Source organism: Phyllostomus discolor, chromosome X (genome assembly GCF_004126475.2).
Source record: "Phyllostomus discolor isolate MPI-MPIP mPhyDis1 chromosome X, mPhyDis1.pri.v3, whole genome shotgun sequence".
Classification (NCBI taxonomy): Eukaryota; Metazoa; Chordata; class Mammalia; order Chiroptera; family Phyllostomidae; genus Phyllostomus; species Phyllostomus discolor.
Window position 1 is genome coordinate 41884738 of NC_050198.1, and position 60948 is coordinate 41945685.

The following is a 60948-nucleotide window of genomic DNA, read 5'->3' on the forward strand; positions in this document are numbered from 1 at the left end:
CCTACCTAAAAAAGATAGAAACATTTCAAACAAACTACCTAACCTTGTGTCTACAAGAACTCGAGGAACAACAACAAAGACACCCCAGAGCAAGCAGAAGGAAGGAAATAACCAATATCAGAGCAGAATTAAATGACATAAAGACTAAAAACACAATTCTAAGGATCAATGAATCCGGGAGCTGGTTCATTGAAAAGATAAAGAAAATTGACAAGCCTTTAAGCAGACTCATGAAGAACAAAAGAGAGAGGACCCAAATAAACACAATCAGAAATGAAAGAGGAGAGATTATAACTGACACCACAGAAATACAAATGATTGTAAGAAATTACTATGAAGAACTGTATGTCAAGAAATTTGAAAACCTAGGTGAAATGGACAAATTTCTAGAATAATATAATCTTCCAAAGCTCAGTGGAAAAGAAGCAGAAAGCCTGAACAGACCAATAACAGCTGATGAAATTTAAGCAGTAACCAAAAGACTCCTGACACACAAAAGCCCTGGACTGGATGGTTTCACAGGAGAATTCTACAAAGCATTTAAGGAAGAGCTAACCCCCATCCTTCACAGACTATTCCAAAAAATCCAAAATGATGGAAGACTCCCAAACTCTTTTTATGAAGACAACATTATCCTAATCCCAAAACCAGACAAGGCACAACAAAGAAAGAAAATTTCAGGCCAATATCACTGATGAACACAGACACTAAAATCTTCCACAAAATATTGGCAAAGCACATCCAACAATACAATAAAAAGATCATACACCATGATCAAGTGGGATTCATTCCAGGGATGCAAGGATGGTACAACATTCACAAATGAGTAAATGTAATACATCACATAAACAAAAGCAAAGACAAAAACTCCCATAATCATATCAATAGATGCAGAAAAAGCATTTGATAAGGTACAACACCCATTTATGATAAAAACACTCAGCAAAGTGGGAATGAAGGGAGAATTCCTCAACATAATACAGGCCATATATGACAGACGTACAGCCAACATCATACTCCATGGGAAAAAATTAAAATCTTTTCCACTAAGATCAGGAACAAGACAAGGCTGTCCACTTTCACCACTTCTATTCAATCTAGTACTAGAAGTTTTAGCCACAGTGATCAGAAAAGAAAAGGAAATAAAAGGCATCAAAATCCAAAAGGGGGAAACAAAACTGTCATTGTTTGCAGATGACATGAAAGTGTACATAGAAAATCCTATAGGATGGAATCCTATAGATTCCATCAAAAAACTGCTTGACCTAATAAACCAACTTGGCAAAACAGCGGGATACAAAGTTAATATCCAGAAATCAAAGGCATTTTTGTATACCAACAATGAAACATCAGAAGCAGAAGTCAAGAAAAAAAAAATCCCATTCGATATAGCAAAAAGAAAAATGAAATACCTAGGAATAAACCTAACCAAAGAGGTAAAGGACCTGTATTCAGAAAACTACATAACACTGAAGAAAGAAATCAAGGAAGACACAAACAAATGGAAACATATACCGTGTTCATGGATTGGAAGAATTAACATAATTAAAATGTCCATATTATCCAAAGCAATTTACACATTCAATGCAATACCTATTAAAGTACCAATGGTGTATTTCACAGACATAGAACAAACACTTCAAAAATTTATATGGAGGCATAAATGACTTTGAATAGCTGCTGCAATTTTGAGAAAGAAGAATAAAGTAGGAGGGATCACAATACTTGACACTAAACTCTATTACAAGGCTACTGTAATCAAAACAGTCTGGTACTGGCATAAAAAAAAAAAAAACAGGCACATGGACCAATGGATCAGAGCAGAGAACCCAGAAATAAACCCAAGTCTCTATGGTCAATTAATATTTGACAAAGGAGGCAGCAACATAAAATAGAGTAAATATAGCCTCTTCATCAAATGGTATTGGGAGAACTGGACAGCTATGTGCAAAAAAATGAAACTTGACCACCAACTTACACCATACACAAAAATAAATTCAAGGTGGACAAAAGATTTAAATATAAATTGTGATACCATTAAAGTCCTAGAGGAGAACATAGGCAGGAAAATCTCAGATATTTCATGCAGCAACATTTTTACTGACATTCCCCTAGAGCAAGGGATATAAAGAAAAGAATAAACAAATGGGACCTCATCAAAATAAAAAGCTTCTGCACAGCTAAAGAAAACAGTATCAAAATAAAAAGAGAACCAACTGTATGGGCAAACATATTTGCCAATGGTACCTCAGACAAGGGTTTAATCTCCAAAATATATAATGAATTTACACGACTCCACTCTAAGAAGACAAGCAACCCAATTAAAAAATGGGCAAAGGACTTGAATGGACATTTCTCCAAGGAGGACACACAGAGGATCCAGAGACACATGAAAAGATGCTCAGTATCGCTAGCTGTCAGAGAGATGCAAATTAAAACCACAATGAGATACCACTTCTCACCTATCAGAATGGCCATCATAAACAAAGCAACAAGCAACAAGTGTTGGAGAGGCTGTGGAGAAAAGGGACCCTAGTACACTGTTGGTGGGACCGCAGACTGGTACAACCACTATGGAAAACAGTATGGAACTTCCTCAGAAAACTAAAAATGGATCTGCCTTTCAATCCAGCAATTCCACTTCTGGGATTATATCCTAAGAACCGTGAAACACCAATCCAAAAGAACCTATGCACCCAAATGTTCATAGCAGCGCAATTTACAATAGCCAAGTAGTTGAAGCAACCTAGGTGCACATCAGCAAATGAATGGATCAAAACTATGGTACATTTACACAATGGAATTCTATGCAGCAGAAAGAAAGAAAGAAGGAGCTCCTACCCTTTGCAACAGTATGGATGGAACTGGAAAGCATTATGCTAAGTGAAATAAGCCAGACCATGAAAGACAAATACCATATGATCTCACCTTTAACAGGAACCTAAACAATAAAACAAAGAAACAAGCAAAATATAGCCAAAGACACTGAAATGGAGAAAAGGGAGATAGTGACCAGAGGGGAGAGGGGAGGGAATTTCAGGGGAGAATGGAATGGTTTATGGGAACAAGTATAAAGGACACATGGACAAAAACTGGGGAGGGGTGGAATTAGGAGGGAGGTGAGGAGGGAGGGGTGGATGGGCTGGGCTGGGAGTAAAGGAGTAAACTGTACTTGAACAATGATTAAAATAAAATTAGAAAAAAGGCAAAAAAAAGAAACATTTACTGAAGATGAAATAACAGATGTAGAAAATCTCAAAAAAAAAAAGAAAAGAAAAATGATCGAACGAGATTTGTCTCAGCACAATTTAGATCTTGCCTTTTAGTTTCTCGCTATGGGTAATGGTCTGATGTCTGAGTCTGGTGTAAGCCAATGTCAGGTGCTGTCTATGTCTGGCCCTTGGTCTCTGTATCAAAGCTGCAGGCAATCTGCAATTTGTGGCTGATTCCTATGGGCTTGGCTGCTTCCAGGGTGGGCCAAGCTCCTCTGTAATGCTGGGTTTTATCAGCACTGGGTTCAGGGGTAGGTCAGGAAATATCTCAAGTCACCCTAAGATCTACCTCTGCCTGTCTCTGACAGCTGCCCTGCTGTCAATCTTAGACTAGTCACAGATTCAACTATTTCTGAGAGAGCTTCTGGCAGACACAAAGGGCTGTAATTCCTGGATCTCCCATGGCAGGTGCCTTTCAGACTTCAGGGAAGACAGTGGGTATGTTCCCCCTTCCCTGAGACACTAGTATGAGTCTGTCCAGGATTATTTTCTTGTACTCGGCAGGGCAGCACCCCTAGTAGACTTCCAGAGCTCCAATTTTGAGGGTGTTTATTTGGCTCTTCTGTCGGGGGAATACCAGTCTTTTTCCCCGGACAGTGTATGGTTTGGCTATGCCCTACCTCCAGTTTCTGATCACCCTTGAGTCTGTTTATGTTGCTTTCTCCTCAGCAAGAATTAAGATGCAAGATGGGAGAAAAGAGAAAATAAACAAACAAAAAAAACCAAACAAACCTCCCCCAAAACAAAATAAACTAACAAAACAGAACCCCAAGACAGAGCAAAACTGAAAAAAGAACAAAAAACATTGCTGAGTGGACTTAACAGGATTTCAGAGGTTGTCCTGTGTGTTTCTTAATGGCTGCACAGTCCTTCACTGTGTGGCTTTAAACATTCCATATTTTGGACACTTGGATTGTTTGCAATTTTTGGTGAGGTCACATAATGCTATAATTAACAGTTTTGTGCACACATATCTAAACATTCTTGCCAGTTTTTTGTAAAAGATTCTTACCATATCAAAAGCCAAGCCAGTTATTCTCAATCTTGGAATTTTAAATACAGATTCCTGGGCCCAACCCTAGCACCTCTAAATGATATTCTTTGAGGTTAAGGTCCATGAAGGTGTATTTTTCAATGAACAGCCAAAGTTGGAACTCTCCTTAGAATTACCAAACTGTCCCACAATAGCTGCCTGTATTTCCCCTCCAATCAGCAGTGAAGGAAAGAAAGGGCCTGTGTGCCCATGCTCCAGCTACAGCACTTATTATCAGTTGTTACATCTGGGACCAATCTGATAGACACCATGGCAGAGCGTCATTGGTGTTATTGACACTCCCTTTAGCCTGACATTATCAGGCCAGCTTAGCATCCTCTCCGTGTTCACTGGCAATTTAACTGACTATTCCTGTCCTTTATTTAACTCTTCTATTAACTGACTATTCCTGTCCTTTGTTGTTTCCTTCTCATTGTGTAGTTCATATTTTTCTTAGTGTTTTGAAGGAGCTCTGTTTTTTTATTTTTTACATAGTACATAAAAAAGAATAAATGTTTATCAAGGTAATTTAAATAAGATGAGCCATGGCTGGTGTGGCTCAGTGGATTGAGCACTGGCCTGCGACCAAAGAGTTGCCAGTTTGATTCCCAGTCAGGGCACATGCCTGAGTTGTGGCCAAGTCCCCAGTAGGGGGTATACAAAAGGCAACCACACATTGATGTTTCTCCCCCTCCCTTCCTTTCTCTCTAAAAATAAATAAAATAGTTTTTAAAAGTTTACAAATAATAAGATGAAAATACAACACTTTTTGGAGAGCAATTTTTTAAACATTGAGAATACAGAGAAAATTCAGTTCAAGCAAAGTAGGTGAACAATGGTTAGAGTGATCAGTTTCTGCAAAATGTTGTCAGAATAAGCGAGATAAGATCAATCTGACTGGTTGTTTCACATAGGGAGTGACTATTTCACTCCCTGTGTTTAATGCTAACCTATACTGGCTCCTGGAAAAGAAGTTGTAGGAAAATGGAACACCATTCTTCTTCAGCCTCCTAAATATAAACTTGGTCTCTGTCACCTTTTTCCCCACCTCAAATTTCTAGGTTTATACTTTAAAGTGCATTGGTAATTAAAAAAATAATTATTTCCCCCCAATATTTTATGGTGAAAAATTTCAAGTAATCAGAAAAGTTTGAAGAAATGTACAGTGAATCCTTCTAGACCCATCTCTTGGTTTCTACCACAAGCAGGCTACTTTACTTTCTTTTTCACATCTCTATCTCTCTATTCATCCTTCTTTTATTTTAAAGTATATTTTATTGATTATGCTCTTAAAGTCCCATTTTTTTCTCCACTTTATTCTCCTCTGCCCTGCACCACCCCCTGCAACCAGAATTCCCCTTCCCCGGCCCCAACCTTAGTTCATGTTCAAGGGCCATACATATAAGTTCTTTTACTTCTCCATTTTCCTATACTATTCTTAACCTCCCCCTGTCTATTTTGTGCCTACCATTTATGATTCTTATTCCCTGTACTTTTCCTCCATTATCCTCCCTTCAACTCCCTGCTGATAACCCTCCCGCTGAACCCACCATGTGATCTCCACTTCTGTGATTCTGTTCCTGTTGTAGTTGTTTGCTTTCTTTCTTTTTCTTTTTAGGCTCAGTTATTGATAGTTGTGAGTTTTCTGTCATTTTACTGTTCATAGTTTTGATAATCTTTTTCTTAGATAAGTTCATTTAACATTTCATATACTAAGGGCTGGGTGATGATGAACTCCGTCAACCTGACCTTAGCTGGGAAGCACCTTATCTGCCCTTCCATTGTAAATGAGAGCTTTGCTAGATAGAATAATTTTGGATGTAGGCCCTTGCCTTTCATGACTTGTAATACTAATTTCCAGCCCCTTGTTTGCAACATTTCCTATGAGAAATCAGCTGATAGTCTTATGGGAACTCCTTTGTAGGTAACTCTCTCTTTTCCTCTTGCTGCTTTTAAGGTTCTCTCCTTGTCTTTAATCTTGGGTAATGTAATTATGATGTGCCTTGGTGTGTCCCTGCTTGGGTACAACTTCTTTGGAACTCTCTGAGATTCCTGGACTTCCTGGAAGTCTATTTCCTTTGCCAGATTGGGGAGTTCTCTTGTATTCTTTTTTCAAACAAGTTTTCCATTTCTTGCTCTTCCTCTCCTCTTCTGGCACCTCTATAACTCAGATGTTGGAATGTTTAAATGTGTCCTAGAGGTTCCTAATCCTCTTCTCATGTTTTTGAATTCCTTGTTTCTTCATTCTGTTTTGGTTGAATGTTTATTTCTTCCTTATGGTCCAAATCATTGCTTTGAGTCCTGGTTTCCTTCCCTTCACTGTTGGTTCCCTATATATATATTTTATTTCAGTTTGCATAGCCTTCACTTTTCCCTCTATTTTGCAACCATATTCAACCAATTCTGTGAGCATACTGATTACCAGTGTTTTGAACTCTGCATCTGATTGGTTATCTATGTCTTTGTTGCTTAGTTCTATTTTTGGAGTTTGGTCTGTTCTTTCATTTGGGTTATATTTCCTTGTCTTGGCACACTTGTTATGTTGTAAGGGGCAGAGGCTTGGTGTTTGCCAGAGTGGGATGACCCACATCACTGTGTTGTGGCCCTGTGTGTAGGGGAGGGGTCCTAGAGGGAACAATGCTGCTTGCTTGGCTCCAGTTTCAGTTACTTCCTCCACTACCCACAAGCAAATTGGGCCTTTCTGGTGGTGATTCCTGGGTGGGCTGGTTTGTGTACATTCTAGGACACTGTGGGTCTCCCCAACTATCTCTCCTGTGAGATTCTGAGTTTCTCTCACTGCTGCAAACCCCACAGGTTTTTGCAGCCAGGGGTTTTGAGGCTTTCTTTTCCCAAGCTGAACCCCTGGGTTGCATGGTCTGTCTCACTCCACAGTTGTTCCTCCCGGTATATCCATACACCTGCCACCGCATTGCCTGCCAGGTTCTCCAGCTGAAGCCCTGCTACACATTTTCTCCACCCCTCCTACCAGTGTGAATGAATATTTCTTCTTTAACTCCTTTGTTGTCAGACTTCTATACAGTTCAATTTTCTGACAGTTCTGGTTATTTTTTATTTTCAAATTTGTTGTCCTTTTGGTTGTTCGAGGAGGCAAAGTGTATCTACCGACTCCTCCATCTTGGCCAGAAGTTCATATACTCATTCCTCTTTTCATCCATTAATCATCTTCTTTTTTATGTGTTTCAGAGTAAGTTGCAGACATGAGTACACTTCACCCCTAACTCTAGCAGATCATTAACTGGAGTTCAATACATTTTTTTAAGATTCTTCTATTTTAGGCAAAATTAACTTGCAATAAAATGTCCAGATCTTAACTGAATCATACTCTGAGTTTTGGCAATGCATACACCTGTGTAACTCACATTCCTAACATGAATTTATCATCATCCCAGAATGTTCCCTATGTTCTGAGGGTCCCATTGTTCTGATTTTTTTCACCATGGATTTCTTATATCTATAAATTGGATCATACATATGCTTTTGTGTCTGGCTTCTTTTCAGCATAATGCATGGGAAATTTATGCATGTCGTAGCCTCTATCAGTAGTCTGTTGTTTTTCATTGTTGTGGACTATCATTGTTTACTGAGGAGTAGTATTGCATTGCATGAACATATCAGAATTGACCTATCTACTTTCCTATTAACAGATACCAGGGATGTTTGCAGGTTTTGGCTACTGTGAATAAAACTGCCATAAAAATATTGTATTTCTCTTTTTCTGAACAATTAACTGCTTTCATCTGTATTAGGCATATCAGCCTTTGCCTGTCATGAGTTCAGTTTTTTTCCTAAATTTGTCATTTATCTTTTGACTTCCATGGCGCATTTTTCTCTATGCAAGTTTTAAAATTTTATGTGGGCTATTTCATCAGTCTTTTCCTTATGGCTTCTGGGTTTCATGTTATAATTGGAGAAACTTGATCTATCTTCATATTCTAAAAATACCCACCCTTGTTTTCTTATGGTGATTGTATGAGTTTTTTCTTTTCTCTTTTAAAAAAGATTTTATTTATTTTTAGGGAGAACAGAAGGGAGAGAGAAAAAGAGGGAGAGAAACATCAATGTGTGGTTGTCTCTTGCATGTCCCCCACTGGGGATCTGGCCCGCAACCCAGGCATGTGCCCTGACTGGGAATTGAGCCAGTGACCCTTTGGTTCACAGGCCAGCACTCAATCCACTGGGCCACACCAGCCAGGGCTCTTTTCTCTATTTTAATTTTTTAATCATCTGAACTTATCTTGATATCAGGGGTGAGGGAGAGGATCCAGATTTATTGTTCAAATGGCAAATCAGTTTTCTCAACACCATGTATCAAGTCTCCCTCACTGATTTAAATTGCCACCTTTCTCATTGTCTCAATTCCCACACATGTTTCTATTTCATTTCCACTGACTTGTCTGTCTTTTTCTGTGTCAGGGCCACGATGCTTTAAATACAGTAGCTTCACAATACATTTTAATATCTGGTAGTATTAAAAACCCTTTCTTGATTTTTCAAACAATTTTTTTTAGAAATTTCCTGGCTATTTTTATTTTGTTTTCTCACCAGGTCAATCCCCTTGAATCATTTTGTCATGTTACAAAAAATAATCTTGCTGGGATTTTCATTGTGATCACAGATATTTTGCAGAGTAATTGGAGGACATACCCCATCTTTCCAGGATAGAGAAGGGATGAGAAAAAGACAAACATTCAGGATGACTCCCAGATTCCAGGCTTGGAAACCAAGGGGATTTGGGGCCTTAAAAGTGGAGTGGAGTGGTGTAACGCCTGCCTGCCCCTGAGCAGGACAGTCAGATTTGGAGGAATGATGTGGAGTTCAGTTGAGGCATCCCAAACTGAGGATGTCCATGGGAAGCCTATAGAGAGAAGCCCTGGACACAGAGGCCTTCCTCATTCATTCTGGAGTGAGTATATTCTCCACACAGGTACCAGAATGACCCAAGGTTTCTCTTGTGCAATGAAGACAGCCTGCAAGGCTCTGTGTGCTCTGATCCTGCCAACCCATGCAATCTTTCTCCTGTCTCACCTTCTGTTGCTCACTGGGCCCACCCACTCGCCTCTTTTCCACTCCTCCTAGAGTTTGTACTTGCTGTTCCCTCTGCCTGGAACATCCTTGACCACACCCTAGAGAAAACATGGCCCAGCTGAAAGTTCTGTGGAAGAATCCAGCAAAGAGAGGCTAACAGTACAATGGCAGAAAGGTGGGAACTGGTATTTCCTGGATGGAGCAACTTCAGACAACCATAGTGGGAATGGAGATGCAAAAGGACTGCTGAGGGGCAGTGAGACCAGGCTGGAGTCAGGTGGCAGAAAGTGTTCAGGGAGCTGTCTACACAGCTGTCCACACTGGCTTAGCCTTAAGGTTACTACGTGGCTGCAGTGTGCAGCAAATCCTCTGGGAGCAGAAAATGAAAACTGAGAGCTCAATGGGCCAAGCTCAGCTTTTATTTGGGGTTTCTGAGGACCATGAAAACTGAGTGGGGACAGTGGTGAGCCCTGAATCTCTATGGAGGGCTAAGGAAGCCCTACTGGGAGGGCTGGACTGGGAGATGTACAGGGCATGGCTTCAGTACCCCAAATGGTTGGCTGTGAGCAACAGTCACTGGGCAGTTGGGTCTAACACAGAGCCAAGGAAGGGCACCTGGCCCAACCCCTGCTGCTCCTGTGCCCACTGGAGAGAGGAGATAGATGTGGGCCCAACAGTTTCAGTGTGGCCCCGAGGAAAAACCAGGGCCTGTCTATTGCCTGGTACCACTGGGGCACTTGAGGCAACACCAAGAGGCATAGTGAGGATGGTTCCTGGGAGGCTTCCTGAGGAGGTGCTGCCTTTGAGGGCAGGGGCAAAAATGCAGAAACCATGATAGGGAGTGATGACTGAAGCTGATGGATAACCTAGGACACATCCATTACCCATACCTACAAAGAAAGAATGCTCTGCAGGAAGCAGGAGGGGCCTGGCTCTCAGTTCTGACTCCTCTGGCCCATGGGCTAGGGAGGCCTGTTTTACCCCTGCTTCTACCCCAAAGATCCTATTGATCTTTGTTCCCAGTCATAGTCACTGAGTGGTGAGTGCAGGCATCTTCCTAGAGCATTTTAGACTCTGATGGACAGAACAGGTCTGTCTCAGTGCATGGGCTTCCTCAAGCATGCTATTATGTTGAAACATTTTATACTTTGAGAATGAGGTACAAAATCTTTCCCAGCCAATTAGAGGAATAAATGTGACATATTCCCTTGTGACTACATCTAATCCCAACTGGTATTTCATTTGTGCTTTTACAGTACCTGCAGTGATATCCCAACTAGCTTCCTCACTTCCTTTGGGGAGATTTGGTTCCACCTGCAAATCCTCTCACCTCATGACCACCCCAGGAGAGGGACAAGAACAGGGACTAGGACAGGGACAGGTCCCAGCCATCTCATTATGGTCCCCTTGGAAATGAAATCTAACCATAAGCCAAATTCAGATGAAGCTCTGTTGAAGCCATTTTATTGCTAGGAGGGGGTGGCCCTAGTGTTGGGTGAGAGGAATCTTTGTTTTCATGTAGTTTAAATTGGAAACAATCAGCAGCTAACCCACTTGCTGTGAATGCTGGAGGGTGGGGTAGGATGGGGTTAAAAGGGACTAGATGGAGCTCAGCAGGGTTTGAAGTCAGGCAAACTAGAGCAAAGACTCCTTCTGCTGTGGTCCTGGATGGGAAGCTAAGCTATGGGGACTTTGACTTATTCCATGCATCCCTGTGGTCCCTGCACCCCAGCCCAGCCTGCTGAGCTCTTCCTGCCCTAGCACTCAAGATGATCAAGGCTTTGGGAAGGGGGGGGTTGGGACATCCCTCCACCTTCACCATGCACTGCAGGGGTACTCAGCTGCCCAGTGGCTTCACCAGGCCTTGTTGGTTGTCTTTGAAATGAAAGACATTTACTCTCCAGTACAACAGACATGTCATGTGCCTCAAGGTATTCCCCCATCTCCAGCTGCTTTATATGGGTGTCACATGGGAGAAGATGGCACATTATTTAGGTCTGTCAACCTCTCAGCCAAAAGAGGATGGTGGGGCAGTTTATATTTTCAGTGCAAGCCTCCTCCTGCCCACACTCTCAAGCTGAGTTGCCTTAGTGGTCTCCCATCCCTTCTGTTTCCTCATCTATAAAATGATGGGCTGGGACCCAAAATGGCAAGCTTCTATGCTGTGATGTGAAATTGTAGCTGGCCCACACAAACTTTTCACCCTGCACCCTTATGTGCAGCATCTTTCCAATGTGCAGGATATCAGCAGCTCAGGAAAGAACCAAAGGCACTGGCCTTCTTTGCTGACATGGGCTTGCAGATACTGAATGCTTCCTTGAAAAATGAAAATGGAGGGGGACACTTTTCTCCAGGCTGTTTATTACAGAAAGAAAGGAAAAGACATTCTGGCTTAAAACAGATGACAGATTTCAAACATAGAGGCAAAATACCAAGTGGCAATTAAAATGTGATTACATAGAGTCTGGACACAGAAAAGTTTACAGACAGTGGGACTGGTTTTTTTCTATAACAGACACTGAAATATACATGATGATAACTACAGATACAAAGCATCAAACACAAACCAAAAATCAAGTATTGATGTTTACAGACTTTCCCCCACAAACCACAAAGACTTACATCAAAACAAGTACTGAAAGGCTTTAAACCAGGAACATCTCACTTTCATCCTGCAAGGGTAACTCTGGAGAGGTGCAAAGCTGAGGTTCTCTTGTCTGAATGATAAAGGGAGGACCCTCTTGATCCCTAAGGTTGATAGCTCAGAGAGTGTTTAGCTCACATACTCTCTCTTTACCTCTCCAAAATCCACAGAACTCTCCTCAGCCTCCTTGCAAATTTCCTCTGTGGGGCACTTACAGTAAAAGCAGCTTTTCTGTAATGTGCTTATCAGGAAAGAGCTAGTAGAGACTGAAAGGTTTGCAAAGATTAAAAATTACACAAGGCGATCATATTTTCAGTGAAAATGGAAATAAATGGCCAAGTGGTTTTCTATGTGGCATTTGTAAGCTTGTATAACACCTCTTGGTTACATCACATCTTCTGTTGCATCAAAATCATAAGCAACTTAGCCACCTGGCTTACAAGACGTCATGGGAGCAAATAACACAGTCTGCATATTTTCAACAATGTATAATAAACACAACTGTATTGAAAGAAAAGCTGTCACTTTATTTACAGTCACAAAATGAAGTATATATACTTCTGCATTAAGTTTAGGAAAACCATTTATAAAATTTTCAAATATGTACAAGTATTTTGAAAACTCACCAGCTTTCCACTTTGTTACAGGTAGAGAGAGGGCTGGGCATGGGCCGAACACTTGTGTGGCTGTCTGGAGCCAGTTGTGAATTTGCTATGGATTCACACCACTCCCTAAAGTGATGTCAATGTTGTGGGGGGCTATTCTGGCTATTTTGGGTGACTAGGCCAGCATCCTGGGCTGTGGCATTTTGGGTATCAGCATGCTGCTCTTCCAAAATGTCATCAATCAGCCTCAGGTTGCATAACCAGTCTTCATCTGGGCTTGTGCTGGGGCCTTTCATGAGACCTTCAATGAAATCCACCTCACTGGAGTCAGGTGGTGAAACCACATCATTTAGTAGAGGCTGGGCCTGGGGCAAAACATCATAGGGTGGCAGCTCAGGAGGGGGCCCGATTTTGCTGAATGGATCTGGAGACAAGCTGGCAGGGATGGTGGAGGCGGCGGAGGCAGCAGAGGCAGTGGCAGCAGCAGCCACATAGCTTGGCGGCGGCTCAATGCCCTGCATGGGACTCATGGGACCAAAGCTGGCTACACCCTGCTGGAAGGACTTGGCAGCATTCAGCACAGGCACAGGACCAAGCACAGGACTCTGTCTTAGGAAGTTGGGGCTGGGTAAGACAGCATTCACCATCTGGCCAGGCCTGTCTCCTGGGGTCCCCTGACTGGGAGGCCTGACTGCCTGCTGTGGTGGACAGGCTGGGGCTACCAGGGAGATTCCTGCAGGCACCTTGGTGAAAACTGAGTTCCTATCAAATTGCTGCTGGATGCTGTTACCCACTTGCCTCAGGGTTGGTTCCTTTGAGACCACTGGGGTTGACATTGCCGCTGCCACCCATGTGGCATTGTTGAACATGGTGGGCATTCTTGGTACACAGGGCTGACTAAGCTGGTGGGGACTGAGGAGCTGGCCAAACCTGGGCAGGAACACTCCCAAGGGGGATGCCTTGGGCATCTGTGCATGCTGGCAGACAGAGCCAAGGCTGCCCAGGGGGTTCTGGCCTGAGCATGATGGTATGGGAAATAGGGGTCTGGGGTTGAAAATTCCCTGCTTTTTGCCCAAGGTCAGTGAGATGCCCTCATGGGTCTGGTGTCTCTTTGGTGGGATCATTCCTGGACTCAGATTGTTTTGAAGGAACCCAGCTGTGGGTGGCATCATGTGCTGGCTATATGGGGACTTCGCCTTGGTCTGGCTACGCTTGGAGGTGACTTGTTCTTGGATGGCTACAGAAAAAGAGAAAGGGAGTCAGTCCCAAAGGTGTTCTCAATTTGGGCTGTAGCTGCTGGTGGGAAGCTATCAGCCTAGCACTGACCTCTCACCTTCTACCCTTGGCTCCTACTGAGCATGTCCTGTTCCCCAGCTTTTCTCAAGTCCCCTTGTTCTTCCACCCTCACTTTGGACTGCAGTTCTTCTAGAGAGCTCTCCTAAACTCTAGAGTCTGTGCTCACAAACCTCCCCCACCCCCCACCAAGTATCTACAACATTGGATGAAAAATGCCAGCTTGTCTTTCTGTGTTTTCAAGTAGATTATAAGCTTCATGAGGCCAGGGTCTTGGTGTGCTTTTATATACTCAATACTCAGTACACAGGCCTGGCACTGTCCATCCCCTGACAGACAGAATTGCCTTCCTGGAACTTGTCTGTCCTGTCCCTACAGCCAAAGTGTGGCTGACCTGGGCAGGTGGGTATTTAGTTGGTGTTAAGCCCAAAGGAACAGGGGTTTTTGCATGAGAATGGAGGAGCAATGTTACATTGCCCAAAATGAAGATGCTGACCACCTGTTGAAGGCAAGTGGCCTTTCTGAGCTCTAGATGAGAATAACCTTGGTCTTGCACAGTGTCACTGCTGGCTGTTAAGGATAGCTTACCACATGTCTCCTCAGCTAATCTGCAAGCTCCAAGAAGTAGGGATCAATGCTTGTTTGTTTTTGTTTTTGTTCCCCAAACAGTTGTATTCCCAACTAATGAATGTTGATTACATTCATAGCTGTCATGATAGGGTGGGGACCCCTGCTATCTGTGGAGGCTCTGGGAACCCTCTACCACAAACTCTTTAAGGCAGAACTTCAACCCCTTTTCCATTGCCCACACTTGAGAGGTGGCCCATTATCCCATTAGAATAGAAGGTCACTGGGGTAAGGGCAAGGAGGGTAGGATCAGAACCCTTGGGTTGTAGCAGTCCTCAGTTAATTCTGATAAAAGCCTAGGTGGTGTGCCCTTTTCCCCCTGAGAATAGCTTCTTTAAATTGCCTGAGTTTAATTAATCTGTTGAATTAAATAATGATATCAGAGTCATTAAGACATGGCCTTCAATTGGAATCCTACTTAAGTTTCCAGTGTGAGAAATCCAACCAGGGTGCTACTGAACTGACTTGCAGACCTCCCCTTTTTTCCTCAGTGCTTTCAGAAACACCCACAGTAATTGCTTACTCTGGGGTGCATTCTCACTCCACCTTCACATACACACTGCCTGGCCTGTCCCTTTAGGAACATTGATCTTAACTGCTTACCTTGAAATTGATTCATCTGTTGGGTGATATATGCACTTTGCTGTTCAGGGGTCATTGCCATAAGAACTGATCTCTGTTTCTCTTGCTAAACAGAAGATGAAAAAGATGTGTTAGAATAAGGCTACCAAGAAATATTTGCCTTGGGGTCACTGTGTGAGGAACCAGGACTTGGCTTTGGTGTAGCAGAAAGCATGAGTGAACACACCAACACACACTTGTATGCATGCCCCACCCTCCCAAGCAAAACTCCACAGGTATAAATAAAAGTAGGATTCTGCAACTTGGATTAAAAAAAACAAACAAACAAACAACAACTGTGACAGCATAGGTTGTGGTGGCAGACACAGAGCTTACTTAACAGCAAGTGCACATAGAATAATAATTAGGCATTTTGGATGTCCTTCTTTGGCTCAGGATGGGTCAACAGTGAGATGTGGTCACCAAAAGAGCAAATGTAACATTAGGCTACATTAATAGAAGCAGAGTATGTAGAATGAGGGAGGTGACAGTCCTACACTACTCTGTTTTGGCCAGACCATGTCTATAAGTGCTGACAAGAGTCTGGGCATGGCAGCTATCAAAGAGACCCAGATAAACTGGTTGCATTCAGAACACTAAATGACTAGGGTAGGGGTTGCACTCTAAACTACCCAGACAAGGAATGGTTGAACAAACCAGGGATGCCAGGACTGGGACAGAGCCGACTCTGGGCTATGTGATGGTGGGTACCCAGACTCTGCAGGGTTGTCATGGGGGAAAGGCTGAGGACTGTTCTGGGTGGTCCTGGCATGAACAGCAGGATAATCACATCATCAGATGGATGTACTGTCTGACACCAGGAGTAGTCACTCACTGCCAACTTCCCTTCATTCTCCTGACTGGCTGCAGCATGTGCAATTGGGATGAGCTTCCTGTCTCCATTTCCAAGCTGGGTGGGCAGGGGGAGGAGTCAAGCTTCAGGCCTGCAGTCCTGGCATTGAGTGTGAGAGTGGCTCAAGGAGCCAGCTGGGAGAGAACCAGATGAGGGCACGTGGGAGGCATGACTCACTCCTTGCACAGAGATCCTCAGCCATTCTGATTCAAGTCTGACTCCCAATCCAGTATTTACCCACTGCCATCTCTCCCTGCTTCTTAAGAAGCTTGCCCACAAATATGCCAACAACCAAGGCAGCTCCACCAAGGAATAACCTCCCTGAGTCCACTTTCTGAGCTGCATCCCCCTAGATGCCAGAAGACTTGACTTTGCAACATGGGCTGGCCTGCTTTTCTGTGTTTAGAGGGCTGACATGGGGGTGTGGCATGGAGGAAGGCAGAGGGCTGGTACTTGGGAGAATGTCCACCTCCCAGGCCCGGCAGCAGTTTCTGGCCTCAGTTCCTGCCAAGGCAGAGGGGACAAACACATAGCACCAGTCTGACTATACTAGAAATGATTTCACCATCCTGTCCTTAGCTTGCTTCCTGTCCGAGCTCTTGCCCCCATCCTCTGGGATGTGGGCCCTGGAGGTGCTTTTACTCAGCAGCCCACAGAGCTGCCCTCTTCCTGTTAAAGCATGAAGGTGACAAAACTGCATTCATGCATGCTCACCGTACTGAGCACTTTGCACCCATTATTTCACACAATGTTGCAACAATACTTTGAAGTATGCGTGTTGTTATCCCAGTGATACACACTTAGTTACTGAAGAGCACAGAGGCCATGTGACCTCCCAAGGCCATGCCATTAGGAAGGTGGGGAGTTAGGATCTCCCTGAGATGCTCAGGATGGGCAGACATTTCTGAGGCAGCCCTTTCACTTATGGTCTTTCTTTCCACCCTTACATCAGCTTTGTCCAGGAGACAGAATATCTACAGACCCCCTCATAATGTCTCAGCCTTTTGGCTAGGATCAAGAGTAGAATATCTACAGACTCCAGCTTACTGACATGATACCATGTCTTCTAACTGCAGACCACATGCTGCTGCCTGTCCAGTCCATTGCTTCTGGGGACTGGCTCCTATGGCCAGCTAGGTCTACACTGATCCTAACTCCTTCCCAATTGGCTGCCCAATAGTTTCATCAAATAACACAGTTGCACAGGGGCAGATGTAGGCTACAGAGTGCGACCAAAGAAGAAGCAGGGGAAGGGCAGAAGAACTAAGAATGGAAGAAGCAGAGAGGAAAGACACTCCAAGGGCATGGGAGACCAAAGACAGAGGGTTGAGGACCTGGGTATTATCTGTCAGATAAAAGAGAGTGCTCCTCAAATAGTCCAGGGTTATAGGAAGAATGGGGTTGTTGGCAATGCTCATCCAAGGAAGCACAAAATTCAGAGCATCCAGAGTTGAAGGGAAAACCTGGAGGGTGGCATGGTTACACAAACTCCCAAGTCCAAAGGGCACACTTGACATCCAGCCTGCAGCATGGGCCCTCTAGCATCCTTGAAGGTTCTGGGGCATTGCTGTCAAGAGGGGTCTATCATACTGCTGAGATGGTCCAGGGCATTCCTAGTCCTGGGCTCTGGGTCTGGTTCTGTTGTCCCTGGCTCAGCAGCCAGAGCATTCTATCCAGACCTCCCTAGGAGGATGCTTCCTTTGTTTTGCAGATAGAGGCCCCAATCCTTTGTTCTGAATCAATGGGCTTCAAAGATAAGCTCCAAGAAAACAGTTGTTGCCTTTTGAAACTGACAATTAGAATCTTTGGAAAATGGTAAAAACAGGAAGTGACAAATGTTTTCAGTGACCAGGAGGGAACAATGGCTGAAAATTGCTGCTTAGTGATGGAGATTTGTAAAGGATGTCCCAGGCACCCTGTGAATTTTCATAAGCATGCTTATGGAGGAGGTCATCAAATGACTCATTTTTTGAAGGCTGCGATTGTCATGGTACTTGGCCTTATTATGCCAAGTGATATTGACAGAGCAGTGTTTGTGGGTCCTTTTCAAGTATAGGTGTGCTCCCCCCATGTTGATCACTATGGACGAGCCTGGGTTGGTGTCAGCAGGAAGTCTTCCAGAGAACTAAGGACCCTGGATCTTCCATCACAGTACCTCCCAGTCCCACTGGGCCAAGGGGCCACATTCACAGACAGGTCTTAGCCAGAATGGTGACCTGTGAAGTCACAGAGTTGCTTTTGTGGAAGCTTCTTGCTGATGTTCAGGAAGCTGCAAAGTCCTGGTCCATGTGTGCAGGCTTTGGCAGGGCTGGTGTTTCATCTGTGTGCTAGTCAGGAGAAAGATGCAAAAGGCTGGCCCAAACCTCACTGCTATGCCCTGGCACAGTTGAGCCCAACAGTCTCCTCCCCAGCAGACCAGGACAGGTCCTGTGTCAGCTTCGCTTTTCAGCCATCACAGGTGAATTCCTCCTGAAAGTCTCATGGAATAACCTGGATGCTTCCTTTCACCACTGCAGGGGAATAATAGTCTCGAGACTGATTCAACCACTTAATCCAGTAAAGGAGGATGGATGGGGCAGATAAGCAGCAGGACTCACACACAAAGTGTTCCTGGATTTTCAGCAGGGCTTAGACTGAAGCTACTGGCCCTGCGATTTCCAGGAGGAAAGCATTCTCACTGGGAAGGGGATTCCAATGGAATAGCTTCTGGAGGATGTCAGTGAATGGGTCCAAAGCCTTATTGTGTATAGCACACATTGCTGTAGGGAAGGAGAGGGCAAGAAGGAAAAAATGGGGTTAGGGAGGGAAGAAGAGAGGGAGGGGACAGGGAGAGAGGGAGTAAGAGAAATAAAAGGGAAGGGTGAAGGACAGAGGAAGGGAAGAGGGAGAGAGAGAGATAAGCAGAAGTAGAATGAGGAGCAGGAGGAAAAGGAAAAGGGGGAGGAAGAGAAGAAGGAAGAGGAAGAGGAGGGGAGATGTTTTTTCTACTTCTAGGAAACCCCAGCCTCCTTTCCCAGCAAATGCAGCCCATGAGTACTCTCACACTGAACTATCTTGCCCTGTACCAGAAGGCACTCAGCTATGTTCAAAGGTTAACAAGCCCCAGTGTCTGGGTTTGTTTATTATTCCACTAGGAAAATACCTTTTGTATTTTTTGGAAATAGATTTGGAAACACCACCCACTCCTCTGACTTTTCCTTTAAAATGACAAGAAGATAGTATTCTGCATGAAGATTATGAAATAAAGACCTGAATTCTGGAAGCTCCCATACCTATATGGATGAGGACATCACACACACTTGCATAGCCCATGGATGAAGGCAATGTAGACACTTCTATCAGAAGCCCTATTTGAGGGGGTGTGGTTGTTCTTAGGCATAAATTCTCCTCCAGAAGCTACAGAGGTTTATTATAGTAAATGACAGGTGAATTTCATCTCCTAGTTTCTCCTGACTCTCAGAGCCCATGACTCAGTTACTCCAGAATAACTCCAGAGAAAACTGAACCATTGGGAGTGATGTGTGTGCTATCAGACCACTTCTTCCTGTGAACCTAAGGCCAAGATCTTGAGGGAGAGTGAGGTCTGTCAAACACCTGCCCTTTTGTGTTGCCTTTGATCAATGACTTTCCCTGCCCAAATGCAGCCTGCAAGATGTGGGCCTCATTGACTCTAGTCCCCCCAAAAAATCCTGCCCAAATATGCAATGGGGAGACAGGGTTTCCTTGGAATCCCAGTGTGTCCCTCTGTCAGTCAGCTGACAAATATTTCTCATGGGTTTACACTGGGCCAGTCTGTTTCCAAAACATGGGGACAGCACTGTGCTTCTCTACTTTTATGGAGTTTACAATGCAGGGGAGACTGATAAGACACGTGTAAGTCAATCAAAGGTTGTTTAGGATGGTTACACATCTTGTAAAGAAAATATAATGTGTGAAGGGAACAGGAGTGTGTTGGGTGTGGGGACACAGCAGAAACCTCAGGTCAGGGCTTGGGGCCCTGAAGGTAATCAGAACTTGTCACAAGGTTCTCTAAGTTAGGTGAAGCCAGGGTAGCACTGGCCTGGCTGGAGTCTTTCTTTGCCCCTCTAGGCCCCCTTGCACAGGAGCCAGGGATCTTCCTTACAGTGATGATACTGTCCTGGGATCTGAACTGGTCTGAAGCTGTCAATGGGGCTTTAATAAAATCCATGGCATCAAAAGCAAACAGCTGAGAGATGTATTGTCAGCTCTTTCACTCTCCATTTTCTGTCTTTCCACTTGACCTCCAACAGTGTGAACTCCATTCTGACTCTTTTTTTGTCTCCTCTATGGTTTCAGGGCTGCCTGGTCCTGGAAGGGCTTGGTCTAAATTCTGGGAATATCCCGGGACAGAGGAAACAAATATCTTTACAGCTTGCCTATCAGCTTCTCCTGCGGTGCTTGCCTCTTCTGTTTCACACTGAGTCTGGCCTTCCTGAGTCACAGGTTGAGCTGGCAAGGTCTTGTCCCTCAAAGTACCCCCATGTAGGCTCAAATTCCAAAGCTTTGTAGGGAAGATTAAGGGGTCAAGCATCTGCCCCACCCTTCACTACTGGGTAGAAGGTGTTGGCTTTGGTAGACATAAGGAGGCCAAAGATAGAAATTCAATAGGCAAGCTAGCAGGGATCCTCTTTTTTTGACTTCTGAGGACAGGGAAAGGCAATGACATCCTCAGTGGATGATGCCCCCATCCATGTTTGCCAAATATGTTTCCCTGGCAGCTTTTGTTGGACAAGATTCCTCAGGTTTTAGCTGAAGAGCACTGTGACTCCAAGAGTACATAGAAAAAAAAAGGTGGGGGGGGGTAAGAGAGAAAAAAATCAATACCCCTTGAACAGAAAGTACTGCTTGTTCTTCCAGGCCAGGGCAGACAGATAAAGAGAACAAAGCTGTCTGTAACAAAGCAGAATTTCCATTCAAGGCCAGAATCCTGGAGGTCCTTTTAGCCTGATGACCCTCTTCAGATCACTATCACTTAGCAATGCTCATTTCTCCAGTTTTCTCTGCAGATAGGGCACATATCCTATCCACACTGCTATTTCACATGCCAGAACAATAACTCCACAATCCAAATGAAATACTCTGCAAAGGCCCATTCTGGCTGGTGTCCTCCATCTTGCTCTTATGACCATTAAGGTGACTCTTCAGGGCAAGTCAAGCTCTTCCTAATGTAGACTCTGCAGCATGATTCAAACTCACAGCCATGTTGGAGAAGCTTGGCTAGAATTCCTTTTGCCTGCCCTTCCTAGGCTGCCAGTATTGCAGTGGGGAAATCCAACTACCCACTTTTAGGGTATGTGACTCTTGGGTGGGTCAAAAAACACCTTGGGGTGCAGAGTCCACAACGGTTTGCTGTTGGGAAAGGCAGTTCCTGAGTACCCACTAGCTATGGAGCAGGCAGGCAATTGGGGGATTCAAGGTGCAGAAGTGTGGATCTGTCTCCTTCAGGCTCAGTCTGGCTGCCGGGACAGGCAGGGAAGGAACTGTGGTGCTAGAAGATGGACAGCAGGGAGGGTGGGGTGTTACTGTCCCAGTAACTGCTCCTGGGACAAACCCCACTCAATTCCCAGGAGGTGAGGCTGAAGTACCTAGAGCATTCAGCTTGCTTACCTGTTCTCTCTGCCAAAGACTGGCCAGGACACAGTAGAGAAAGCATTGGAAATTCCTCCTGGGTATAAAGAGCTTTATGGGCTGTCACCTCCTATGTTCCTCCCAACAACCCTGTAAGGCAGGCGGGCAGGTGGAGCAGGGAACTGTGACCCAGTTGACAGATGAGGAAAGCGAGGCTCAGGGGACGCGACTTACCCACAGTGTCGCAGCTAGGCAGCAGTGGAGCAGACACTTGCCTCCAGGCCTTCAGATCCCAGCTGCCCCAAGGCGCTGCCTCTGAGGTGCTGTACGAGGAGGTGACTCTGGCCAGCTCATGAGCAAAGGAGCTGCTTGGCAGGAAGAACTCACTCCCCAGGGCCTGGTAGGATAGGGCCTGTTGCCCAAGGCTGACCTGGGGAGGACTGGTTTCCCCAAGCTTGCAGGCTTTGTCTACATGATTCTACAACAACCGATTGAACAATCTATCAGCTGCTTGGCCACAGAATGGTTCTGACTGATCTTGTCACTTCCCTGACTGCCTTACTGGGGTGCTTACTGGGTGTTGTGGTTATATACACCAGCTTGTCTGGGGCAACAAAACCAAACAGACTTGCAGTTTTAATTGTCTTGGGTCACAGACTCCTTTGAGAATCAGTCACTGTCTCCCTCCACAGAAAAAGCACTTATGGTGGTGTCTCCCCCTTCACAGCCTACCAACATCTCACACATAATTTCAGGGGTTTTCTAGACTACTTAATACCCATCCATGGAACTCAGTTAAGGATCCTCTGCCTTGACTGTTTACTGTCCTGTTGAAAAGTGGGAGTAAAGCTAAGTCAGATATCTGGTTCACCAGCAATGACCTTGACTAATCTCAATCCCTCCCTACCCACCTGCCCCCCACAACAGAGCACATGGTTCTAAATTGGTTTGTAGGTATATGTCTAGACATACTGAGAAGTCTGAAAATCCAAATGGTGAGTACAAAACCAAACAGCCAAGTGAAAATCTCACAATAGTCCTTACTGTAGCCTTTACTGCACTTCACCTTGCCAGGGCCCCAAGGTTTGAGGAATTGTGTGTGTGTGGGGGGGGGGGGACCTGTCTTTTCCATTGTGTTTTAGAAGACAAGAATTTTATCAGAATGAACATATGACCTAATTCTTTCAGCTAAAGGCAATTAAAAACCCCATACTTGATATGTCAGGTAAAAACCCCATACGATCCATGTCAGAGAAAACTTCAAGATTCAAACGAGCTACTGATATAGCCCTGATATCCTGGTGAGCACACCAAGCAACAGTGGTGTCCAAAAGAACAGGGGAAAAGCCTGCCTTGATGAGTTCTGCTTTTTTGTGAGTCAGCTTCTTCACACTCATGCTTTTAACACCCAAGCTGCAAGTGATCATCTGCATCTCCTACCAAACATCCCAGTAGAAATGGAAATAGTTATCTCCCCAAACTAAGCTAAACATTTGCAGTCAATTTTATTCATTGCAATAAACACTAAGCAATTACTGTGGGCAAGTCTCTGCAGTTAATGATAGGCCAGTAGATAGTTGGATACATTAATTGATCAAAAATAAAATTTGTCACCACTAAATTTACTGAGCATTTGGTATACAGCAGGCATTCATCCAAGTGCTTTCAATATTTGGACTCATTCAATCTGTACATGAGGCAGGAACTATTGCTATCTCTATTTTACAAATGAGGACAATGAGGCCCATAGAGGTTAATTGAGTTACCCAAAGTCACATAGCTAGTTTGCAACAGAGCAGGATGAAAACCCAGTTTTACCTGTTTCCCAAGCCCACATGAAGTTTGCCATGGTGTGTGTGTGTGTGTGTGTGTGTGTGTGTAATCATTAACTTGCCATACGAAAACAAGTTTTGAAATGTAACCTGTTAAAATATGCCATTGAGAAAGCTACAGGCAAGGTTTTACAAGGGGCTCTAAACAATTTTTTAAATATTTTATTTATTTATTTATTTATTTTTAGATAGAGGGGAAGGGAGGGAGAAAGAGAGGGAAAGAAGCATCAATGTGTGGTTGCCTCTCACGTGTCCTCTATTGGGGACCTGGCCTGCACCCAGGCATGTGCCCTGACTGGGAATTGAACTGGTGACCCTTTGGTTTGCAGGCTGGTGCTCAATCCACTGAGACACCAGCCAAGGCATGGTTCCAAACAATTTTTAAAGAACAAATTATAACTGCTTAAAGATGGGAATAGGAAAACAATCTAATACCTGGAAAGTTTTAGAAATTATACCCTTCCACAAAGCAAAGCAAAGCAAAGCAAAGCAAAGCAAAGCAAAGCAAAGCTAAGCTAAGCTAAGCAAAGCAAAGCAAAGCAAAGCAAAGCAAAACAAAACAAAACAAAAAAATAGGAAATATTCTTAGCAAGTAAACTCAATTCCCTTGGGAAAGAAAACTTCTTTGCCATTTGATGCTGTACCAACCGGGGAGGGCCCAGTGCCCCCTCCCCTTGGTGTGGTTCAGTACAGAACTGAGCTCACTGCCATCTCTAGTTTCACTGCATTAAGCTCCAATTTGTCCTTGGATCAAAGTCATCTGAGACATGAACAGAAATATTGCTTTCTAAAATCGACAATTCTTTATGCCTGAATACCTAGATCTTTGATCATTTTAAACATGATTTTATAGCCATATTGAAGTTTTTATAATCCTAAAATGCAAATACTACTAGAGTTCTGATTATCAGCCCATTTCATAATGACACATTCTGAGAGCAATGATAGGGATTTACTTGTAAGCTTTTGCTTAGGAATCTCTGGTAGCTTCATGCAACTTGTAGCATATTAGTGATGGCTCAAGAAACATCAGTATTAACATAGAGATGCATGTAGTACCTCAGTAGTTCATCTGGCAGAAACAAGTGCAGATAGCACATAGGAATTACCAGCAGCAAAAGATGCCACCACAATGTGGGCAGTTCTATTCAGCAGTGCTTGGGAGTGCAGCTGGATCCACTTATTCAAGTGGAGCAGAACAAGAGGAAGCAGTTCACAGACCGGTCCAATCCCAGTTAAACATATATATAGTAATAAAATAAAATATATAAGATTTAGTCTTGACTCTGACTAGGAGCTTTATGGCTTGTGCTTGCAAGACTTCTCCATTTTATTTAATTTGGAAAACCCCTGCTTATCAAACACCCTTTAAGTGTGAGATCCAAGTTCCAAAGAAAAGGTTGTTAGGGACATTTCTACTGCTAGAGGTTTTCAAACATAAGGTACACCCATCTGTCTCCATGAAAATCTCAGAAAAGCAAGACTGTCAGTAATTGGTGGCCATGATTAAATAGCTCTTGGAATGGCTGGTCCCATGTGATTCCAAATTTCATAGAATTTAGACCATGGGATGGGTAATGTCTGACAGCTGTGTTGATTTCAAAAAGCTCACACCCACTAAGCACCTTGGACCCTGGGTTTCCCATGGTTACTAGAGAGCTTGCTAGACCTAAGTTGGCCTGCCTCTGAAAAGTCTCCAGTGGTTTGCAGGTAGCTAGAGACAGAAGCATATTGTGCTAAACTCTGTCCCTTGACTTCCCACCCTCTTGGCAGCCAAGTTTCATGTTCCATATTGTCAGGTACTCTACCCTACAGTCATACCAATCTCCTTGGAACTTTCCAGACAGGCTGCTATGTGTGTTTAGCCCTCTGTATTTGTGCTCCTTGGTTCACCAAGATTGGAATGGCCTTTTACCAAGTTTCCACTCCAGCTCCTACACTCTGGGAATTCTGGTCTTCTTTGGCCCAGCACCTGTGGCTGACTGAACATCTCTGCTGGGCCAAGTATTAATCATTTGGAAATCTCTCTGTGCCTAGATAGTGCCTGGCACAGGCATGGGGCTCAGCAAATACAGCAGTGGGCAAAAAGAGGTTTACAGTTGTGAGTATGCAAAACACAGAGTTTATTCTTATATCATCATTTATTAATTATTATATTATTTATTTGTATTGCAACTATAAACCTATTTTTTGCTCACCCCTGTACTTGGCAAATTCAATAGACTTTACTCTGTTATGAGTTTGGCATGATGACCCAGGCACTTGGGAGATGAACATTGCACTGTCCTCTTTTTAGGTTGGATATTAATGATAAACTGAGCATTGACCCTCATTTAAGCACATCTACTCATCCCTTTTCAATGCTGTTCTGTTAATAAAACCCATTGGAAAACATATAAGGATCATAATCACATCATGAAAATAACATCATCTAACACATTTTTGAGCACTCACTATACGTTGGGCACTAAATTTTGTGCACATATAAATTTGAGACTATCTCTAGTTTATAAAATGAGGAAGTGGAGATAGTCTTACTCAGGACACACAGTGGCAAGGTGAGGTACACACCTGGATCTGATTTACAGAGTGACTAAAACCTAAGCGACTCCTGGGTTTGGAGGTGCAAAGGCTCCTTCTCTGCACATAGGAAGGAATGGTCAGGTGTCTTCCTTGATTCACCCAGGAGTAGCTCCACCTAGTTGGCTATTCCATGGCTTCACCATAGTTCAAATGGACTCTGATGCAAGAAGCTAAGATTATTACTAACCCCGACAGATTCTCAGCTGCTTTGAAAGATGTGGATAATAACTGTTTGGATTTTATAAATTATTGTCTGGATTAGATATTGTCCAATATTCACCATGGAGATTCAGAAGGAGGTATTCGTGCACTGGCAAGGCAATAGTTGTATACTATGATTCCACTGGCTTCTGGGAGCTTGTAGATTTCTGGACTTAATCATCCAAGAGTCCAGACAATGAACCCTGAACTCCTCTCTTCCCTTTCTGTGTAACAGAGGTGAACAGAGAAAGCCCAAGAGAGGGAACTGAAGACTTGGTGTGTGTGTGTGTCAGAGACTCTCAGAACCTAAGGTCTTTCAGGGCTGGGCAGATTTCAGAATCCAGCCTCAGTTGTTCAAGTCACTAGTGAGATGAACATGCTAAGGTACTAAATGTTATGCAGCCAGCCCAGAGAGGTCAAGGCAGAGCTGTGGAGGAAGCTGGATCCTTCAGCAAATTGGTAAATGTCCCTACCTGTCTAACAGAGGTGACACGAGACAATTTTGTAAATCTGAAGTGATGTATTAGGAAAGCAGAAAAATTTTATGTGACTCAAGACTTCTTGGCCTCTTGCTTGCCATTACCCTACTTGGCCAAGTGCAAATGCAATTTCATTATGCCACAAACATGTGTCTATTAATAACAATACAAGAAAGCTATACAATTCAAGTCTGAGATTTTGTAAGAAATAGAATCCCAGAAGTGCTATAAGCAATACTGTCCAACAGAACTATACGGTAGTAACTGGTCATATGTGGCAGTTGAGCACTTGAGGTGTGACTAGTGCAAAGGGACAACTGTTTCTTACTCTTACTTACTCTTACTTACTTTAAATTAATTTAAGTATACATAGCTACATGTGATGGGAAGATGGGTGAGGGGCTGGTTAAAAAAGGTGAAGGGAATAAGAGGTACAATTTGTAGTTACAAAACAGTCACAGGGATGTAAAGTAAAGCATGTGGAATATAGTCAATAATATTGTAATAATTATGTATGCCAGGTGGTTACTATACTTCACTTTGTAAAGTATATGTTTAACCACTATGTTGTACACTTGAAACTAATATAAAATAATATTAAATGTCTGCTGTAATTGAAAAAATACTGTCAGATTCTACAACTCAAATAAATAAATAAATAAATAGATATATGTGGTTGCTGGCTACATATTGGAGAGCACAGCTCTTTGGCATAATGGCAGGCTCTGGAGAAAGATGGTCTGGGATTAAATAATGGGTTTACCATTTCTTAATTATGTAATTGTGAGTAGTTCCTTAAACTTTCTGTTCCTCAATTTCCTCATCTGTAAAAGGGAGGTAATGGTTGTATCTTATTCATAGAGTGATTATAAACATTAATTAAATTAACATAACTAGTTTTCTGAGACAGCATACAAGCTCTAAGAAAATAAAGGTTTTCTGAGAAAGACTGTGGCTCTGAGAGAGCATACAAGCTCTCTCAGAAAACTAGTTAGTGATAGTCTTAATAATAACACCTCTGCCATATACTGACCACTTTTACAATGCTCCAGGTACTGTCTTAAGAATTTTACGTGAGTTAGTGCAGAATTGGACATCTTGCACTAGCCATGGTCTGGCCAACAGAGTTCATCAGGGCTATCACATTGTTTATCTTTTGGCAAAATAGACTAATAAAAAATGATTTTTTCCTAATTTCGATAACATTAGAAACCTTTATTGAGAACTACTCAATGCAAGGCATTGAGCTCAGCCCTTTCTTGGGGTCATTTCAATTAATTAATTCTCAGAACAATCCTATAGGGAAGGTATTATTATTATTGTGTTGTAAAGATGAGGAAACTGAAGCATGAAGAGGTTAAGCAACTTGCCCAAGGTCACTCATTAGTAAGTGCCAGAGCCTGGGCTAAAATCAAGATTATTGCCTGACTTTAAAGTCCACGTCCTGAGTTTTGCTTGACCATATTGCCCAACAGAAACCTTCATTTTTAGGGTAGCATCAATCCTAGCCATTTCCTGGATCTCTTCTATAAATTTGCATTTTATTAGTTTCCTTGGAGCAGGCTATTCTCTATGTAAGAACTGGAAGAGTTTGAGCTCTTCTGGATTTTTCCCCTTTAAATGTATATAATTTAACCATAATATTTTAAAGTTTAAATGTCTGACTATAACTGATGGTATCCCAAATCAAGTTCACTTGATCAACCAGCTCTCAGACTTGGAATTTAATCACAGGGTTAAGTTGAACTGGTAAATTGCTACTTTGCCTAGAGAAAAAAAAATAACCCAGTAACACAAAATGATAAAATCAATAATGTATAAATCAATTAAGAAATGAAGGAATAAATCTTTTTTTGCACCATTAATTCCAATGAATAAGCAAATAGCCTGTTAACTCCTTGGGGTCAAGAATGTGGAATACTCACCTGTAGTGCTAGGCACAGAGCAGGGTCTGCAGTACAATCTGCCCTTTAGCCTGACCATTTTCTCTGGGGGCAATTTGGCAGAGTGCCCAGTGCTGCACCTGTCATCAATAATGCTGGATCATGAGGTAGGAAGACTATGTGGTTGGTCTGGCTAGGTGGGCCACTGGGAATCATCCCGGGAACAAGGTGAGGTCAAGAACACTGCTATAGGGAGAATCAAGGGCTGGGTCAAAGGACAAGGTCATCAGGGTTCTCTAGACTCTAGAGCCTTAGCAGCCAGGAAAGACTGTGGCTCTGACAGATTCTCAGAAGGTTGCTATTATCTTAGGATGATGATGATGATGTTGGTAACAACTACCATGTACTGAACGTGTACAATGTGCCAGGCACTGAGTGAAACACTGGGTAGTTTTTATCTCCCTTGAAAGATGGGCACCATTACTATTCCCACAATATAGATCAGGAAAATAAGTTCCAGAGAAGCAAAGAAACTTGTTCAAAGTCACATGGTAAGTAGGTGGCAGAGCTGGAAGTGAAACCTGGGTCTGAGTTACTCCAAAATACAGACTCTTAATCACAAACACTAAAAAAGCAATGTTTGCAGCCTAACCCTCATGTTTATGCACATCCTCTCCCCCTTTTTTCTCCCAGTGTCTTTCTGCTGGATACACTAAGCACTGCTGACAGGCCCAGGGGTCCCAAAGGAGCCATCCAACTAACCATCACATTTGGGTAACTGAGGAAGAGAGCGCCAGGATTTCCTTTGCAGACTTCTGGATTTAGACAGCAGATTTACTACATACATCTAACTACAGTCCTTCTTATGGTCCCACTAAAAGTACAGTTTTGCTAATAAAGACATGATCCTGCAACGATAAGGAGAATGTACCAGAAGATAACAACACCATAATTTGCCAAGCTCAAAAGTAGATAGATCAAGGTCAACTGACTATACAGCCCCAGGGAAGCTAAATCACAAGACTGCAGAGGGGAAAGCGGTAAAGCAGCTTGGTCTGCATGAAAGAATCTTCATAAAGCTCAGGTCCAGCAGCCCCAGGTTGCCCCTGGAACAGGGAGGTGAGGTGGACAGGGTTACCATCATAATGAGGTAGATCCCTGGATTGCCTCCCTGACTTCATGTCCTGGGGGTCTGTCCCTCTCCTGACTTGGCAGGGATCTGACTTGACCATTGTTGCTTAATTTCCTGCTTTACCTTACAGATCCTGCTTCCTGAATCACCTGAGGATGCCCACTTGAATTCACAGAAGTGTTCTGCTTTCACCTACACCTGGAAGCCGAAGGTCCTGGAGGCAGACTGAGAAATTGAAAGCAAATAGAGCAGTCCAATCTCTTTAGCTATATGTCTGTGTGTTCAGTGACATGGTCATACCTCTGCTCAGCATCCTGATGGTGGTGGGCTCCATATGTTCTCTTTACAGGGAACAAGCCTGTAGCTGTTGACTCCCAAAGAGGGGAGCTGGGGCAGCATCTCCTTTTCTATAAGTCTTCAACTACTAGTGGCATTGTGACTCTTTGCTGCTTATGGATACATCCAGATTGTGCTCGCCACTCAGTTCTTCAAATCAAAGTGATTGTTTGAGAGTTAATTGATAAGTGGTGAAGCTATATAGACATGCAAGAGAATGAATGTCAGAATCCAGACAGTGATCACTTCTGTGGGGAGGGAGAGAAAGTCTAACTTGGGGGTTGGTGCAACCTAATCGGTGGTGTAACTACACTTTAAACTGTGCATGTAGGCCTTGCACTACCCTGTATCTATGTTATATTTCATAATAAAAAGGAGAATGCTATATATACAACTTAAAGTCAGTAATGTGAAATATATATCTCTGCACATAAAAAAATAACAAAATAGTATATGACAACATGTTAGTGGTGCTTATCCCTGACTTCTTTATATGTTATATACTTATGTTTTCTGCATTTTTCAAGTTTACTACAAAGAGTATTATTACTTTTATAATAAGAAGATCATAAAATGTACTGAAAAAAGACAAGGTGACCTAGTGAGGATCAACACAAGATAGGTGGATGAGTAATCTGTGGAAATCTATGCAGAAGGTAACTCTCTAAAAGAGATTGGTGGTGTGCCTGATCTAACCAGGATGAACTCAAAGCTTACCAAGGAGCCTAGGTTGTATTCCTAGAGTCAACTCTTGGAAGTCAGGATAGTTGTCTCTGGAAAGAGAAAAGGCTTCTAAGATATTTAAAAAGTTCTATTCTTAATCTAGTTTATGGGTACATAAATGTTGGTTTTGTTGTTTTATGTTTTATACACTCTTCCATGTGTATCATATGAATTTAAAAAAAATAGGATTAGAAAAAAACTAGAATAAGGTAAATAGAAAATACTGTGCTATGTCAAAGAACAACTCAAGTTTGTGTAAAACCATCATCATTTAGAGGTTAAAAATTGCTTTAGAATTTTATCTTCTTTTCCCTGTCATTCCAAGCTCCTTCTGGAGATGCTCCAATCACAGGAAATTACAGTGGGGTCAAGGCTGCAAGGACCTAGCTCAGCACATTCTTCATGGGATTTAGGGCTGGCCTGATGTTGACTCTCTGAGTCTCATCAGGAATGACAACATTTCCAGGGCTCAGGATTTGGGGCCTGCTTTCTTCCCCAGATTTTGTCCACAGAGGCACACAAATAGGTATTCTGGTATTCCAACTAAAAATGAACCCATGATTTCCTGCTACTCTCTCTTACAGCTACCTATCTCTCTTACAGCTACCTATCTCTCTTACGGCTACCAACCTGGTCTCCCTCCTTCCATATCTATATGGGACAGGGCATCATTCTTTACTTTCCTTTTATTGAAGACCTCATTTTCTGTCTTCTGACCCATTTTGTCTCCCTGGGGTTATGCCTCTCCTTATTGCTTTAGCAAGTTTTATAATTTGAGAAGAAATGATAGATCACCTGCTCAAGTCATCATTCTCTATAGATGAAGGAGAGAGGTCGTGGCTTACTCAAGATTGTCAAACAATAGATATGCTTTGCCCTAGGAAACTCACCTTCTTAGTCATATGCTCTTCCCTGCTGGATAAGTGTACTGGTTATAGGAAATTACTGTTTAGTGGGAACAGAGTTTCAGTCTTGCAAGGTAAAAAGAGTTATGGAGATAGGTGGTGGTGATGACTGCATAACAATATGAATGTACTTAATGCCATGGAATTGTACGATAAACGATAAATTTTATGTTATGTATATTTTACAACAATAGAAACATTGGGGAAAAAAGATCGTCAAGCAAGTTAAAGACAGAGTCTGAGAGTCAGAGAGATCTACAGGGAGCATTTATTGCAGCTGTCTTTCAGGTACTCAGTCTCTGGGATTGGAGTCCTGTAATACCACCTTCTGAGAAACACTGATTGCTCTAAACTCCCTACTTGGTTGGTGGGGACACTGAGGCCCATGATAGGGAAGGGTGTTTCCCCAACTCAGAGAAGACTAGAACTGGGCACTTGTGATTCACAGCCCAGAGTGCCTTCTCACAACTCCTTTATCTCAAAGGAAGCAACTTTCTTTGGTCTCAATTCCAGGAATAGAGAAGAGGAGGGTAGAAGCTAGAATATGTAGCTTTATGTGCATCCTGGTAGAAACAAATCTTTATGAAAAGCACATAGCATGAGGAAGGGAGAATAGAAGAGAAGAGAAGAGAAGAGAAGAGAAGAGAAGAGAAGAGAAGAGAAGAGAAGTATACTATTCAAATTTGACCTCTTTCAACCCCTCTGTGGTTCTCACTGAGAGTAAGGAACTAGTCAAAAAACATATAGGAATGACCCATGGACATGGACAATGGTGTGGGGATTGACTGTGGGAGCAGGGTAGGGGGAAGGCTGAGGTGGAGGTGAGCAAAGGGGGAAAATTTGGGACAATGGTATCAGAATAACAAGGAAAGAAAAAAGAAAAAAAAAGGGGTATTCCATACTTCTGAGTTGAATAGGAGGTCAATGCTGGAAAAGCCCTGCTCTGCATACTCCTGACTACCTCCACCACAGCCCGTTGGCTGTGCCTTCAGAAATAACCTGCAGCCTTGGTTCTTGGCTTTGGGGTGGGCCTTTCCAGAATGAATTCTTGAGGAAGTGGAAGAGGCTTTTGGAGGCATATCATAATAAGGGAGTAGATTGGGTGAAGGGGGGATCCTCTTGATAGTGAACCAGATAGAAGGACAGTAGCCAAATGTTAGGCTTCCTTCTTTTGTGATCCAATTCAAAGACTCTGAGAGTCCTTCTGGGGAGAAGCATCAGGTATACCATCTCTCCAGTGCCTCAACAGTGACAACACTGCAATCTCAGGCAGCTGGTCATTTGGAATACGACCTCACTAATCTCAACTGGGAGCACTGCTCAGGGGCTGAGCAAGGTCCTTAAGAAGCACTAACTAGACCCTCAGCACAGCTCGTCTGAGATGCCCAGGTATGAGGCCAAAAGGAGAACTGTCTTTACCGAGTCCTGGCCCAGCTGCATCTCTCTCTCCTTGACTCTCTGAAATGTCTGTCTTCTTTTTCTTGCAGTATGAGAAAACAAGAGTTCTCACTGGACCAGGCTTTGCCAGAGGCCAGGCCAGCCTGGTCCCAAGCTCCTCCAGGAGCAAAGAAAAACCTCATTCCTCTACTCATTGCCCTCCACTTCCCAGCTATTTGGCTTCTAGCTTCCCCAGAGCTGCTTATTTCTTTAAAGTTCTCCAGTTCTTGTACAGATGTTCTAGTCATTAGCATATATAAATGTCTACTTAACCCAGATTACACCTAGGTAGGTCAATAGCCTGGGCTAAGAGTTGTGACACACTGGCACAAGGGGAGGAGCTCTTCCCCCAGAGAATTTGGCAGATATTTCCACCAGCTTACAGGTAAAGGCCCATCTACTTGGGTAGGCAGTAGATGATCTAAGAACTAATGGAACCAGGTAAATTCAGTGGCACCAGTCAATGAGGGGAACAGTGAAGGAAGGATAAGGGAAAGCGCCAGAGGCGGAGGCAAATGCCTGAGGTCTAGGCTTAACTCCTCTATATGCTTGACAGCTGGGTGGCTTCAGGTAAGTCAAGTTACCTCTATAAGGCTCAGTTTCCTTGTGCAGAAAGTAGGGATAACAACAATGTCCACTGCCAGGGGCTACTGGGAAGACGGGATAGAAGGACAAGGGAAAGTCTTAAATGTGGGACTCAGTGCAGTACACACATGTGCAAAGGCTATTCCCAACCCCCCCATTCCCATCCCTACTAATATTAAGAATTTTGGCCTGGAAGTTAGGTGGCCTAGGCTTTGCCATTAGCATTATGAGCTTGAGAAAGTCCCTTTCCCTTTTGTATCTATTGAGATAATCATGCACTTTATTTCCTTTGTTCTAATAATATAGTTTATTACTTTGATTGATTGTCATATATTGAGCCCACCTTGCATTCCTAGGAGAAATCCTACTTGGTCATAATGTATAATCCTTTTTATGTTACTGGATTTGTATTGCTAAGGTCTTTTTGAGAATTTTTGCAAATCTGTCCCTAAGTGAATTGGTTTACCTTCTCCCTTTAGGTAAACCTCCCCATCTTAAAATGATATAGTTGAATCAGACAATCTTCAAAGTCTCTTTTAGAATTTACACTCTCTGATTTTATGATACTAAGACAAAAATAGTGATTAGACACCAGACACATAAAACTTAGATTCTTCCTAGCATAATTAAGAGATTGGATACTCATTTTGCTTATTTCTCAAATAAATTTAGCCTTTTCTGTCTGCCCTCCTTCTAAGGCCTAATAATCTTTAGATATTTAGCATGCAAACTAATTAAAGCCTGCCAGTTAATTCATTTTAAATTTTTTAAAATGTGTATTGTTTTATTTTCTCAGATCTGAAGTCAGAGGGGGAATTGAACAAACAGGAGGAAGGAGGAAAAAAAAAACAAGAAGTCAAACATTGAGTGAAGAAGCACTGTCCACATACAAACAAATCAAACCAGTTTTGGCCTTGTTCTCCAAAGTAGTCACTCAGTTATACCCACTTTCTCTGTTCTTGTAGCTTCTTACTGCCCACCAGGGAATCAGGAAATGGCTTTCCCGGGCACAGCTACTGAAGGAAGGATGTACTAACCATTCTAATGGCTACTCAGATCCCCTGCCATGGGGAGTGTAATTGATTGATAGCCTTCCAGAAACCATCCTTATAAATCTGTTAATGAATTTGGGGCCTTACTCCCAACCAATGACTGAATATGGTGGGTCTACTAATGCAGGCCCATTCCTGTGAGGTGCAGGAATCCTCTGATAGTAGCTTTGGCTCATGGACTCTCAACTGGCCTGGCCAAACCTTTCCTGGAGCTGCACTGTGGTTTAAAACTCTTATTACCCAATCCTCCTGTGTCCCCCATGGGCCAAACCATCTTCATTGTGGTATGAGGCTCCCCTAACTTTTCTTACTCTCTTCTATCTTAACCTTCACAGGCTTTTCCCCTACTATATTTCTTCCACATCTGACCCCGTAATTTTTGGCAGACCCAAACAGACACAAAAGAGCACTTGGCTACTTAGCTCTTATTTCTGCCAAAATTATAGAGAAAATCTTTTTTTTCTCACTCTTTTGCCATTCCCCACACTGTCCCAGTGAATGTCTGGAGTGAGTGGTGAGTGACGAGCACACTCCTGTCTCTTCCATTAAACATTTGGCTCACAGCTTGGAGAGTTAATTTCTTTCTGTCTGAACTTTATTGTAGCCTTTGCAGATTTCTTAGGTTATATTTATTTTTCTGTTATTTTCCTTCCTCACCCCAGTCATGAATTGATTGTTTGAAAATAGACAATGCAGGTGATCCAAGATAGTGGAGGAGTAAGTAGAAGCTACACACTAACCTTCTCCCAGGACCAATCTGGAATTACAACTAAATTGGAGAAAAATCATCCAGAATAAACAACTGAACAAGAGTGGGATAAAAGCCTTATAGCCACAGACAGAAGAAACAGGTTCATTACAATGTGACTGGTAGGGAGTGAAAAGGAGATGTGAGAGAAATTGGCTAGGCTCCCACAGATACCAGCTAGAGGACTATTTCAGTGGCCAGGGTGTTTCCCCTGAGAAGTGTGGGGAAAGCTCCAAGCCAAGCTCCCCAGCCTACAGCACCAGAGCCCAAAAAGAACTCAGATAACATCCAGCTGTGAAGAGCAGCAGGGTTTCTCTCTGCCAGGGAGAGAGGGCTGGAGTCACAGAGAGCCTTTTAAAGGGCCAATGACTAAAATTTCGTTTGCAGCCACTTATCCTGGGCACCAGCAAAAGAAGAGCAGAATGGATTAGAGATGTTTGAGGAGAGTCTGAGGTTGGTGGCTGTGGGGAGAGAACTGAGGGAGCAGCCACCAGGAATCCTATACTGAGTCATTGTCCATTCTGCAAGAGCCATCTTTCTAAGCCAAAACACTCTGCTCCCAGTGGAATCAGCCTGAGGGGAAGCAACATCCCTGTCCCCAGGAGGTACTCTGCCCCCACCTATGGTGCTTAAGCCTGATTGCTGAGTACAGAGTGACTAGATTAACAACTGAAGGAGTCAGCCATACACTATGGATCCCTGGTAGTCTTGAAAAAGCTGCTGCTTAAGGTCAGATTGGGACACTATAAAACATCACCAAAGGCAGAGCCAGAAAGAAAAAAACAGTATGTTCCTGAATAACAGCATACAAGATGTGGTGGGCAGAGTGACTCTAAGTCAGTCCGTTGGAGAGAAGGACCCACTGAAGAATGACCCAACAACAAAAAAATCAAAACCTAATTACAGTGAGAGAGCTAACATAAATGGTATAAAAGGCATCCCAAGAGCATCAAGTTCAGGAGATCAAGGAGACTGCACCATTGAAGGCCACAGCTTTCCTACCATAGAAGGTTGCACCATGAAGACAGGGATTCAAACCAGACCAATCTAAGAAGCAGAAACAAACAAGAAGAGTGCCTAAAATGGGGAGACTAAGAAACAACCCCCAATTGAAAGGAAAGGAAGAATGCTCAGAAAGACTGCCAAATGACATAGAGGCATGTAAAGTATCAGACACTGAGTTCAAAATTATGGTTATACGGGATCTCAATCGGCTCAAGTGAGAACTACAAAGAACTATAGGGAAGCCACAAGGAACTTACTATGAAAGACATCAGCATGAAAAAGGACTTAGAAACTATCAATAAGAGCCAGGAGGAAATGAAGAATACAATTTCTGAATTGAAGAACACAATAAAAGGAATTAAAAGCAGGCTAGATGGAGCAGAGGATAGAATCAGCGAGCTGAAGGACAAGATAGAAAAAACCTCCCAGATGGAGCAACAAAACAAAAAAAAAAGGCTCAAAAAGAATGAATAGAGGTTAAAGGAACTACAGGACAACATGAAAACATGAACAATATCAACATCATAAGAATACCAGAAGGAGAAAAAGAAGAACAAGGCATAGAAAACCTGTTTGAAAAAGTAATGACAGAAAACTTCCCTAACTTGATGTGAGAAAAAGTCACACAAGTACAGGAAGCACAGAGGGTCCTAATTAAGATGAATCAAACAGACACACTCCAAGACACATCATAATAAAAATTGTAAAGTTTAAAGAAAAAGAGAGAATAATAAAGGCACCAAGGGAGAAACAGGACGTAACATAAAAGGGAGCCTTGATAAAGCTATCAGTTGATACTCAACAGAAACAATACAAGCCAGAAGGGAATGGCAAGAAATATTCCAAGTAATAAAAAGCAAAGGCCTGCAACCAAGACTAATCTACCCAGCAAGACTCTCATTTAAAATTCAAGGCTAAATAAGGAGCTTCCCAGACACACAGAAGATAAAAGAACATATCTCCAGCAAACCAGCATTGAAAGAGATACTAAAGAGACTGCTTTAGGAAGATGAAGAAAAAGAGGGAGGGAGGGAGGGAGGGAGGGAGGGAGAGAGAGAGAGAGAGAGAGAGAGAGAGAGAGAGAGAGAGAGAGAGAGAGAGAGAGAGAGAGAAACACAAGTACAAAGGGAAAAATGGCAATGAATAAGTACCTATCAATAATAACCTGAAATGTAAATGGATTAAATGCTCCAATCAAAAGACATAGGGTAGCTGAATGGATAAGAAAACATGACCCACACATATGCTGTCTACAAAGGACCCACTTCAGAACAAAAGACCTACACAGACTAAAAGTGAAGAGATGGAAACAAATATTCCAAGCAAATAGGCATGAAAAAAAGCTGGGGTAGCAACACTTATATCACACAAAATAGATTTCAAAACAAAGGCCACAAAAAAAAGACAAAGGAGGACACTAGATAATACTTAAGGGAACAACCCATGAAGAAGATATGACCCATGTCATATATGCACCCAACATAGGAGTACCACAATATATAAGGAAAATCTTGGAGGACTTCAAGAAAGATATTGACAGCAAAACACTTATACTACGGGGCTTTAACACCTCACTGTCAAAAATGAACAGATATTCCAAGCAAAGAATCAAGAAGGATATTGTGTCATTGAACAACACTCTAGATCAAATGGACTTAATTGATATATATAGAGCCTTCCATCCCAAAGAAGCAAAATACACATTCTTCTCAAATGCACATGGAACGTTTTCAAATATAGTCAACATGGTAGGTAACAAAACAAGCCTCAACAAACTCAAGAAAACTGAAATCATATCAAGCATCTTCTCAGACCCTATGGCTTGAAACTAGAAACCAACCTGAAGGAACAAACTCAAAAAACACTCAAATTCATAGAGATTGAATAACATACTGTTAAACAAAGAATGGGTTAACAATGAGATTAAGGAAGAAATCAAAACGTTTCTGGAAAAAAATGAAATTGAACACACATCAGCCTAAAACCTATGGAACACAGGGAAGGCAGTCCTGAGAGGGAAGTCCATAGAAATATAGGCCTACCTAAAAAAGAGAGAAAAATTCAAATAAACAACCTAACTCTACATCTACAAGGAAAAACAAAGCCCAAAGAGAGCACAAGGAAGGAAATAATCAAGATGAGAGCAGAATTAAATGGCATAGAGACAAAAAGAGCAATCCAAAGGATCAATAAATCCAGGAGTTTGTTCTTTGAAAAGATAAATAAAATTGATACATTTTTAACAATATTCATCAAGAAAAAAAGAGTACCCAAATAAACAAAATCAGAAATGAAAGAAGATAAATTACAACCAATACCACAGAAATACAAAGGACTGTAAGAAACTAATATATGCCAAGGAACTTGACAACCTGGGTGAAAATAACAAAATTCTAGAAACATATAATCTTCCAAAACTGAATCAAGAAGAAGCAGAAAGCCTGAATGGACCGACAACAATTAATGAAATTGAAGCAGTAGTCAAAAAACTCCCAGCACACAAAAGCCTTGGACCAGATGGCTTCACAGGTGAATTTTACCAAACATTTAGGAAAGAGCTAACTCTTATCCTGCTAAAACTTTTCCAAAAAAATCAAGATGAAGGGAGACTCACAAACTTTTAATGAGGCCAGTATTATCCCCATTCCAAAACCAGGTAAAGACACAACAAAGCAAGAAAACTTCAGGCCAATATTGCTGATAAACATAAATGCTAAAATCTTCAACAAAATATTGGCAAACCATATCCAGCAATACATTAAAAATATTATACACCATGATCAAGTGGGATTCATCCCAGGGATGCAAGGATGGTATAATATTCTCAGATCAATAAACGTAATATACCACATGAGCAAAATGAAAGACGAAAATCACATGATTATATCAATAGACACTGAAAAAAGCATTTGATAAAGTACAACACCCATTTATGATAAAAAACATTTAGCAAAGTGGGAATAGAAGGAGCATACCTCAAAGTAATAAAGGCCATATATGAGAAATTTACAACCAACAGCATACTCAATGGACAAAAGCTAAAAGCTTTCTCTCTAATATCAGCAACAAGACAAGGATATCTGCTTTCATCATTTTATTCAACATAGTATTGGAAGTCCTAGCCACAGTGATCTGACAAGAAAAAGAAATAAAAGACATCAAATTGGAAAGGAGGAAGCAAAAGTGTCATTATTTGCAGACAACATGATAGTGTACATAGAAAACCTTATAAACTCCACCAAAAAAATACTCGACCCAGTAAGTGAATTTGGAAAAGTAGCAGGATACAAAGTCTATATTCAGAAATCGAAGACATTTTTATACACCAACAAGGAAATATCAGAAAGAGAAATCAGGAAAAATTCCCATTTGCTATAGCAATGAGAAAAATAAAGTACCTAGGAATAAATTTAAACAAGTAGGTAAAAGACTCGTACTCAGAAAACTACAGAACACTGAAGAAAGAAATTAAAGAAGATATAGTGTTGCAGGTTCAATTCCCAGTCAGGGCACATGCCTGGGTTGCAGGCCACGGCCCCCAGCAACCACACATTGATGTTTCCCTCTCTCTCTCTTTCTCCCTCCCTTCCCACTCTAAAAATAAATAAATAAAATCTTAAAAAAAAGAAATTAAAGAAGATACAGACAAGTGGAAGTATGTACTGTATTCATGGAATGGAAGAATTAACTTCATCAAAATGTCCATACTACCCAAAGCGATGTATAGATTCAATGCAATTCCTATTAAAATATCAATGGCATATTTCACAGATCTAGAACAACTATTTAAAGAATTTATATGGAACCAAAAAAGACTCTGAATAGCCTCAGCAATCTTGAGAAAGAAGAATGTTGGAGGTATCACAATACCTGATTATCAAACTATATTACAATGCCACCACAATCAAAACAGTCTGGTATTGGCATAAAAACAGACACATAGACCAATGAAACAGAAGAGAGAACCCAGAATGAAATCCTACTCTCTATGGTCAATTAATAATTGACAAAAATGGCAAAAGCATTAAATGGAGGAAAAATAACTTCTTCAACAAATGGTGTTGGGAGAGCTGGACAGCTACATGCAAAAAAACTGAAACTTGACCACGAAGTGACAGCATACACCAGAATAAACTCAAAATGGATAAAAGACTTAAACAAAAGGCACAACACCATAAAATTTTTAGAGGAGAACATGGACAGTAAGTTCAGATATCCCACGCATCAATATTTTCACCTATACATCCTCTAGGGCAAGGGATTTAAAGGAAAACATAAACAAATGGCATTACATCAAATTAAAAAGCTTCTGCCCGGTTAAAGAAAACATCAGCAAATGAAAAGGGGACCAACTATATGGGAGAACATATTTGCCAGCGATACTTTGTACAAGTGTTTGGTTTCCCAAATATATAAAAAACTCACATGACTCCACTCCAGAAGGACAAACAACCCAATTAAAAAAATGGGCAAAGGATCTGAACAGACACCTCTCCAAGGAGGACATACAGAGGGCCCAGAGACATATGAAAGGATGCTCAGCATCACTAGCCATCAGAGAGACGCAAATTAAAACCACAATGAAATACCACCTCATAAGGTTCAAAATGGCCTCATTAACACATCAACAAACAACAAGTGCTGCTGAGGTTGTGGAGAAATGGGAACCCTAGTGTACTGTTGTTGGTGGGAATGCAGACTAGTGCTGCCACTGTGGAAAATAGTAAGGAGCTTCCTCAAAAAATTAAAAATACAACTGCCTTTTGACACAGTGATTTCATTGCTGGAAATATACCCTACCAATCCTGAAACACCAACTCAGAAGAACCTATGCACCCCAATTTTCATAGCAGCATTATTTACAATATCCAAGTGCTGGAAACAGCCTAGATGCACATCACTAAATGAGTGGATCAAAAAACTGTGGTACATTTATACAATGGAATACTGTGCAGCAGAAAGAAGGAAGGGGCTTCTACCCTTCGAGACAGCATGGATGGAACTGGAGAGCATTATGGCAAGTGTAATAAGCCAGGCAGTGAAAGACAAATACCATATGATCTCACCTATAACAAGAACCTAATGAACAAACCAAACAAACTATCAAAATAGAACCAGAGGCATGGAAACTAGGAACAAGTTCAAAGGAACCGGAGGGGGGGTGTGATAAGGTAGGAAAGAGGGGGAAGAGTCTAGTTAAAGAACAAGTATCAATGACCCGTGGGATGGACAACAGGGTGGGGATTGACTATGGGAGCTGGGGCAGACAGGGCAGGGGAGACCAATGGGGGAAAATGGGGAAAACTCTAATAGAACAACAATAAAAAAAATAAAGAAAAGGCAATGCAAGCGGTGTGGAAACCCCAGACAATCTACTCTCCTAGGATTTCTGGTTAACTTGGGCTTTAATTGAGGTTTCTGACTGTCTCCACCTTCCCAAGTCCAAGAGTCCTCAGTCAGCACAGTACTGTACCCTATGGAAAAGATTCTGGTTTTCACCGTACTGCTCTGTCTCCCTCATTAGGGCCTTGCAACCCAGCAAATGTGCAGATTATGGGTCTGTTTCAAAGGAAGAAAAGCCAGCACTGGGAACTAAAAAGGCAATCATAAGGGTAAACACTGTGCCTGGCCAAACTGACATCCTTTCTGATGTGTAACCATTCAATGTAATTGGGATTTATTAGTTACATTAAATTTAAACACAGTCTTCAAAGTACACATCTGTAGGATATACTTCTAGTTAGTTTGTGGACCTCATAATAAATAATCTGCCTTCTCTAAATAAATTATTTTAAGTGTTTGGTTGGACTTGCTTTAATTATAATTTTTTAATAGCAAAGAGTTACAGCAATAGTGATAAACTATAAAGAGTGTATGAAGCTCAAATCCAATTCCCAGATCTGAGGCTGCCTCCCTGTATCATGATTCAAAATGCATGGGCCTGGAGTATGAGCCAGAAATCAAGAGATGCAAACAGTTGCTCCAGGCCAGTTATTTCACAGCTTTGCTGAACTCCCATAGCTCTTGCAAAAATCAGGGGGCAGGGGCTTCACCCAGATCAGCTGTCTAGGCCCTGCTGTCTGGATCATACTGTGCATTGGAAAAGCCTCTACCTAAGTTAGAATTGCCTTCACCTAAGTCCCTGTACACACACTGTATGGGTGTGGTAGAGGGGGAGTGTGTGTGCTCATGGGGTTACTGCTTGGAGGGAGGAGATCTTGGGTGACCAGTATGTAGGGAGATATCCTGATACCCTAATGTACCAGATTCACAGAGAGGAGGTGTGGGGCTATGAAAGAGCTGGCTGTAGTTGCCAGGGAGACTGGGGTTCTCCATCAGTGCGTTTTGTTTTTTCTGAGTGCTTGTCTGTTTTGTTCTTTTGGAGCACTCAACTTTGTACATTGCATAGTGTAAATTGTTCAATCATTCTCCACTGTAATAAAACAATACTGTGGCTGGAAACTGCTCAGTCTGCATTTGAAAGCAGTCACACAATACATCTTTTATAAGCACCTATCATGATCCAGACCCTGTGGCCTGATAACACCTTGGTGGACAAGGTGGATATGGTCCTTGCCATTTCAGGGCTGGCACATTCATATAATGGAAATGTGCTTAAACAAGAATTTGCAATACAGATCAATAAGTGATATATGAGAACATTACAGATCACTAGAGAAAAATAACAGGAGAACCCAATTTAGGCTGGGGAGGGTATATGGTTAGAGGAAGCATCTTTGGGGAACTAAGCTTCAGGGAGTGACCTAGAGGATGAATAGATGTTGGCTAGGTGAAGGGCCATGGGCAGAAAATTACCTAAGTTCCCAAATCAATGTTATATCCATTAAAGATTCACCCAGTGCTGCTCCTATTCTAAGACCTGATGAATACTCAGATTATATAAAGAGAATACTTGCAAAATGAGGCCTAAGAATCTGGGTTCTCCATGGAAAAGGGCTGCTTTCTGGAGTCACACAGAGTCATCCCAAAGAGGGCCATGCTACAGTGGATGGGGACTACGAGGATGAAAGAACAATATTCATATTTCTGTTCCTTACTTATTAAATTCAAGGAAATTGTTAACTTTCTTGCAGCTTTTGGCATCTTTCACTTTCAGTTTTGCTTGTTGAAAATTAGATTAAAAACCAAAGCAGGATCTCCAAAATGTTTTTAGCTGTTCACATGGTAGAGTTGGGAATGTCCCATTTATAAATCAATCTGTTGCAAGTAGAAGAAGAGAGTGCTGAGAAAAGTCAGAGTCCTAAATGTCAGAATGAGAAGGGCCCTTAGGAGTCATCTACACCAGAGTTTCTCAAAGTGGGGGTTCTTTGAGAATCAGCATCCCCTGGAAACCTGTTAGAAATGCAAATTTCTGGGCCCCTTCCAGACATACTGAATCAGAAACTTGGGAGTGAAACCTAGTAATCTGTACTTTAACAAGTTCTCCAGCTCATACTCAAGCAAGAACCACTGATTTAATTCAATCCTCTCTTCATACAAAATAGGATACTGAGTCTCAGAGAAGGAAGGAGCACTTGATCCTATCAAGCGGGATATGATCTCAATGTTGGGTCAGTGACTACTGTGTGTTGCTTTCCAGTTTTCCCTTGCCAAAAAGGGAGTTGTTTGTTCTTTCCTATACTCCTGCTCTTTCTCTGCTGAGATGAGCATGGTGGCCAGAGGTCCCTGGAACACAAGGAGTTATGTTGAGAGGGCAATATGTTACCTGGAATTTCTCGACTGGAGCTGAACCACTTTGGGGAGTGAGTAAATAGGTTTTATGTGGGGTGGGCTTTTTGGGAGGCATATGTATTAGTAAGAGAGAGAATAAGTATATGGATGGCTAAAGAAGTTGATTGTAGCAAATGTAGTTGGTTGCTTAGCCAACATCTAGCCTTCCTTCTCTTGGTGAGGAGGTTTTCATTCAGGTCACCTTACTTGGCCTATGCTGCCTATATGCTTTGGGGAAACTGGTCTCCACCAAGGGTCCTAGAAAGGTGAGGCATTTAACTTAGCTCAATTAGAAGCAGCATGTGATTAATTCAGGCTACTACACCCAAAGTTCCTGTGGGTTTCTGAGAAAGAAGCTTCCTTACTCTTCTGACAGAGTTTTTGGAAGCAACTCTTTTTCCTGCTCCATTGGCTGAGGGCAGGAGAAAGTTTGTAGCCCCAGGAATTGCTGGCAGCTATTGTGAGTCCACTAGGGGGAGCCAGCCTTAAGATGAAGCTGATTCTAGAGAAGGCAGAAAAGACAGCTGGAAAGAAACATTTTTGGTCACGCTATTCAGCTGTTGATTCAAAGTATTCCCGAAGTTTGCCCAACTGTTGGACTTCCACTTACAGGCTCAATAAGTTCATTTTATTGTTTAAACCAGTGTGGATTGTTTTTTCTACTACTTGCGACTCAATACATCTCAACTGATAAAGAAGCTAGCTTGGCCTCTCAGACCTCTGAGTTCATAAGGATTGCATTATACCTCCAGCCTCACATTGAGGAGCATCCCATTTCTGATGATAAAGCATGGGGTCTACTGAACCCTGCTCAGCCTTGAGTCATGTTCTTTTATCCACAGACCAGTTCATTTAAAAAGAAACCCAACAAACCTAACCCATCTGTACAACGTGCTCCAGCAAATGCATCTAGTGTGGGTCAAATACCTCAATCTGGGGCTTCTCATTCATATCACAAGTGTGGTAGTCACGCTCTTAAATGTTCTATTTTTGCATTAGTTGAATGTGATATACTGTACATTTTAGAAGCAATAGCCTAGCTTAAGAACATTAACATTTCTAGATCATATTCAATTCCAATGCAAATTTGAGTATGTACTTTGTGGGTTTCTGTGGAGAAAATAAATGATGATCCAGACTGGAATTCATCTATAGAAGCTAGGCAGTGCTATCTCCTAAAAGCAATTATTGGCACCAAGCCCCTGAATTTTTAAACTCCTTGAAAAGTCCAAGATCATACCAGAAAGTCAAGATTTGATTTCAGAAGTGATAACTGTAAACAAAAAAAATTAAAAGCCTGTAAGAGGTGTTTCTGAGTAGCATGCTGGTAGCTTTATAAACAGTCATGAAGATTCTCTTTCTCAGTCCCTAGTTCAATATTATACCAAAAACTTCATCTACCAGGAGAGTTGGAAATAAACATGAGTCAATCAAGTGTAGGGTTACAGAGAAATGCTTAGCCTTCAGGAACCTCTTCTGGGAGGAGAAACTTAGAAGCTGTAGTTTGCCTGGACAATGATCTCAGGCAAGGCAGATGGGGGATGCGGCTACCACTGTTGCAAGTGAGACTTAGGGGTAGGGCAAAAACAGTGTTAGTGGGAACAGTGGGAATGAACTCCTGCTCTCCTTTGTGCAGAGTGGATGCACCTGCACAATTTTTGTCAGCGCTTTATCCACACAGGGGGCCTTATTCCGATACCCTGTGCTCAGTTCAGAGGCAAGCAACTGGGAATGGGGCAAAGACCTGGACAGGAGAGGGAAGACTCAGTGGGAACATCATCATTTTCTTCAAATATCTAAACTGCTCTTAAGTCTTGGGGATCATATTGGACTAGATTATTGATCACCACAAGATTTTGTAATTTGTCTCAAAAATGAGGCATGGAGAATTCAAAACCCTAAACTGGTATCAGTCTAGCTCTAAATCACAAGCAGATTTCCTGCTTGTAGCAGACTTAGTGGGGGTCTGGTAAGTTTCCAGGCCATGCTATAATTCCACAAGCTAACTAACATAGGTTTGAGTTGTTATTGTTTTTTAAATCAAGGAATGAGTCCTCTGTTACAATCTTATTTTTTGTAGTATGAGGTAATGATGTTATCAACAGAGCTCAGAAGTTCTGTCCTGTCGACAAGCTGTGGAGGAAAGAGCCAGGTAGAACAGATCTGCATTATTCTAGACCTATATATTTAGAGGAAATCAACATGGTCAAGGCCATTGCCAGAATCTTCCCTCTTCCATCACATTCTGCTCCTTTTATCTGTATCAAAGGGGGTGGTGGGAAGGAATCTCCTTGTGATGTAATTCCCCTTTCAAACACTTTCAAACAAAAAGTTAATAAAGCAAATAAAAGAGACTAACTATATAGTTGTCAAAATGAGAAAAACAACAAATCAAAATCAAAACCCCTGGAAGATCATCTCCACAAAAGATATAAAAATCTGTGCTCATGAAGTAGTAAAACAAACCTGTTAACCTTTTTAATACAATTCCTTAACTAATGGTGGCAGCTTATTCAAATACAACCAAATATCATTATGTTACATTTTAATACTGACAAGAGAAAAACATATGCTGAACAGCCTTCAAAACATATTCACTTAATACTGTGCTAGTCAGAAGAAGGAGAAAGAGAAGAAGAAAGAACTGTATGTGTAAGTGAAGACCATTCACTACTCTCAGGGTTGACTGAAATCGATTGATTTATGTTAGGAGTATTGGTGCTGCCCAAGAGTGGCATAAATGATTCTTTATTAAAAATATTTTATTTTTAGAGAGAGGGGAAGGGAGGGACAAAGAGAGGGAGAGAAACATTGATTTGTTGCCTTTTGCATGCCCCCAACATGTGTTCTGACCTGGAATCAAACTGGAGACCTTTCAGATCACAGGCCTGTGCTCAATCTCCTGAGCCACACCAGCCAGGGGTATAAATGATTCTTAACTAGGAAAAGGCAATGCAATTAGTGACCTGAATTTCTAAGCCAGTTTTTGTTTTGTTTTGTTTTGTTTTGTTTGCTTTTCTTATATCATGTGCTACAGTCACTGTGATATGTGAACTGGCAACCAGATGTCTTTTTTTGTTCTTCTAAAATGTATGAAACTACCATCACCACCATAACAGAACCACCTGTGCAAATTATCACTACAGGGATACAACTGTATGTTTGGTGGAGATTGAAGAAATCACATTTATTCAGATATCACATTTGTAGAATGGTAGTCAAGTGTTTTCCTAGTGGTGTAGAAGGACAAGCCCCAAATGGAACAGCAAAAATGTGTAATGATCAGGAGGTGGAGGCCCTACGTGCAGATGCAGAGTTCTCCCTCCAGCTCAATGCCAGAATATGAGTTCATCAACCTCTACACCTTGAAGACTAGAAGTTTTGTCTAAAGCACTCAAAAGAGTTTCAAGAGCTTAATTTTGCAAAGGCTAGCAGATACAATTCATTTATCAGTGCATCCCTTCCTGCATTCTTCAATTCATTCATTCAAAGGGTCCATTCACTCAATTCATGTATACAGGGCTGGGTAAGACAACTTCTTCTGCCTGAGGAGTCTGCTATCAAGTGTGGTGCAAACAAAACACTAACTCTGATTAAAAAGTGAATATCACTAAGCCTTGAAAGGAAGAAACCAAAGGTCTTGGGACCTGAGATATGAGTAGGGACACAATGACCAGGTGTGTCAACTTTCCAAAAGGTATTACAGCACTGGTCAGAGGATCTTGCTTTCTACTTTGAAAGCCAGTGTCAAGGCCTTAGAAGCTGGTTCTTATTGTTGTTCAGATCCTTAACTTTTCCAGAACTCTACACCAGGGCCTAGCACTTGCTCTAGAGGGAAAGTTTACACAGAAAGTTAGTCACACACAAGAAGTACCTGACATTATTTTGTTGGCTTTTATATTGACAGTAAACTTGAGTTATCCTAATGTTTCCAGACTTGAAGATGCACCAGGGAACTGATGAAACAAGTGGAATTTCGTTGTTTTTTTTTTTAAATTTTATTGTATTATTTCCATCACTACTTAGCCCCCTTATTTAAGTGGGATTTCTTATCCCATTCAAAAGTAGAGATAATGTCCCTTCCTGTGTACAGTTATTTCTTTGTTCCCCCACCCACATGTTGTCATCCAAAACACACAAAAAAGACAGAAATTGTGTTCAATTTATCAGGAAAGTTATTTCTAGGGCTATGCACAGGAACCCTATCTTGAGTCTTTAACATGCATGCATTTCATTAAGACATCCAGAACACCCAGTAGGCCCACACAAATGATGAGTGTATTTGCAGTTAATACTGCTCCTCTCTCCGACAGAAAAACAGGCAGACAGCTTAGCTTGCTGCCACTTTTACATCAGGTGTTATGTTATTTGAAAAAGTACTGTTCTTGGTTATGACAGGATTAATGAGTGTTTTAAAACTTCAAGTTTTATTTATTTATTGTGGTAAAATATGCTGTTCTGAACCAGTTTTAAAAGATTTTATTTATTTACTTTTAGAGAGGGCAATGTAGGGAGAAAGGGAGAGAAATATCTGTGTGTGGTTGCCTTTTGCACGCCCCCTACTGGGGACCTGGCCTGTAACCCAGGCATGTGCCCTGACTGGGAATCAAGTCAGTGACTCTTTGGTTCACAGGCTGGCACTCAATTTACTGAGCCACACTAGCCAGGGCCATTTTGAACCATTTTAATCGCACAACTCTATGGCATTAAGTACATTCACTATGTTGTGCAGTCATTACCATCCTCCATCTCTAGAACTTCTTCATCATCCCAAACTGAATCTCTGTCCCCATCGAACAATAACTCTCCATTCTCCCTCCCCCAAAGCCCCTGGCACCCACCATTCAGCTTTCTGTTCTTATGAATTTGATTATTATAGGGACCTGACAGACGTGGACTTGTACAACATTTGCATTTTTGTATCTCGCTTATTTTACTGAATATAATATCCTCAGAGTTCATCCATGTTGTGCATGTGTCAGGATTTCCTTCCTTTAAAAAGTTGAATAATATTCTGTAATATAAACATATTGCATTTTGTTCATCCATTCACCAGCTGATGGACATTTGGGTTGTTTCTGCTTGTAGGTTGTTGTGAATAATGCTGCTATGAACATGCCTGAACAGATATCTCTTCAAAATTATTGGGTCATATGGTATATTCTATGTTTAATTTTTTTGAAGAACCTCCATACTGTATTCTGCAGTAGCTGCACCAATTTACAAATCCCACTAACAGTGCACATTGTTTCCAGTTTCTTCACATGCTTGCTTGTTATTTTATGTTTTTTTTTTAAATAGTACATCTTAGCCCTGGCTGGTGTAGCTCAGTGGATTGAGCGCTGGCTGTGAACCAAAGCATCACAGGTTCGATTCCCAGTCAAGGCACATGCCTGGGTTGCAGGCCACGGCCCCCAGCAACCGCACATTGATGTTCCTCTCTCTCTCTCTTTCTCCCTCCCTTCCCTCTCTAAAAATAAATGAATAAAATCTTAAAAAAATAGTACATCTTAATGGGTGTCAGATTTTTGTAATTTTGAGCATGTAAAACTAGACAGCCATGTTTAAGTGCTTTGTTCTTATTTTCCAGAGCTCATCATTGAAAGTGTTGCCTCGTAGAAGGAAATGGTCATAGCATTGTTCCCACTTAGGCCCACTTAGGGTGGTTGGGGCCTGTCACACATTTCAAACCTTTGTCACATGGAAATAAATAATCGTTACTCAAAATTGCAAATGAGGGATCCACCTTCATCTATTGGCCTACTGGGTCAGCCGGCTTTGATAAAGTCTCTTCTTGTGCTACCCGGACATGAGCCTAAAAATGTCTGAGTTCCCACAACTATGTTTGGTTCACAGGCTGGCACTGCTCAAAAATGGAAAATGGTCAAATATGATAGCAGATGACAGAGGGCAGGAGGAATCCAGGTAGAACCTGTGCATTTAGCCTCAAATTCAAAGCTCCCAAAGGCAAAGCAAGCATTGGAATAATTTTGGATGAAGGAGGGGTGTGCATCTTTTGGGCCTTTAGGGCTATATGATAATTTAGGTCACAACTACATGATAATTTCTTGAAATACACACTTCCACCTGTGTACCTAGCTCCAAAACCAAACCAATGTCTGAGGACTCTGTGGGATTCCAAGCTGCACATTTTCTAATCTAATATTAAACTTGGTTAACATGGGAGAAGGGCCAAAGTATGGAAGAAAAAAATTAGTGCTGCACTTGTATTCCACTCTTTATCACAGAAGCTGCTATTGCATTGGAAGTCAGGAACCAGGGCTGGATCTGCTAGGGTGTCCACAGGTTCTCAGCATGCGCCTGAGAAGGGGGTGTGATCCTTTTAGATCTTTACATTACTTTCAGCTTTCAACAACCTCATTGCTTTTGATGGGAGGAACTAACATGATAAACCTTCATCTAACAACAAGAAAACACAATAAAACAGACATATTAGCATCAGTCACCTTAGGCAAATTATCAAGATCAGATAAAAACCATAACTTTTTCAACTCCTTAGGAAAAAGCAGAAAGTCTTTCTTTGGGTTTGGGGAGTGGGGTGTTTTAACTCTAAGTAGTGGTCTACCTGCCCTCTGTTGTTCTCTTCATGTTCTAAAGTAGCCAGGCCAGAGCACACACATGGTTGCTTTATACACTAGGCCCAAGGGACAGAAGAGGCTACAAGGGCAAATGGACATAGACAAGGTTTCTGTGAATCTGTAACATGGGCCATTGGTGGATATGAGAGAGGGAAGCTGGGGAGAGGGGGAAGAAAGGAGGAGAGGGATGAAATCTAGCCCTTTTCATTTGCATCCCTTGTTTGCCTGGATGGGTCACATCTCAGACCCACATGGCCCCACTGGCACCATCCACTCGTTTCCTTCACTCAGTGACAATGCTGGCTGTAGGCATTAGGGCCACAGCTGAACAGAGCAAGTCTACTGTGATGTTTCATCTGCCTTGGACAGTTTTTATATTTTGCTAACTTTTCACTTGGGATCATAATCTGAAACATGACCACCTCTCCCTGTGTTATTCTACACTTTGGGTTTGTACACATTCATGCAACATTACAGTTTAAAGGAGCATAATGTAATGATTAATGTCTGCCCTCTTCTCCTCTTTCAAAATGGAAATGAGATTCCTTTCCTTGTTTTACAGTGACAAATAAGCAGGTGGTTTCAATGAATTTAGTATAAAATAACTTATACACTTCATTTTTAAAATGTGTGATTTTGGGCACTCCAACTTCAGAAAAGTTAATTGTTTCTGTTCAGGTATGTTAAGACAAAATGAACAAACAAAAAACTTGATAGGAGGTTTCTGAAAAGGGTTCCCTTTTCAGGTTTCATAAATCAGTTACTAAGCAATTACAAAACTATACTGATTGCTTTGTATTATTCAGGCATCTGTATTGAGGGGATTTTTGCATCCCTGTAAATTTTGGTGTTGACCTCACTGAGTGATGGTTGGTTAGTCCAGGGCTTAAAAGTAATGTCACTTACTTGCAACATGTCATCTCACTCATTCTTCAACATTGGACAGAAAGAAAGGTTGATGTTTAAAAGGTTACTGTTTGACCACAAGCTCATTTTAAATTTATGCTTTTTGAAAAAGGAACATAACATTGAGGTGGAGGATCATGGATGGTTCTCAGAAACCAAAAAGAAACTGAAAAAAATCTAATTTTTGGTAAAATTAGTACCAAGTGCTGAGCATGCATTTCTCAAATTCAACAGCCTGTGAAGTTTCATTTCCTGGTAATTCAGAGTGATTAAAACAAAGCTTGTTCAACACTGAGACACTGGTCCCTAAATTTTCAAAATGTATGTTATACTGTATCTAGTTGTACTTCTTCCAAAGCATCTATAAAAAGTTTCCTCAAACTAAATAGTTCTTTGAAGCCCAATTTAGAAAGAAAGGGAAAACTAAGCTTGTATATAAAACCATGCTTAAATACAAAATAGATGCTTGTTCAGTAAAATATTGTCATGTCTTATGGAGAAGATGTGAGCAAGACAAGACCCCACTTGGACAGGACCAATGGGCTCTTTGAAACCTGAATTATTACCCCCACCTTCCTTCCTTAGTGCAGCCCAGAGCTTTTCCCAGAGATCTCTGCTCTTGCATTTCAGCAGGACTAACCTTTTTAAAAGAAACCTGTGATGCTCCTCACCAGAATTAATAAAGACAAATGCAAACAAAGTTTTCTCATAACACGGGTAGTGGTATTGCTCTCCCACAATCCTTACTCTGAAATAGAGTAGAAGTAAGGAATGGCAGAGAGCGACTTGCAAGTCCAAGGTCATAGGCACTTCCTTGACAATATGTAGTACGTTTGATTCCAGGGGGCTCAACTATTTTGGCAAAATAATGGTCACTTACTTTTAAACACCAATGAACAATTTTGAGAACAGGAGAAGGTTCAGTAGCCACCATCACTCCTGACTACTGGAAAATTGAGCTGATGTAACTTTGACAAGATTAGGAGATTGTCTTGCTCTAACTTACCAGGGTTTATCATTTAAACTGGTGACCTTTCGGTTTGTGGAACAGCTCCCAACTCACTGAGCCACACCAGTCAAGCAGGGCTCAGGACCTTTCTTGATATAGTAGCAACTAACATTGATGGAGTATTACTGTGTGACAGGTCCTGTGCCAGGCACTTCTACCTCATCTCATTTAGTCCTCCTCACAACCCCACTAGATAAGTATACTAGTACCTTCATTCTACAGATGGGGAGACTGAAGTCCTAAGGGGGTAAACCACTTGCAAAATGACAAAAAAGCAGAGCTGGGATTCAGACCTAAGTTATCCAAAACGTGGGCCCCTCTTGAATCCGGTCTTAAGCCCAGCCCCTAGGGCCTGTGCCCTGCCAAGGGCCAAGGGCTCGGTATCCCCTTCCCTGTGCTGGCTCCCTTCAGCCCTGGGTACTGGGAGTGCTACACTTTGGAGTGCTCAGTTTGCCAGGGACAAGAGGAATGCATGAGTGAGTGGGGCAAGAGGGCTTCTCCAAGACCTCACCTAAGATCTAACTGCCTAAGTGCCCATCATAGGCCCACTAGCCAATTTGAGGAGGGAAGATGGCAAGGTCTCTCAATTCACCCACAATTGTCGGGTGTTTACAGCTATGCTAAACACCTATGCTAAACACCTGTGCTGCCTATGCTAAAGAGGTGGAGGGCTTATGTTAAAGGTAGAAAGTATAACAAACCTGGAGTGGCCAAGTCCAGCCTTCTCCAAGGAAGGCTTTGTTACCTTCTCTTGCCTCTCTCAAAATCTAAGAAATATCATGTGCTTCTTTGGTCTGTTTCTCTGCAGCTGCCTCCTTCCTCCAGTGTCTTGGCCTGCCTCAAGGATCAGATTTCAGGCTTTTTTTGTTCTTATTCCAACTGGCAACCCTCCCCATGATGTTGCACTTACAGCTCTGCAAATGTGTCCTGATGGCACTCTGGGTGCCTCTTGCTATTCCCACTCTTCCAGAGCACCACTTCCATCTCCCTGATGGACCTTTTCAGTATTTTAAATTTAATTTGCCAGTGGTAACTTTGGCTTATAGTAAAAGTGAAGTCCTAACACTGATAGTTCGATTTTTCCAACCTAAAGTTATTTTCAACAGTCTTTGATTAAACATGAGAGATGTCATCCAGCCTCAGGAGCAGGGTGGTGAGTGCACTGAGAAGATTTGGGGTCATTAAAATCTAACACACCAGAGTTGGGTGTCACAACTCTGAAAAGAGTCCCTCCCTTAGTAATGCCAGGTCCACACCCCTTATCTGTGATTTCATGTCCAAGAAGCTTTGAAAACTTATTTTATTTTAGTAATTTTGGTGACAAAATTTGACCTGAACTTAAATATTCATATTTCTTTGGAAAAATAATAAAAAGCTGCCCAGATTCCACTGGAGGGTTGTGTGATATTTGGTATATGTACCATGTACCTTTTGAAAGTCTCCGATGTTTTGAATTTGGAAATGTATTTGAACCCAGGGGTCTTCAGACCCAACACCAGGAGCCTGCAAAAGCCCTCACTGAGCACACAGTGTGCACTGGGGCAGAGTCTAAGCAATTTCCATTTAATGTCTCCTTTGTCATCTAATGCTCTAAGAGTGGGGGATAATTTCTTTCCACATGTGCAGTTGAGGCTTGAGGGGATAAATACAATTGCTCCCAGCACATGGCCCAGTCAGTATTGGCACCTGGACTTGAACCTGGTCCTCTCTGCCTCCAGTGCTCTTGCATAAACCACCATGCTGAACTGCTGCCCTAATGTCAGATGGCATTTGATTTTACCTTCAGTACAAGCAAATGGTTCACTGAAATTACACTGTTCACTCAACTGTTTAAAAGTGAAATTTCCCAAGATGAGAAATACTAGTCTGCAAGTAACAGTGGGTTTCTATAGACAGTGGGATTTGGCACTTCTGCTTACTAATGAGTTGGCTTGTCATCTTAGATTTAGAAACTTGGCCTTAAAAAAACCCCTAAGATCTGGATCAAAATGAGTGCTCAGTCCTTCCATGGTGACTACCATAATCCATGGAAGATCAACGAACTAGTCAAAGCCATATAGTCCACAAGGAGTGTCTGCTCAGGCTTAGTTTGGCCATCAGTAAAACTTGATGAGTTCACTCTGCTTGAAGCAAAAAATAGGTCCTTCCCTACCACCAAGGCTGCAGTCAGTCCTTGCATGGGTGACCTACTTTTTTCCTCAAACACTTTCCTCCTCCTCTTTTTTTTTTTTTTTTTAGCCCCTAGAAGACTGACTGGGCCTGAGTTCTTAGGCCCTTAAAGTGAATGGAGAAAGGAACAGCAGAGCTGTTCATGTGTCCAGCTTGGAGACCTGCTTAGTGTATTGTGGCTAGAAGAATAATGTCATGGATAGAACAGAGTGCTGTGTAGAGGAATGGTTTGAGAGTGTGAGAGAGCTTCAGAAAGAATGTAGGGGAAATTGCAGACAGCTGGACAAAGATGGCTCTTGTTCCTTTTCCACCTGGCCTGGAGTTGTCTAGGTAGACAGAGCCTAGAATAGGAAGAAGCCATAAGGCTAGAAGGCTCCACAGCTCTTGTCAATCTCATGGAAGGCATAGAGTCTGGAGAGAACACTGTTCATATTCTGTCATGACACAGCACCAGTTTTGATAGTCATATCTTAGCTCCCAGAAAACCGATCTGAAGGCTCAGGTCCAGGAGTTGAGTCATAGTTTAGCAAACCATTTTTGGCAGATACTTTGTGCCAGGCCCTGTTCAAAGCAATTTAGATGTAGTAACATATTTAATCCTCAAACAACCTATCATCATGCCCATTTTGTAGAATAGGCAATGATTAGAAGTTTAACACAGGAACACAGCCACCAGAGGCAGAGCACATGCATGGGGTTATGAGTGTGGAGTCTGTAGCCAGACTTCCTGCTCTGGCCCTGACTTGCTGTGTGACTGTGGGTAACTCCAGTGAGTTCTTTGTGCCTCAATCTTCTCAGCCTTAAAAGTAATGATCACTGTCCCTACTTCTGAGGATTAAAACGAGAAAAGGCAGGTAAAGCACTGGGTTGTATGCCTCGCCCGTGGGCACTGGCTGGTGCTGGCTGGAAAGGCAGCTGTTAGTAGCAAGAGCATCCTAATTGGTGAATCCAGCCTCATGCTTCTGCAGGTAGAGGTCACCTGAGCCTTCCTAGCTTCAGGGAGCTTGGCTGCTTGGTCTTTCTTTTGAAAGGTTTCTCTACTCTACGTGGCAATTGGTTGGGTATGATTTTCATAACCCCTTCCATTAAGAATTCTCCCTCTGCCCTGGCTGGCGTAGCTCAGTGGATTGAGCGTGGGCTGGGAACCAAAGTGTCCCAGGTTTGATTCCCAGCCAGGGCACATTCCTGGGTTGCAGGCCATAACCCTCAGCGACCGCACATTGATGTCTCTCCCTCTCTCTCCCTCCCTCTCTCTCTCTCTCTCTCTCTCTCTCTCTCTCTCTCTCTCTCTCTCTCTCTCTCTCTCTCTCTCTCCCCCTTCCCTCCCTAAAAATAAATAAATAAAATCTTTAAAAAAAATTCTCCCTCTGAGCCAGCTCTGAGGCAATACAGTCAGGCTACAGTGTACCCCATTGAAGACCCAAAAGGCTCACAGTGTTAGATGGTAACTTATCTCCAAGCTGAGCATCTTGCCTGCTAAGGTAGGAGTTCCAGTGCTGGCAATGGCGTTTCACTGAGCCAGCCACTAACATCAATGAAAAAAGATGGCAATAGGCCTATAAAAAATCAAACCAAAGGCCCCTGAACTATGGACAAGGGCCTGCTATTCATCTTGGCCACCCCCTCAAGAGCTCTGCTTGCTGTGTGCATCCATTGAAGGGCTAGTTCCCTGGGGTGGAATACTCTTCTTGGCTATGTTTCATGAGACCTGGATAAAACAGACACAGTCTCTATCCTCCAGGGGCTGGCAGGGTCATATTCATCCAGGGCCCTCAGAAAAGAAGGCAGCCCAACAGATGTTTTTCTTGGGCCATGCCCCTGGCCAAGCACTTCATGACCATTTCCTCCTTGGATTCTTTAAGAAGATGAAAGTAGAATGGGAGACATATGTTACCAAAAACAGTCAAGGAAAAGCTTTCTGGAGGGGTGCCTGAGCCTTAGGAACTATAAGGGCGAGATAGGAAAGATAAGGTGGTAAGGGAAGGCCAGGCAAAGGGCATACTGGGAGTAAAGGCCAAAAATGCAGAGTGGACCAGGAGCTGCAAGCACTTCTGGGTTTTGGATGAAGTGCCAGGTAGGGCCCAATGAATACTGCTAAAGAAGTAGATGGAGGGTTATAGGCCTCTGGAAACTTCTGAGCAAGTATGAAACAGGATCAGGTTTTTATTATTGCAAAGTAATGCTTAGAGTAGTGGATGGTTTATTGGGGTAAACCAATGTAAGAGTCAACTGTATGAGATCAGATCAAGGATCAAGAGGGCCTAAACATTGGCAGGAATGAGGCCAATGGAAAGGAAGGACCATGGAATCAGTATTCTGGCAGACATTAGTGATCCCTGCCTCCTGGTATTCACACTTGGATCTAATGAAAAAAATATAGCAAAAGTGATGGGGATGTCACTTTCAAAACTAAGTTATAAAGACTGAAACTCCTGAGTTCCTGGCACTCCCCCCTGCCTCTCTTGCTCACTTAGATGAAGCCAGCTGCCATATTGTGAGATGTTCTATGAAGAGGACCCCATGACAAGGAACCGTGGGAGACCTCTGGCCAATGGCTCAAGACAAACTGAGGCTTCAATTCAACAATCTGCAAGAAACTGCTTCTTGCCAACAGCCATGGCAGTGAGCTTGAGCCTTGAGGTAACTGTAGGCTTATGACAGACTCAAAATCAAAAGACCCAGCTAAGCTGTGCTAGGATTCCCACCAACAGAAACCATGAGGTTATATATTTATAAAAACAACATTATATATATATATTATAATGATTATATATCATATATATATGATATATATATGATATATATATATGATATATATATATATATATATATATATATATATAATGCTGTTTTTGTTTTGGGGTAATTTGGTACATGGCAATAGGTAACTAATACAGAGAGGGATCAGAACAATAAAAAGTGGAAACTGTGACAGGCACCACCCAGGCAGAATCAGCAGCATTTAGTGATTGATAAGGCTGCATAAATGAAGGAGAGAGAAATCATAGTAATTTGGAGAAGAGCATAGTCTCTGGAGCAAGACTGCCTTGGCTTCAAGTTCCTGCTGTGCCCTGCTAACTGTGTGACTCCAGGAAAAGTCATTTCAGCTTTATGAGCCTCTGTTTCTTTGTGTGCAAAATGGAGATGGTAAGAGTAACTACCTTACGTGCATTTGTCATTTCCATTTAGGACCTGTTTCAGCATCCAGAGCAGTGGTAAATAAACAATGCAGTGAATCCAGAGCAGAGCTGCTCAACATAAGTCTGCTGTGGCATTTCTAAAAGGCTCAGTGTTTAGCCTTGTGCCAACAGGGACAAGATTTAAATGCTTCAGTGCAATTTCCTTATATCCTATGAGGCCTTTGCTGGTCCTGTGTGAGGGAACAGGCTCCATGACTGAGTGCAGGGGAAGGCAATTCTGTGCAATTGTGACTTGTCACCCCAGCTCCTTTCCCTGGCAGCACAAGTGGGTGTACTTTTCCTCCTGCACAGGAACTGAAACCATAACCTTGGACTCATTAATTCTGTGCTTCAACCAGGCAGAATTAGCTGGTTTCAATAGACTTTTCCAGAGTCAAGTCCAGTCAGAGAGGACTAGAGCCTGGATGTGCCTTCAAAGCCAGGTATCAATAGCACAAAACACAGTTCTTATTTCCAAAATGAAGGAACCCAACCAGACATAACACTGTCTTACCTGTCTGGGCAGAGGAGGCATGGACTGCAAGGCTGCTGGTCGCTGAAAGCACTGGGGCTGCTGCATCATCTGCTGCAGAAGGAATGAAGAATGGTCAGGCTGCTGATGCTGCAGGTGAAAGGTGGCTGTGGCCGTGGAGGAGGCAGTGGCAGAAGACACTCTTGTCAGCATAGGCTGCTGTAGATAATGGAGCATGGAAGGTTGCCTAGAGGTGGCAGACATGGAGGGCAACTTCTGGGGGCCCAGCTCAGAAACAAAATGTGACAAAGGCTTGGTGTTGCCACTAGTAAATGGCTCCAGGGCTCTGGTGCTTGGGTTGGCCAGTCCTTGCTGCATGATCATGCTTGGGGTCTTGGGTGAGTTGGTGATCATGGGCTTGAAAATGGCATTTGTTTGGTGCTGCTGTTGCTGCTGGCGCTGGCTCAGTGGATTACTACAGGGAGGGAGGCTCCGGGTCAGGGAGTACTGTGGAGTGAAGGACTGCTGTGGCAAGCCTGGGCTAGAGAGCTTCTCTGGGTGGTAGGGTGGGGAAGGCCCTGGGTTGCTGGTGGACGGAGCAGACATCAGGTGGCCTTGAGAATTTTTAATAGTAGAAGACACTAGGTTGGCAAGAACTGAGCTCTGTGGCCTGAACTGCAGCTGCTGATTGAGAGCTGGGCTGGGGAGCTTCTCAGGAGCACAGGACATGGTGGGCACAAGAGTAGCATTGCTGCTGGATGCCATGCTTGAGAGTAAGGCATTGGGGGATCCTTGGAGAGCGTTCCCCGGCAGGTTGCTGGATGACATACAGGATACCATGAGGCTCTGTGGGTTGAAAGGTGGTGGCGGGTGTGGTGATGGTCCTGGGCAGTAAGGTGGGGAGAGGCCTGGAGGAGTCAGGTTAGACCAACTGGAAGTGGGCCCTGGCTGCTTTATAGCAGGTCCCTGTTTGCTGGCCGCCAACACCTTCAGCTGGTGGGCATGATGCCACTGAGGTACTTGGAGTGGGGGAAAAGCCATGGGGAGCATCGATTGGACCTGACTCTTGGCTTGTGTTGTCATAGAACTGGGTGAGACCATCTCCTTACTGGCAGAGGGAACAGTATAGCTGATCCCTGTGGTGGAGGGCAGGATTTGAAGTGACATGCCAGTGACCTGGCTGCAACGAGAAGCAAACTCTTTGCTGGAACCAAGGCTCTCCAAGTGTGGCATCTGAGCTGAAGGCTTGGAAGTTGTGCCCAGGGTTGCCTGGGAGTGATCTAAGACCAGTGGTTCTTCTGGCTTGTTTCCCAGTATCTTCTCAAGATCTAGTTCATTCGAAGAAGGGTCCTGAATTTCTGTTAGCTCTTCCAGCAGATCTTGAAGTTCCTGGTCCTGCTCCATAGCCATGATGCTGTTGGTTTTGTCGTCATAAGGAATAGTGGGCCCTTTGAGTCTCATTTCTGCACTTGGTGGTACCATAAATTGTTGGCCCATTACTCTGCCATTTACGGGATCATTTTCAAATAGTAATGAATGGCCCACTACTCCCATAGCTGAGGAGCTAGTGTTCATTGTCAATGGAGGAACTTGCAGGTCTGTACAAGGTGTGCTGGAATGGACACGTGGGCCCATAGAAAGGGTGACATCTTTGAGGCAAGGCCTCTTGATTTTATTAGGGTAACCCCCATCAGCCATGCCTGGAAACTGGAAGTTGTCTTCTTCCTGTCTCCTCTTAATGGTTCCCTGTGGCTGAGAGAGAGGGAGAATGAGAAATTTTTATAAAGTCTTGGCACAATAAAGTGAATGAACAACAAACTTGCAAGATAAAATATATCTCAGTTTCAAGACTTATAATTGTCAAAACTCTACAATACAGCCTATATTTGGAACCATAATGCTTATTTCTTTGTTGCTGTGTTTCATTTACTGCTGTGAACATACAAACATAACTTGGGAGAACATATAATGTTTGGGGTAGTGACCTCTTGAGGAGGAGTGGCAATTCCCTTTCTATTCTCTACATTTTTGTTTTGTTTGTTTTAAATGGGAATGACTTGTAATGCAAAAAAGGTATAAAACTATCTAAATAAGAAATTCCTCTCTGTGGATGCATCCTCAGGTTGAGAAGATATGAAACAACAGGAAAAGACCTCAATCTGCAATCAGCACCATGGGGGAATTACCCACAATTTGTAAAAGGATACATTTAGGAACAAAGCAGGAATGCAGTATTTCCTACTCTTTCACACTTTATACAGTCATCTATATGTAGCTGTTATATTAATGGCTATGCCCTGCAAGTAAAAGGGAAAGGTAGTGGAGTGAAGTGGAGGAATATGACTGGGTAGAGAGGGGCTTGGAAATCACCCAAATGCCAACAGTCTAACAGATATATT

General features: G+C 42.5%; 1 protein-coding gene across 1 annotated transcript; it reads right to left on the minus strand.

Moving 5' to 3' along the window:
- Window positions 1–11709: 11709 nt before the first annotated feature.
- On the minus strand, window positions 11710–60307 carry MAMLD1 (mastermind like domain containing 1; the record flags this gene model as incomplete). The annotated part of the gene is made up of 3 exons (XM_028523484.2): window positions 11710–13837; window positions 15124–15208; window positions 58592–60307. Coding segments are annotated over 3 exons (2901 nt in total), but the record flags the coding sequence as incomplete, so codon positions are not given.
- Window positions 60308–60948: the final 641 nt, after the last annotated feature.